Below are 72,089 nucleotides of genomic sequence, written 5' to 3'. Positions count from 1 at the left end.
AAGCATGGGAAACAGTGTTTAAACCTTTTACAATGACGATCTGCAAAGGTATTTGGATTTTTACCAATTATCTTTGAAAGACAGGGTCCTGAAAAATGGACGTTTCTTTTTTTTTTTTGCTGAGTTTAGGTACGCACTTTGCATCGGTATTGCACATCAGCTTTGAACTATCGGCCGATACCGATGTTGGCATTTTTAGCTAATATCGTCCGATTCCGATATGTTCATTTGTATCTGTAACATAACAAAATGTGGGGAAAGTCAGAGTCCGAATTTTTTCCCTGACGGCACTGTGTACACACACACACACACACACACAGACTCCCTTCTGAGTCTGCCTATTAATGTCTGAAGGTAGAGCGGTTATACAAACACACACACATTTCGTTGTCAGCAGCCAGCCTTCACTGATGGGATCAGTTTGATTACCCTACTGCTCAGATGACAGCCTGCTGAGATGGCCCTGGTTTGATAAGATGACAATAATAAAACCTCATGTAACTGCTGTGATAAAACAACTATAATACTAGACATCATTAAACTCTGTTCACTACATGACCTTACTTTTACCTCCTAATATGTGTTGTATAGTTGCAAACCAAACAGCGTGGTGCCAGTAAGTCATTCAGTAGGATGCTAGACAATACTATTCCACACTGTCGTGGACATTTCCTCTATTTACCAAATCATGGGAGCAAACCACACACACAAGTCAGAGTTAGTTATCAAAGTCCATCTTTAATTATATCAGCTCTATCACAATCCGGTGACTCTCAGGTAATTCCCTGAGAGCCCCCCCTGCATTGCAACTGCGATCCTTTAATAGCAAAGAAAACACATAGTCAGACAGCATAGACATAATAAATCGTTCAGCTTTGTCTCCTTACTCAAACCCCAGAACCATAAAGCAATCCTCCATATCAACAGGCATATATCAAATTGTCATTTAGATACAACCAATCCTGGACAAGCTCACGGAGAGGAGAGTGAGGCTATAGGTTAAGATAAAAGGGAGCATGAGAATGATTCCAGACACTGGCACCCTCCTTTCCCCACTAGAAAAAGGTAGGGAGTAAAATATATGTTTACACATGATGACACTTTGACCTCTCCCCTCTCTGCGGCCCATGCAACTTAGTCTTGACATAGAACAGATAACTGCAACCTTGCCACAGTATTATACAAAAATACCATTCTGATGAGAAGTAACTTACACACATTTGATGAATATAAAACATCTTACATATGTTACCAACAAATTCTGAATCTTCCACGACAACACCATTAGGCGACACCGATAGTGATTGAGGTTCAGTTTAGAGAGACGGTAAGGTTTTACGCAGCAGGCTACTGTACTGCCATTTTATGAGCTTTCCCTTCACTAATGTTAGATGACCTGCGCATCAGATTCCTCTACTGTGTTATCAACCTAAATAAATACCATCGGAAAAACTACTGCAATAAGTAGTTTCTTTTTTCTTGTAATAAAAACATCCGAATGTAATACATTTTATAAATTGTATTTGATAGATTTGATTATTAATAGTAAGCAATAGAATCCAGCAACAGCTTCTTTTCACAAAGCAAGAAGAATATCAACCCGCAAGCGGGCACAGTCAAATAACCGTAAACATAATCACCAACACTTGATAAATAATGCAAAACACAAATGTAAAAGATTAATTGTGTAAAGAAACCTTTGTGGAAATACACTGCTCAAAAAAATAAAGGGAACACTAAAATAACACATTCTAGATCTGAATGAATGAAATATTCTTATTGAATACTTTTTTCTTTACATAGTTTAATGTGCTGACAACAAAATCACACAAATTATCAATGGAAATCAAATTTATCAACCCATGGAGGTCTGGATTTGGAGTCACACTCAAAATTAAAGTGGAAAACCACACTACAGGCTGATCCAACTTTGATGTAATGTCCTTAAAACAAGTCAAAATGAGGCTCAGTAGTGTGTGTGGCCTCCACGTGCCTGTATGACCTCCCTACAACGCCTGGGCATGCTCCTGATGAGGTGGCGGATGGTCTCCTGAGGGATCTCCTCCCAGACCTGGACTAAAGCATCCGCCAACTCCTGGACAGTCTGTGGTGCAACGTGGCGTTGGTGGATGGAGCGAGACATGATGTCCCAGATGTGCTCAATTGGATTCAGGTCTGGGGAACGGGCGGGCCAGTCTATAGCATCAATGTCTTCCTCTTGCAGGAACTGCTGACACACTCCAGCCACATGAGGTCTAGCATTGTCTTGCATTAAGAGGAACCCAGGGCTAACCGCACCAGCATATGGTCTCACAAGGCGTCTGAGGATCTCATCTCGGTACCTAATGGCAGTCATGCTACACCATGACTGACCCACCGCCAAACCGGTCATGCTGGAGGATGTTACAGGCAGCAGAACGTTCTCCACGGCATCTCCAGACTGTCACGTCTATCACATGTGCTCAGTGTGAACCTGCTTTCATCTGTGAAGAGCACAGGGCGCCAGTGGCGAATTTGCCAATCTTGATGTTCTCTGGCAAATGCCAAACGTCCTGCACGGTGTTGGGCTGTAAGCACAACCCCCACCTCGGGCCCTCATACCACCCTCATGGATTCTGTTTCTGACCGTTTGAGCAGACACATGCACATTTGTGGCCTGCTGGAGGTCATTTTGCAGGGCTCTGGCAGTGCTCCTCCTTGCACAAAGGCAGAGGTAGCCGTCCTGCTGCTGGGTTGTTGCCCTCCTACGGCCTCCTCCACGTCTCCTGATGTACTGGCCTGTCTCCTGGTAGCGCCTCCATGCTCTGGACACTACGCTGACAGACACAGCAAACCTTCTTGCCACAGCTCGCATTGATGTCCCATCCTGGATGAGCTGCACTACCTGAGCCACTTGTGTGGGTTATAGACTCTGTCTCATGCTACCACTAGGGTGAAAGTACCGCCAGCATTCAAAAGTGACCAAAACATCAGCCAGGAAGCATAGGAACTGAGAAGTGGTCTGTGGTCAACACCTAGAGAACCACTCCTTTATTGGGGGTGTCTTGCTAATTGCCTATAATTTCCACCTGTTGTCTATTCCATTTGTACAACAGCATGTGGAATTTATTGTCAATCAGTGTTGCTCCCTAAGTGGACAGTTTGTTGTTTAAGTGTTCCCTTTATTTTATTGAGCAGTGTATATCCTTGGAATTATATAGAAAGAAGAGTCAATTATAGATGGACAATAGTTGTTTTTATATGCATGTACAGTAGCTTATTTGTATTGCCTAATCTACAGGCCTAAAATATGTTTTTGTTTTTCTCGCAATGAAAACATCACCATGTAATACGTTTTGATATATGTTAATTATAGATTTGATTAGTTTTAGGGTAGTTGGGCCGTAACCCTGGTATAAGGTATCTATGGTAATCTGGAAAAAGCCTGGGGGTGTTTTTTGAAGTAAATGCCTGCAGTCAGTTAGGAGATAAAGTAAATTGCATTCTTGATTTCACCTGTCGCATAATTTTTCATTATGAGGCTTTCCGTTAGTCCCCAGTCACTTTTACATGGAGTTGGTTTACAAACGCACAATGACGAGTCCGGAGCCTTTTGAGTTACTCAAATAATCTAATTTCAGTATGGAATTCACAACTAAATGTTTGCCACCTATATATAACTATTAAGTTAACTTTCTGAAATGTGCTAAATGCTCTGCAGTTGTACATTTTGTTTTGCTAATTTAGTAGTTAGCTATCTAGCTAAGTGGTTAGCTTCTTCCAAAATCAAGCATTCGCTTGGTAACAGCAGAGAATCCATTCCTGGATCAAGAGCCTTGCTGGCTAATATTTGTTTTGTGCTTACCGCAAACTGTGAGTAGTATTTTTGAGTTACTTGTATAATTTAGGTCAGATAATGTATAAAATATTTGATGTGCTCGTTATAATTTAGTTATCATTCTCGATGGGATTTTACATGTATTTGTTAGCATTGCTAACCTTCGTATTACAGACTGTCAGTGGGGTTGGAAAACTGTGGCCGTTGTGTTCAGTGCCGGTATTACAGAATATCCCGGTATGGCACAAGGTCTCTATGAAGGTATGACAATCTGGATACCGCCCAAGCCTAGCCAGTACTGTTATTCCAATGTGCAGGGGTACTGGAGGGATTGAGGAAGGAATGTACATGTAAACAAGTGTAAAAGTGTATTTTAGCTGGATAAATACACATTTAAATGTGTTCCTTCTGACCACAAGTCGGAGACCACTATGATGACGCACCAAATGCGTTCGATGGATCCTTTTTGTCTTCTTCTAATGCCTCTTAATGAGAAAGTACTCCTAAAGTAATCAGATAACATTACTGAGTTTGGGTAATCCAAAAGTTACCTGTCCACAACTGTAGTAAGTATGGTAACTAGTAACATATTACATTTAGAAAGTAACTTGTCCAACCATGAGTAAGTAATACAGTCCAGTAACAGCTTCTTTTGATGAATTATAAAGAAAATAGTAATATCAACCCGGAAGACGTGTGGTCAAATTATTTGCCGTAAACATGAGCATCACCACTTGTTGTGCTTATGGTGAACCACAAAATCAAACGGCAGTGGGCATCGGGTGGAGGTTAGTGGGACAAACTGACAGAAGACCACTAATGAGAGAGCCACCTTCTCTCTCTGTGGAGGTCTGTGTGGTGTAATCCTACTATACACGTTCCCCTACCTGCCTCATTAGCATCATGCTAACAAGCCCTCTGCTGAAGAGGTGTCACTGGGTGGAGAGGGGAGATGCCACAGAGCGAGGGGTGTAAGAGGGGACAGGGGGGAATGTTTAACCCTTCACCCCCCTGGAGGGATCTCTGTGGGCAGAGAGAGGCGAGTCCCTCGTTCTTGAATACACATGGTATCCTCTCACTCTGTTTGGTTTCACCCCACTCGCTCTGGCTTTGTTGGCATGGAAACATACGTTTACATTGCCATGGCAAGTGAAATAGAAAATAAACAAAAGTGAAATAAACAATAAAAAATGTACAGTAAACATTACACTCATGTTTCAAAGGAATAGACATTTTAAATGTCATATTGTGGCTATGTACAGTTATGATGTGCAAATAGTTGAAGTACAAAAGGAAAAACAAATGAACAAATATTGGTCGTATTTACAGTGGTGTTTTGTTCTTCACTGGTTGCCCTTGTGGCAACAGGTCACACAGCTTGCTGCAGTGATTTCACACTGATATTTCACACAATAGATATGGGAGTTTATCAGAATTGGATTTGTTTTCAAATTCTTTGGGTCTGTGTAATCTGAGGGAAATATGTCTCTAGTATGGTAATACATTTGGCAGGAGGTTAGGAAGTGCATCTCAGTTTCCACCTCATTTTGTGTGCAGTGTGCACATGGCCTGTCTTCTCTTGAGAGCCAGGTCTTCCTACGGCGGCCTTTCTCAATAGCAAGGCCATGCTCACTCTGTACATAGTCAAAGCTTTCCTTAATTTCGTGTCAGTCACAGTGGTCAGGTATTCTGCCACTGTGTACTCTCTGTTTAGGGCCAAATAGCGTTCCAGTTTTTTTGTTAAAATTCCAATGTGTCAAGTTATTATCTTTGGGGGTCTGATTGTATTTGTGAAAAGAGCCCCAGAACCAGCTTGCTTATGGGACTCTTCTCGAGGTTAATCTCTCTGTAGGTGATGGCTTTGTTATGGAAGGTTTGGGAATCGCTTCCTTAAGGGACGGTTGAGCTAAAATAGGCTAATGCGATTAGCATTAGGTTGTAAGTAACAAGAGCATTTCCCTGGACATAGACATATCTGATATTGGCAGAAAGCTTAAATTCTTGTTAATCTAACTGCACTGTCCAATTTACAGCAGCTATTACAGTGAAATAATACCATGCTATTGTTTGAGGAGAGTGCACAATTTTGAAAAGTTATTAATATACAAATTAGGGACATTTGGGCAGTCTTGAAACAATATTTTGAACAGAAATGCAGTGGTTTGTTGGACCAGTCTAAAACGTTGCACCCGCGCTGCTGCCATCTAGTGGCCAAAATCAAATTGCACCTGGGCTGGAGTAATACATTATGGCCTTTCTCTTGCATTTCAAAGATGATGGTACAAAAAAAATACAAAATAACGGTTGTTTTTTTCTTTGTATTATCTTTTACCAGACCTATTGTGTTATATTCACCTACATTCCTTTCCACAAACTTCAATGTGTTTCCTTTCAAATGGTACCAAGGATATGCATATCCTTGCTTTAAGGGCCTGAGCTACAGGCCGTTAGATTTGGGTGTGTCATTTTAGGCAAAAATTGGGGGAAAGACTTTTTACTGGATTTTGATAATTAGCGGGTATCGGGCTAATTCTGCTCTGCATGCATTATTTGGTGTTTTACGTAGCACACGGAGGAAGTTATTTTTTTATTTACCCCTTTTCTCCCCAATTTCGTGGTATCCAATTGTCCCATCGCTGCAACTCTCGTACGGACTCAGGAGAGGCAAAGGTCGAGAGCCATACGTCCTCCGAAACACAGCCCAGCCAAGCCATATTGCTTTTTGACACAAGCCCGCATAATCCGGAAGCCAACCTCGCCAATGTGTCAGAGGAAACACCATACACGTGGCGACCGTGTCAGCGTGCATTGTGCCCGGCCCTCCACAGGAGTTGCTAGTGCGCGATGGGGCAGGAACATCCCTGCCGGCCTAACACTGAAGACGCTGGGCCAATTGTGCCCCACCCCATGGGTCTCCTGGTCGTGGCCGGCTGCGACAGAGCCTGGACTCGAACCAGGATCTCTAGCGGCACAGCTAGCACTGTGATGCAGTGCCTTGGACCACTGCGGCACTCAGGAGGCCAACTCGGAGAATGTTTTTGCTGAATCTCAATTTGGTGTTAGTCCCATTTTGTGAATTCTTGGTTGGTGAGTGGACACCAGACCTTACAACTATAAATGGCAATGGGTTCTATAACTGATTCAAGTATTTTTAGCCAGATCCTAATTGGGATATCGAAGTTATTGTTCCTTTTGATGGCGTAGAAGGCCATTCTTGTCTTGTCTCTCAGATCGTTTACAGCTTTGTTGAAGTTACCTGTGGTGCTGATGTTTGGGCCTAGGTAGGTATAGTTTTTGTGTGCTCTAGGGCAACGGTGTTTCGATGGAATTTGTATTTGTGCTTCTGGGAACTGGACCTTTTTTGGAACACCATTGTTTTTGTCTTACTGAGATTTGTGTGCAGAAGATCTAGGTGCTGCTGTAGGCCCTCCATGGTTGGGAACAGAAGCGCCAGATCATCAGCAAACAGTAGACATTTGACTGGTTCTAGTAGTGCCCTCGCCAATTCGTTGATATAAACAGTGCCTAGACTTTTTCCAAATGTTGTTACATTACTGCCTTATTCTGAAATGTATGAAATATTTTTTCCCAACAATCTACACACAATACCTCATAATGGCAAAGCAACAACTGTTTTTTAGACATTTTAGCTAATTTATATAAAATTAAAAACTTAAATAAATCAAATCAAATTTGATTAGTCACATGTGCCAAATACAACCTTAGAGTGAAATGCTTACTTACAAGCTCCTAACCAACAATGCACTTTACAGAATATGAATAAGAATAAGAAATCAAATTAACAAGTAGTTTAAGAGCAGCAGTAAAATAACAGTAGTGAGACTATATACAGGTACCGGTACAGAGTCAATGTGCGGGGGCACCAGTTAGTCGGGTAATATGTACATATAGGTGGAGTTATTAAAGTAACTATGCAAAGATAATTACAGAGTAGTTGCGTCATAAAAGAGAGAGGTGGGGGGGGGGCAATGCAAATAGTCTGGGTAGCCATTTGATTAGATGTTCAGGAGTCTTATGGCTTTGGGGGTAAAAGCCTCTTGGACTAGGCGCTCCGGTACCGCTTGCCGTGCGGTAGCAGGGAGAACAATCTATGACTAGGGTGACTGGAGTCTTTGACAATTTCTAAGGCCTTCCTCTGACACCGCCTGGTATAGATGTCCTGGATGGCAGGAAGCTTGGCCCCAGTGATGTACTGGGCCGTACGCACTACCCTCTGTAGTGCCTTTAGGCCAGAGACTGAACAGTTGCCATACCAGGCAGTGATGCAACCAGTCATTCTCTCGATGATGCAGCTGTAGAACCTTTTGAGGATCTGAGGACCCATGCCAAATCTTTTCAGACTCCTGAGTGGGAATAGGTTTTGTTGTGCCCTATTCACAACAGTCTTGGTGTGCTTGGACCGTGTTAGTTTGTTGATGATGTGGACACCTAGGAACTTGAAGCTCTCAACCTGCTCCACTACAACCCCGTCGATGAGAATGGGGGTGTGCTCGGCCCTCCTTTTCCTGTATATTACATTTACATAAGTATTCAGACCCTTTATTCAGTACTTTTGTTGAAGCACCTTTGGCAGTGATTACAGCCTTCAGTGTTCTTTGGTATGACGCTACAAGCTTGGCACACCTGTATTTGCATTTTTCTCTGCAGATCCTCTCAAGCTCTGTCAGGTAGGATGGGGAGCGTTGCTGCACAGTTATTTTCAGGTCTCTCCAGAGATGTTCGATCGATCGGGTTCAAGTCCGGGCTCTAGCTGAGCCATTCAAGGACATTCAGCGACTTGTCCCGAAGCCACTCCTGCGTTGTTTTGGCTGTGTGCTTAGGGTCGTTGTCTTGTTGGAAGGTGAACCTTCGCCTCAAGTCCTGAGTGCTCTGGAGCAGGTTTTCATCAAGGATCTCTCTGTACTTTGCTCTGTTCATCTTTTCCTCTATCCTGACTAGTCTCCCAGTCCCTGCTGCTGAAAACATCCCCACAGCATGATGTTGCCACCACCATGCTTCACCATAGGGATGGTGCCAGGTTTCCTCCAGACGAGACCCTTGGCATTCAGGCCAAAGAGTTCAATCCTGGTTTCAACAGACCAGGCCATCTTGTTTCTCATGGTCAGAGTTTTTAGGTGCCTTTTGGCCAAGTCCAAGCGTGCTGTCATGTGCATTTCACTGAGGAGTGGCATCCGCCTGGCAGCTCTACCATCAAGGTCTGATTGGTGGAGTGCTGCAGAGATGGTTGTCTTTCTGGAAGGTTCTCCCATTTGTCATTGTTTAAAATGTTCTTACTTGTCTGCTTGAAGTGTTTAGATTTGATAGGGAAGCTGAAAGGTCAAATATACTGTTTAAGGCATTCCACTGCCAAGCTTACATCTTCACTATTACAGTGAAATGTTTTGTCCAGGAAGTTGAGATTGAATTTCTTGCTACTTAATTGTTTTTTGGTAAGTTTCTACACTACTTTCCTTCCATCTGTAGCATTTCTTAATGTTGTGCAGTTCCTATGGTGTTGATGCCTCACAATTGAGTATTGCTTCCTTCGAGTAGACTGTGAGTTTGCTGTGATCTGATAGGGGTGTCACTGGGCTGACTGAACACTCTGAGATACTCTGGGTTGAGGTCAGTGATAAAGTAATCTACAGTACTACTGCCAGTGGATGAGCTGTAGGTGTACCTACCATAGGAGTGTCCTCGAAGCCCACCATTGATTATGTACAGAGCTACAGGAGTTGTGACCTGTTTTTGTTGGTTGTTTTGTCATAGTTGTGTCTATGGGGGCATATTTGGGAGGGCGTACTGTCACCTCCAGGTTGGTGTTCCCCTGTGTGCTGAAGAAGTATCAGGTTCTTGTCCGGTTCTGGCATTTAGGTTGCCACAGACTAGTACATGTCACTGGGCCTGGAAGTGGTTGTTCTCTCCCTCTAGGTTGGAGGAACTGTCATCGTTAAAGTATGGGGATTCTATTGGGGGGGGGGGGGGGGTATAGGTAGCACACGTGAAGACATTTTTCTCTGAGATAATTTCCTTCTTAATTTCGAGCCAAATGTACCTGTTCTGACTCATTTAATAGAGTTTGTTAGTTCTGCTCTATACTAAATTAGCATACCCCCTGAGTCTCTTCCCTGTTTCACACCTGATAGTTTGGTGGATGAGACTACCGGGCAACCAGTGTGTCCGTCTCCTCTATACCATGTTTCTTGTAGGATGACAATGTCTGTATTTCCAATTTCTTTGAAGTCTGGGTTCCTGCTTTTTAGGCCAAAGGCAGATCACCTCAGCCCTTGTATATTCCAGGATGAGATGGTAAAAGCTTTGTGCTCCATAGTGTCTAGTGTTCTTTCTCTCTTTCTGTATCACACACAGAGTGCTCTGTATGTGTGACTTTCTATTACACTCTTTTTTTCCCTCTTCTTTTTCTTCTCTCCTTTGTTCTCTGTCCGTCATCACCACAGCAGCACAGTTTGGTTCTTTTAACATAACCGAGGCTTCACATCTCCTAGCAGTTGTCTTTTTTTCTTTCTTAGCCTATTGTGAAGGGCGTCGGCTGGGTGGAGAATGGAACTGCGGTAGCAGTAACTACACCGCTCCAGTAGAATAAAACTAGATACAGAGTAGAGTCCTACTCTCTCATTACATCAGACACGTTACTGTTAGAGCAGTCTTATGTGGATCGAGGCAAATTATTCATATAGCGATGAATCCTTTTCATGTTGGAAAGGGAGCTGTGCGGTACATCAGTTCTGTCTGAATATTGTTGAGATAAGATCATGCATGCAATAGTTACCAAAGACCATCACATGGCTGCAATACTGTTCAGTCTTCAAGTCTGTTTGTTTCCTCAGCATTGTTGCCTTAGTGTTTTGCTGTATTGCTCATTCTGCTAATGGCTAAATGACATGCCTCCAGTATGATCTATACACATGATATAACATCGTGCATATTAGTAGAAAATTCCATTTGTAACAATTGCAATATGTGAGTGTCAAGACAAAATGTTTTACTCATCAATCAACCAATCTCTCCCTCTTTCTCCAGGGGACAGAAGCGCAAGCTTGAGGAGGAAGAGGGGGAGTCGGCGGACGAGTCCACCAAGGATTCTAACGAGGAAGAGGAAGGAAGCAGCTCAGAGGCTGATGAGATGGCCGCTGCCCTGGATGCGGAGCTTAACGACTTCATGTGACCGCGATGAATTTGATTGGACAAATGAACTGGATGTTTGATTGGACGTTTGTGAACAATGACTCACAGAACCCCACCCACCCCCACCCGAGTTATCCCAGCAGCTTTTCAGCTACGTGGTACCTGAGAATCATTCTGTCTCTACGCTGTGTGCGTGCTTGTGTTTTATCGAGGTGAATGTGTTGTACAGAATGAAGAGGTAGGTTAGTACAGTAGGAAAGCGTTGGTGTGTAAATATAGTTGTAGATCATTTTTAGGGTTAATATAGAAACATTCGACAAACACATTTGTGGTGTTGTTTTATTGTGAGATAAAAAAATAGGATGTTTTACTTGAGTTTGTTTTTCTATTAAGACTTTTTTATATAAATTCAACAAATTATTAACTTTATTCATTGGTCATATGATGCCAAAGAGTTTGAACTAGGCCAATCAGAGCCTGCAGCTAAACATTTTACTCTTGACGTCACATTCTGTGATCCTATTTCCTGTTGTTGTTTTTTTTAGGGGTTGATCATTAAAACGTTGTTACCGGCAGAAAGACTAAGATGCCTGAATGTGTCCCATTGGCTCTTTTCCTCTGTTCTTCTCTACCTTGGTGTTGGTACCAGAGCCATATATAGAGGTCGATATGTATGTATGACTCTGGTTGGTACCTTTTTATAAAGTCAACTGAGCTATCTGAGACAAACACCCAGGATGCACTGCAATATCAACATCATCCTCATCTTCATCATACCACTGTTAGTTATCAGCAGTCTATCTTTTGACTGACCTGGCTGAAAGCTCCAAGCAGGAAGTATATGAGTTGCACTGTGGCAGTCCTCCTGGCTCCACCAATGAGATTTGCCGGTCCTCCTGGCTCTGCCAATCAGCGGTGCCGGTCCACCTGGCTCCAACAATGGTCTTGATCAACATTTCCAACACCAACTAATGTGTTTTACTTCGAAAGATTAGCTGGTCTCGACCATAGATGACTCTAGTGCCCAAAAGCCCATTTTTAACATGGACAGCGTAATTTACGACTTTCACCATTTTGAACTAGTCAACTAGATGGGACTTCCTATGGGTTAAGGAATGATCACATAATTCCATCCAGGTCATCAGGAGGGATCAGCCAATGAATTATACTCGTAAGCGAGCGATAATGATCCATAACTCAGGTTGCAATATATCGGCAACCTTGGCTTTATATCTGTTCAAACAACAGACTCCAGGTGGCAGTATGCACCCTTTCAGTTAGTTTGCCAACTTATAGAAATGGTAGAAGAAGAAAATGGACTACTTAAAAATGGGCTCAATGTCACTGCAGGTTTTCTGAGACGCAATAATGGGACAGATACAATGATGCCATGTCTATGGTCGAGGCCCGATTACCTGTCAAAAAGTTATATGGTCAAGACCCACCAACCAGGTCACTGCCACCACCTCCCCTCACTGGAGCCTGTGATGAATGGATGCGTTTTGTTGTTTTGCTTTATGCCATTCTTATTAGGTCTTACAGCTACTTCTATCAGGTGATTTATGTTTTAGTCCGTTGCAGAGTCAATGATTTGCTAACGGCTACATTTCAGCCAGGTTATAGAGTTCAGCAAGTGTCGTAGTGTACGCTGCTCTTAGTAGGGACATCAAACGTTCAGGCTGCTGCACAGACACTACGGAGGCTCTAGCCTGGTTAAATTGGGCTTGAGAGCATTTTTTAACTCTCTAAATTGTTAGATGCGTAAGAAATAGATGCAATAGTTTGTGAGTAGGAAACATAACACTGAGTATATAAAACATTAAGGGCAGCTGCTCTTTCCATAACATGGCGAAAGCTATGATCCCTTATTGATGTCACTTGATAAATCCAATCAATCAGTGTAGATGAAGGGGAGAAGACCGGTTAAAGAATGATTTTTAATCCTTGAGACATGGATTGTGTATGTGTGCCATTCAGAGGGTGAATGGGCAAGACAAAATATTTAAGTGCCTTTGAACGGGGTATGGTAGTAGGTGCCAGGCGCACCAGTTTGATTGTGTCAAGAACTGCAACGCTGCCAGGTTTTTCATGCTCAACAGTTTCCTGTATGTATCAAGAATGGTCCACCACCCAAAGGGTGGGAAGCATTGGAGTCAACCTGGTCCAGCATCCCTGTGGAACGCTTTCAACACCTTGTAGAGTCCATTCCCCGATGAACTGAGGCTGTTCTGAGGGCAAAATGGGGGGGTGCCTCAATATAAGGAAGGAGTTCCTAATGTTTGGTATACTCGGTGCATATATCATCTTAAATTGACATGTTGAATTATTTTGCCATATTAAATAATTTTATTTTCCTCTATAATTTCCCTAATGTGGACACTTTCTGTTACTACCTTACACAAACTTGCATTTACACCCCATAAAATCTCTATAAAAGTCGCTGGCCACACACCAATATACTGATTTGACAGTCCGACTATCACCTACCTACATACCAGCCAACCGTTGTCACTGTCGATATCCTATGCTGCGTCGTGATTCGTTGAAGTTGACTAACAGAAAAAGTGGTTTGTTCCCTTTTCCATGTTGACAGCCTCCTGAAATGAACATCCGATATTGTACAAGTCTTCATCTAACCAACCATGTACAGTGCCTTCAGAAAGTATTCACACCTCTTTTTCTAAATGTCATTGGTCTAGGCACACTACCCCATAATGTCAAAGTGGAATTGTGTTTTACAAATTTCATTAAAAATGAAATGTCTTCAGTCAATAAGCATTCAAACCCTTTGTTATGGCAAGCCTAAAAAAGTTCAAGAGTAAAAATGTGCTCAATAAGTCGCATAATAATTTGCATGGACTCTGTTCACTAAGTGTTTACCATGATTCTTGAATGACTACCTCATCTCTGTGCCCCACACATACAATTATCTGTAAGGTCACTCAGCTGTGAATTTCATACACCGATTCAACCAAAGACCAGGGAGGTTTTCCAATGCCTCACAAAGAAGGGCACTTATTGGTAGATCGGTCAAATAAAAAAAGCATGGTGAAGTTATGAATTACGCTTTGGATGGTGTATCAATACACCCAGTCACTACAAAGATACAGATGTCCTTCCTAACTCAGTTGCCGGGGAGGAAGGAAACCACTGAGGACAATGATGACTTTAAAACAGTTACAGAGTTGAATGGCTGTGATGGGAGAGAACTGAGGATGGATCAACAACATTGTAGTTACTCCACAATACTAACCTAAATGACAAGAGTGAAAAGAAGGAAGCCTGTACAGAAAATAAATATTCCAAAACAAGCATCCTGTTTGCAACAATGAACTAAAGTAATACTGCAGTAAATGTGCCAAAGCGATTTACTTTTAGTCCTGAATACAAAATGTTAAGTTTGGGTCAAATCCAATACAACACATTACTGAGTACCACTCTCCATATTTTCAAACACAGTGGTGGCTGCAGCATGTTATGGGTATGCTTGTAATTGTAAGGACTGGGGAGTTTGCTTAGCACCATTCTGTTTTTTTATGCTGACAGAGGCAAAATCCTAGAGGAAAACCAAGTTCAGTCTGCTTTCCACCAGATGCTGGGAGATGCATTCACCTTTTCAGAGGACAATAACCTAAAACACAAGGCCAAATCTACACTGGAGTGGCTTACCAATTTACAGTTTTGACTTAAATCTACTTGAAAATCTAAGGCAAGACTTGAAGATGGTTGTCTAGCAGTTATCATCATCCAGTTTGACAGAGCTTGAAGAATTTACAATAAATATTAATGGGCAAATGTTGCACAATCCAGGTGTGGAAAGCTCTTCGACTTACCCAGAAAGACTCACAGCTGTAATCACCGGCAAAGGTGTTTCTACAAAGTATTGACTGTCAATACTTATATAAATTAGATGTATGTATTTCATTTTCAATAGATTTGCTTCAATTTCTAAAAACATGTTTTCACTTTGTCATTATGGGGTATTGTGTATAGCTGGGTAAGATTAATATATATACATATATATATATATATATATGTAATCCATTTAGAATTCAGGCTGTAACACAACAAAATGTGGAATAAGTCAAGGGGTATGAATGATTTCTGAAGGCTCTGTATAGATTATTCCATGTTTCCGCGTGGTCTTTGAGTAGTGCTTGTTTAAACAGCGCTATAGCATGAACGTCTGCCCCCTGTCCTATTGATTTCAGAGTGATGTGGAAGTGATTCACAAAAAGTGTGTTGCGTTACACGTACCACGTTGGCGACCCACTTGAATCAAAATGCAACACTTCAAAATGGAGCTAGCTGTCTTCTGCAAGTTCTCCTCTAATCAGTGGTGTCCACATTATAGCCTTATTCAGTGTGGCATTTGAGCTGTTGGTTTTAACAGGATGTGCAACCTCATCTCACCTCTCTCGTGCAGTTGTGTTCTACAGGTTGTCCTCTAACCAGTGATGTAAAAATATCTCCATACCCCCACAGATCTATGAGTGATTTATTGCTACAGTACAAGTCATATGATTACTATTGTTGTAGATGGTACATTTTGTGTTCGGTTTTCAAAATCACAAACTGCATATTGGTTATTGATTTTGACTCTTTAATAGTGTTTTGACTTTGGGCTATATCAAAATGGCTTGTCAACAGAAAGCAGCGACAGCATGATTTTCAATTGAACTTTCAACATTAATTTCCAATGGCATTGTACTTAATCAGGTAAAAACTGGCTGATTGAGTCCAATAATGTGCTGGGATTGATTTATTTTAATGAGACTGTGCATTCGGAAACTAATCAGACCCTTTACTCAGTACTTTGTTGAAGCAGCGATTCCAGCCTCCAGTCTTCTTGGGTATGATGCTACCACCTTGGTACACTGTATTTGGGAAGTTTCTCCCATTCTTCTCTGCAGATCCTCTCAACCACTGTCAGGTTAGATGGGAGCATCCCTGCACAGTGATTTTCAGGTCTCTCCAGAGATGTTTGATCGTGTTCAAGTCCAGGCTCTGGTGGGCCACTCAAGGACATTAAGAGACTTGTCCCAAAGCCACTCCTGCGTTGTCTTGACTGTGTGCTCAGGGTCGTTGTCCTGTTGCAAAGTGAACCCCAGTCTGGGGTCCTGAGCGCTCTGAAGCAGGTTTTCATCAAGGATCTCACTGTACTTTGCTCCATTTAACTTTCCCTCGATCCTGACTAGTCTTCTGGTCCCTGTTGCTGGAAAAACATCTCCACAGCATGATGCTGTCACCACCATGCATCACCGTAGGGCGTGACGATTGGCGTTCAAGAGTTCAATCTTGGTTTCATCAGACCAGAGAATCTTGTTTCTCATGGTCTAAGAGTCCTTTAGGTGCCTTTTGGCATTCTCCAAGCGGGCTGTCATGTGCCTTTTACTGAGGAGTGGCTTCTGTCTGGCTTGATTTGGGAGAGTGCTGTTGTCCTTCTGGAAGGTTCTCCCATCTCCACAGAGGAACTCTGGTGCTTTGTCGGAGTGACCATTGGGATCTTGGTCACCTCCCTGACCAAGGCCCTTCTCCCCCGATTGCTCAGTTTTAAATGGAAGTTTCTTCCATTTAAGAATGATGGAGGTTCTTGGGGACCTTTAACTCTGCAGACATTTTTTTGGTACCCTTTCCCAGATCTGTGCCTCAAAACAATCCTGTCTCGGACCTCTAGAACAATTCCTTCGACCTCACGGCTTGGTTTTTGCTCTGACATGCGCTGTCAGCTGTGAAACCTTATATAGACAGGTGTGTGCCTTTCCAAATCATATCCAATCAATTGAATTTACCAATATAGAAATATCTCAAGGATGATCAATGGGAACAGGATGCACCTGAGCTCAATTTCGAGTCTCATGGGAAGGGTCTGAATACTTAAATAAGGTATGTTTTATAAATATAAATATAAATTAGCAAACATTTCTAAAAACCTGTTTTCACTTTGTCATCATGGGGTATTGTGTGTAGATTGATGAGGATTTTAGATTAAGGCTGTAACGTAACAATGTGGGAAAAGTCAATGGGTCTGAATACTTTCGGAATGCACTGTATACCAGAAATCACCAAAACGGGTTTGCCCTGCCTGCTCTTAGGTCGTTTTAGAATCCAGGGCTGCGATTGTTCAAGGGTGAGAGGTCATGGGTCAGGAGTTAAAGCTGTGATGCTGGGTCCTCACCGAGAACATTGACTGCCACTTCATTATTAACCTGATTAGATAAAGATAGATAGATAGATGAAATAGTTATTTTTGTCATTGTGTCATTTAAGCCATTCACCCCACCCTTGGTTGTTTTCTCTATTCTGTTTTGGTTTGTTATTATTTTCAATGAAAAGCCTGATGTGTAAAAGTATTTGTATATTCTATTTCTTACTTGACCTGACAGAAAATATACTTTTCATTTAATAAATTTTGTTTTTTAAAAATTGTCTTTGAAGTGTGTCTATCTCAATCTGTGTGTGTCTGTGTTGAGAAAAGTAACGAGTTCCCAGAGGTAAATCTGGTTGGTGCCGAGCTCAGTGGTGGCATTTGAGCAGCAGTGGATAGAGATTTGTTTAGCCAGTCAGACTAACAAACTTTTACAAACAATGTTTCTGTTGGAGGAAAAGCAGGCAGTCCATTACCTCTGGATGAACTGCTGCTCGCCCAGATATGGATCGTGCACGCACCATACACACACCATACACACACACACACACACTATACTCACCACACACACACACACACACTATACTCACCACACACACACACACACACACTATACTCACCACACACACACACTAGTGTTGTTTTACTTCACATCTCTGGGCCTCATTTCCCCCACCACCATGTCACAGGAGAAAAATGATTACCTCAACATATGGTCATAAGAGTGAGTTGATAGACTGGCAGTGAGCCGCATGTGACTTTATGATAAGATGATTGGATATGAACTGAGACTTTGTTGTTGTGGCTTCTTGGGTTATGAATTAATTATCCCTCGCTACAGTCAGTATGTCTACGGAAACTCTGTGGAGTCTGACAGACTGACGTCTATCTACCAACATGGTACTGGAAAAATGCCTTGACAGCAAACTACTTTTTCCTCAGTTTTCGGCGGATTATGAGTTGATTTGGGACATTTTTTACGAGTAATATTAAAATTCAATCTGTCTTCGAAATGCTTACTCACTAATAGACCTGTATTCGCACGATTTATATTGCACCTTTTGACATTGTTGATCAATGGAAAATGGATTGAATCTGAAGAAATCCATTCCCAGCGACCATTAGGCCCTGTGCCAGACATCCCTCTCACACAACTTTTATAATTGATACATGTGTAATGATATGTAACGAATGGAGTTTATTGTACCGATGCTTCCCAAATGGCACCCTATTCCCTATATATATTGCATTACTAGTGCACTAAATAGGGAGTAGGGTGCCATTCGAGACCACTCTAATGTATGGAACCTGAAATGCACCTCTGGCTTTCTCATCATCACAGAGACAGTCTCATTGTCTGAATGTACATTACACAGCAGGAGTCATCATGTAGAAGTTGATTAGTAGTTTGTAATGATGGGAAGGGGATGGAGACCAAGGGACTGTAACTGGGGAGAAAAACATGAGGCTTTCAAAGCATTTTCATTATAATTTTCTATTTGACCATATCCTTACTCTCCAGACAAGATCCTAGAATATAACGTAGTGTTTAGTTGTAACTGATCTTCTTCAGAGATGGTCTCATTGATCTCATTTACGCAAATGTTTTATTCAGTGTGAAATTATAATCTTCCGTTAGGAGTGAAATGCAATATATACGTCTCTGTACAAGTATGCTATATACAGGCTTTACAGTTGTCTGTTTTATGCCGTTAAATCATTTAAATGGGTGTCCAGGTGAGGTGTTGGTTATGGTTCTCCACCTCTCTCTCCATCCCTCCATTCCTCTATCCCTCTCTCCATCCATCACCCTTAGTTAGGAGGTCTTAGAGTGGCAGGGTAGGTGAGGAAAAAGATCACTCAGACGAATCCTCTCTTTCACACCGGGATCCCTCCATCCCTGTTCCAGATGATTGACAGATGGTTCATCGTTCATTCCACGATTCTGTCGAGTTGGCTTTTCTGCTCTTATCTTCTGTTCTGCTGTAATTTTCTCCTGTTTTAGGTGTCGTTCACATCTGTCTCCAGCCTAACTGACAAAACTCCCAGCCAATGGTCGTTCTGGTCTGGTTGACATGTGAAGACCAATCTATCTCAGCAGGTTTAGGTCCCCTGGGGACGGGAGTATTTGAGACGGTAAATCACTGTGGAGAGAAGAGGAGACCACAGAAGAAGAAGCGCTTCTAACCTCAGGGTCTTTCTTGGATAAATATTGGTAATATAAGAGTTTATGTAGTCTCATCTTCTATGGTTAGGTTTCACAGATTAAAACATGAAGTCTCTCAGGCCGTCTCTGTTTCTACATGGTGTGAAGCCTTCTGCTTCTTTCTTTTACCGTCTGTACTGCCTCATCAACCTGCTGCTGTCTCCATATACCTGTAGTTGTAAACTATACAGGTTGCCATTTCAGAGATTAGTTCAAGGGAGGCCAATTTGCTACCTGAGCTGTAGTCTCTCTGGGTTCTGAGATTACATGAGCTGTAGTCTCTCTGGGTTCCGAGATTACATGAGCTGTAGTCTCTCTGGGTTCCGAGATTACATGAGCTGTAGTCTCTCTGGGTTCCAAGATTACATGAGCTGTGGGTTCCGAGATTACATGAGCTGTAGTCTCTCTGGGTTCCGAGATTACATGAGCTGTAGTCTCTCTGGGTTCCGAGATTACATGAGCTGTAGTCTCTCTGGGTTCCGAGATTACATGAGCTGTAGTCTCTCTGGGTTCCGAGATTACATGAGCTGTAGTCTCTCTGGGTTCCGAGATTACATGAGCTGTAGTCTCTCTGGGTTCCGAGATTACATGAGCTGTAGTCTCTCTGGGTTCCGAGATTACATGAGCTGTAGTCTCTGGGTTCCGAGATTACATGAGCTGTAGTCTCTCTGGGTTCCGAGATTACATGAGCTGTAGTCTCTCTGGGTTCCGAGATTACATGAGCTGTAGTCTCTCTGGGTTCCGAGATTACATGACCTGTAGTCTCTCTGGGTTCCGAGATTACATGAGCTGCAGTCTCTCTGGGTTCCGAGATTACATGAGCTGTCAACTATGATATGTTTCGCTTCTGTAGCAACAGGGTACCTCTACTCTTGTCATAGTAGCTTGTCCTCTACTCTTTAAAGGTAACAGTTTCCCCTGTGAACTTTAACCTTTCCTGAAGGTAAAGACATATTGTTGGTGAGCAAGTCAGCCATCCTACAGATCTCCTATGTCCCACAGCTCTCTCCTCATCCCAAGATACCACCCTTAAACAGGGTTGTTAGAATGTCAGGCTTTGCTCTCCTGTATGTAGGCCAGGAAGAGGCAACCAAACCGGCTGTTAGTGGAAAGGTCTTCAAACAGAAAGGTTCTGTTAACAGGAGATTGAGGATTGACGACTGAGCACCCTGAGTTCACCAATATAGCAGCATGAGTTTGAGTTATTACTCAAATCCATTACAATCAATGTGGTTTGTCATGAGAATATATGTGGGGATGTGTGGCATATACTTTTGAATAAAGCATCATTCTTCTTTATTGTCAATTATCGAAACTGCAAGAATTTGACGATTTATTGCATAAATTGGTTGGGTTGGCAGGGGTGTGTGAGGGTACTATAGTAAATCAACTCTGAGTGTTGCTCCCTTAACACAGCAGATGATGGAGGGATGCCGTTCAGAGGCATGACAGAACACATTCAATCATCACGCAATAGTGTTCAAACTGCCCGGCCGGGCTTTACTGTCATGGATCAGTAACATACTGCCGCCATGCAAGTTTCTCAAGTTCTGTTTGAATGTTTTTTCAAGTTAACATCAGGATTAGACTAGTTTCTGAGTGAACCTCCAGCTGCCTTTCACAGGGGCTGTGTATGCTTCCCAAATGGCACTCTATTCCCTATATAGTGGGACCCCTATGGGCCTTGGCCAAAAGTCATGTGAACTTTAAAGGGTCATTGAAGATGGCCTGTTTCCTGGTTGTCCTGCTTGCAGACTGAGTAAAGCCAACTTTTGAAAACATGGTTTTGGAGTTATTGAGTGCTTCCCAGTCTTAGGTTCCCAAAATAACTCCTGGACTGTATTTCAATAGCTGCAGTGTAAATCTGATAATGTATTTAGTGCTGCTGGTAATAACTGGGTCAGTTCAACCAAACAAGACAGAGGCTTGTGTGTGTGTGTGTGTTTGTTTGTTGTGTTTGTGTGTTTGTGTGTGTGTGTGTGTGTGTGTGTGTGTGTGTGTGTGTGTGTGTGTGTGTGTGTGTGTGTGTGTGTGTGTGTGTGTGTGTGTGTGTGTGTGTGTGTGTGTGTGTGTGTGTGTGTGTGTGTGTGTGTGTGCTGGTTAGGGAGCAACTATTCCGTGCCAACGGTGCTACTGTCAAAGTGAATGAAAAATGACTTTGTTATTTTTGCTCTGTAACTCAGTCATGTCCCTCTCACATGCTTATTACATATCCCTCTTTGTCTGTCAGCCTGTGACTCTGTCCCTTGTGTCAGCCGTAATGACAGGGCATATTATTCAGCATCCCAGACCTCAACAGCCAATTTCCGCTCCTCCAGTCATACAGAGGTGGGTTGTTAATGCTGTGGGTATTTTTGTCCAACGGCAGAGTAACGTTTTAGCTGCTGCTTATTTTAAACATTAAAGTGGAGTACATTATGGCAGCATACACCTATTTGACTTTAGAAATCCATGAATTGTCAATGTAATGGAGGGCTTTAAAGTTAAAACAACGTCACCAGAGCTCACAAAGAGGTAGAAGCCTGAGGGGACCCCTTGTGACATCGCAGATGGAACTGGGGAAAACACGATATGTTAAATTACAAATGTTTTATCTGAACTATACTGGGTTCAGTAAGAAATAGTTGGACTTGGAGATTTGACAGTGCTGTGCAGATACCATTCTTCTCTCTATCTCTGAGACATTAGGGGATCACTGGCTTCAATATTGCCTTCTAGGAAAGTTGGATTTATTTATAGTAACTATGTATATATTCAACCGAAATGTTCTCAATGATTTGTGCTGCAATTTCACTCTCACTGTACAAACTCCATTGAAATTGCCTTTAGTCTTTGCCCAGTTCACTATTCCCTTTCAAATAAGATTAACCTTGAACCAAAATACCAGGAACCCTGTATTTTAGGTAACACCTGGAGCAATGTCTTTAATGCTCCTTCTGAACTTGACCTTTAGAATCATGAAGTTTATCTCAAAGCAGAACCAGAGGTCTGAGAGCTCCTGTAAATGTCCTGATGGCCATGTCCTTGTTCCACCACACAGTCTGCCTATCACCATGCTTCCTTGAGTCGCTTCACAAGGATTCTGACAGAGTATATCCTCGCTCTCCGATGGCTTCTGTGTTTTTATAAACTAGCTGTTACGAGGCTTGCTCATCATACTCAGACAGTCGATGAAGATCATTTCATTTTATATAGTGATTGGCTTATACATTTTTCAGGAATCCCTACAGTATAAATGAATAGTAGGAATAATCATATTTTCATTGATGGTGAGATATTATACATTGAGGGAATTTGTATTTTGGGAGTTTCTCCCATTCTTCTCTTTAGATGCTCTCAAGTTCTGTCGAATTGGATGGGGAGCATTGCTGCACAGCTATTTTCAGGTCTCTCCAGAGATGTTCGATCAGGTTCAAGTCCGGGCTCTAGCTGTGACAGTCAAGGACATTCTGAGGCTTTTCGTTGTCCTGTTTGAAGGTGAATCTTCGCCCCAATCTGAGGTCCTTAATGCTCTGGAGCAGGTTTTCATCAAGGATCTCTCTGTACTTTGCTCTGTTAATCTTTCCCTCAATCCTGACGAGTCTCCCAGTCCCTGCCACTGAAAAACATCCCCACAGCATGATGCTGCCACCGCCATGCTTCACCGTAAGGATGGTGCCAGGTTTCCTCCAGATGTGACGCCTGGCATTCAGGCCAAAGAGTTCAATCATGGTTTCATCAGACCAGAGAATGTTGTTTCTCATGGTCTGAGAGGCCTTTAAGTGCCTTTTGGCAAACTCCAAGCGGGCTATCATGTGCCTTTTACTGAACAGTGGCTTCTGTCTGGCCACTCTACCATCAAGGCCTGATTGGGGGAGTGCTGCAGAGATGGTTGTCCTTCTGGAAGATTCTCCCATCTCCACAGAGGAGCTCTGGAGCTCTGTCTTAGTGACCATCTGGTTTTTGGTCACCTCCCTGACCAAGGCCCTTCTCCCCCGATTACTCAGTTTAGCCCGGCGTCCAGCACTAGGAAGAGTCTTGGTGGTTCCAAACTTCTTCCATTTAAGAATGATGGAGACCGCCGTGTTCTTGGGGACCTTCAATGCTGCGTACATTTTTTGGTACCCTTCCCCAGATCTGTGCCTCGACACAATCCTTTCTCTGAGTTCTACGGACAATTTCTTGGTTTTTGCTCTGACATGCACTGTCAACTGTGGGACCTTATATAGACAGGTGTGTGTGTGACTTTCCAAATCATGTCCAATCAATTGAATTTACCACAGGTGGACTCCAATCATCTCAAGGATGATTGGAGTCCATGATCAATGTCAACAAGATGCACCTGAGCTAAATTTTGAGTGTAATAGCAAAGGTTCTGAATACTTTTGTAAATAAGTCTCTTTTTTTTACCCCTTTTTCTCCCCAATTCCATGGTATCCAATTGTTTTAGTAGCTACTATCTTGTCTCATCTCTACAACTCCCGTACGGGCTCGGGAGAGACTAAGGTTGAAAGTCATGCGTCCTCCGATACACAACCCAACCAAGCCGCACTGCTTCTTAACACAGCGCACATCCAACCCGGAAGCCAGCCGCACCAATGTGGCTGAGGAAACACCGTGCACCTGGCAACCTTGGTTAGCGCGCACAATGAGACAAGGACCTCCGGTCGCGGCCGGTTACGACAGAGCCTGGGTGCTGCAGTACAGCACCCTTAAACACTGCGCCACCCGGGAGGCTAATAAGTATTTCTTTTTTAATTAATGTTTTAAAGCTTTGTCATTATGGGGTGTTGTGTGTAGATTGCTGAATATTTGTTTGTTTTTTAATACATTTTAGAAATTGGCTGTAACATAACAAAATGTTGGAAAAGTCAAGCCCAATTTTTCAGTTTTTGATTTGTTAAAAAAGTTTGAAATATCCAATAAATGTCGTTCCACTTCATGATTGTGTCCCACTTGTTGTTGATTCTTCACAAAAAAATACAGTTTTATATCTTTATGTTTGAAGCCTGAAATGTGGCAAAAGGTTGCAAAGTTCAAGGGGGCCAAATACTTTCGCAAGGCACTGTACATCTGTTGGTCACAGATATGTCGCTCTGGATAAGAGCGTCTGCTAAATGACTTAAATGTAAATGTAAATGTAATGTTAAAAAAAAAAGTAGGGCATGGATTAGAATATCAGTCAGTATCTGATGTGATCACAATTTGCCTCATGCAGCATGACACATCTCCTTCACATAGTGTTGATCAGACTGTTAATTGTGGCCTGTGGAATGTTGTCCCACTCCTCTTCAATGGCTGTGAGAAGTTGCTGGATATTGGCGGGAACTGGAACACGCTGTCGTAAATGTCGATCCAGAGCATCCCAAACATGCTCATTGGGTGACATGTCTGGTGAGTATATGTAGGCCTTGGAAGAACTGGGACATTTTCAGCTCCCAGGAATTTTATACAGATCCTTGCTGAATGGGGCCGATAATTATCCTGCTGGAACATGAGGTGATGGGAGTGGATGAATGGCACCACAATTGGCCTCAGTATCTCGTCACGGTATCTCTGTACATTGATAAAAAAAATGCAATTGTGTTTGTGGCCGTAGCTTATGCCTGCCCATACCATAACCCCACCGCCACCATGGGGTACTCTGTTCACATTGTTGACATCAGAGTATCTGAGGGGGGCTGAAACTGAGGACATTTTTGAAACAGGTCTTTAAACACACCTTTTTCGCTTTGCTTTTCCTTAGGGTGCTTTTTAGTCGTTCAGTTTTCGTTGTTATTCTTTTGTTATTTTTCCTCTTATGTTTGTTTTGTACTAAATATTTCCTGTGAGCACATTGTGTTGAATTCCATGTCTGAAATGTGCTGTATAAATAAAGCTTGATTTGATCAGCAAACCGCTCACCCACATGATGCCATATGCGTGAATTGCCATCTGTCTAATACAGTTGAAACCGGGATTCATCCTTGAAGAGCACACTTCTCCAGCATGCCAGTGTTCATTGAAGATGATCATTTGCCCACTGAAGTTGGTGAGGACGACGAGCACGCAGATGACCTTCCCTGAGACGGTTTATCACAGTTTGTGCAGAAATTATTATTTGGTTGTGCAAACACACAGTTTAATCAGCTGTCTGGGTGGCTGGTCTCAGACGATCCCGCAGATGAAGAAGCTGAATGTGGAGGTCCTGGGCTGGCATGGTTACACGTGGTCTGCAGATGTGAGGCCTTGTCACACCCTGAGCGTAGAGAGCTTTTTATGTCTCTATTTTGGTATGGTCAGGGTGTGATTTGGGTGGGCATTCTATGTCCCTTTTCTATGTTTTGTATTTTTTTGTTTTGGCCGGGTATGGTTCTCAATCAGGGACAGCTGTTGTCTCTGATTGGGAACCATACTTAGGTAGCTTTTTCCCACATGGGTTTTGTGGGTAATTATTTTCTGTTTAGTGTTTGCACTTTACAGGACTGTTACGGTTTCATTTATTTTCTTGTTATTTTGTATTAGTGTTCAGTTCACTAAACAAACATGATCACTTTCCATGCTGCGCTTTGGTCCGACTACTCTTCCTCATCCGACAACGAAAGCCGTTACAGGCCTGTTGGACATACTACCAAACTCTCTAAACGACATTGGGAGGCGGCTTATGGTAGAGAAATTAAGATTAAATTATCTGGCAACAGCTCTGGTGGACATTCCTGCAGTCAGCATGCCAATTGCACGCTCCCTCAAAACTTGAGACATCTATGACAATGTGTTATGAGTCAAAACTGCACATTTTACAGTGGCCTGTTATTGTCCCCAGCACAAGGTGCACCTAAGGAATGATCATGCTGTTTAGTCAGCTTCTTGATATGCCACACCTTTCAGGTGGATGGATTATCTTGGCAAAGGAGAAATGCTCACTTACAGGGAGGTAATACATTTTTTGTGCATATAGAAAATGTCTGGGATCTTTTATTTCAGGTTATGATACATGGGATCAGTACTTTACATGTTGCGTTTATATTTTTGTTCAGTGTAGCTTTCCTAGTGCAATGGAACCAATGCCATAGTCCCCAAAGTGCAAACCACTCCAGACCGGCTCAGTTGATGAGAAGCTTCTAGGGTAGCATAGAGCCTGGAGATATTTAGAGAGACTTTGAGGCTTTAATGTTTGGACGTGAGAGATCATCATGGTTTTCATTTTCAAGTACTGTGTAGCCCCTTTAATAAATGTTGGCTTCACCAGCTTCTTGGAAACTTACACAGTATGTGCTTGAATACTTGAGCCTCACGGAAAAACTAGCAGTGCACAGTGCTGAGGTCTCGGATGCTGTTGTCGTCACACTGTGATACATGATTCCAATCGCCTTCCATACATTATAAGACCTTATAATAGGTGGGCTGACAAGAAGACAGAAGAAAGGCAGAAACTCTCTAACATCTGCAACAGAAGACATTTCGTAAGAACCATGACAGTAGCTGTAGCCTACAGTATACGGTTTGGCGGTTAAATGTGAGGTGGAGAAAGGAGGAGGAGGAGGATGATGACGCCCACAGCAGCAGCCTACCAAAATGTCTGGGTCCTGTGACGTTGTCTTTTTGTAGAAGGTGTAGGGTCAGAACTGCCTCTTGTAAAAACTGCCTCTCAGCATCAGGCTACTGTAGTGGCATGAGTTGTAAATAAACTGGATTTATTTCATTGTAAATACTTTACTGTAAATACATTTGGGTGAGTGAATTCCAATCTTTCCTATCTTTTTAGCTGGACATGAGTCACGATTCATCTCAGGAATATAATTTATTTGTCCGCCACAGAGAAAGCTTGTTCTTATTGTGTACAGTAGGCCTACCTACTAATTACCAGGGTTCTTCTCTTTCACTCTCCTCTCTTCTGTCATTGTCTTACGTCAGATGGCATCACTCCTGCGTGATACTCGTCCCTCAGTGCAGACAACGCTCTTCAGTATTACACAACACAAGTCTCCCTTTCAGACAGGACCAATCAGGAGAGGAAGGGTTCTGACATCACAGTAAGATTATGCATTATTGAATCTCTTCTGCACCTTCATGTCTACTTTACAAACCTCACACACACTTTTCTCTAAGATGTGCCACAAAACTACACACACACACTCCTCCCGGAGACATGCCACAGTTCCCCCTCTCATCTCTCTCTTTTGCTCCTCTTCTCTCGCTCTCCAACTCTCAGCGCTCCAGTAAAACAAACACACACTCCGTAGCGTCTCAGTAGTCCCGTCGCGATGGCCCCCGTGGTCAGGTGTGTTTACATCGTCGTCTTTCAAGAGGTTACAGATAAAGAGGTTCTGAGAATTGAAGCTGAGATTATAGGAAGAGATTACATTATTCTGCTCCTTGTCCTGTGAACGAGGGTCGTGCAATTCAGTTATCTAGTTAGGAAATACTGAGACACTTAATAATAAAGAATTGAGGAAACATAGATCTTTAGCTGCCGTATACCTGTTCATTTCTACTATATGTTTGCACTTCTATTCTTAGGTTTGACAATATAGAATCTATACCTGGTACCATGTTTGTGAAAGTGTGTTTGAATGTGCTTGCCTACTTTTCATCTAATTTCATCTAATCAATTAAAGTTTAATGAAACTGGATGCAGTGCATTTTTTTACGAGGCATATTTACAAGGGTTATGGATTTATATACAAAGCTGGTCTCTGTTAGTGGTTGGTGGCTGTTGTGTCTTTATCAATATAACCAGAGAAGCAGAGGCAAAGCCAGAGATTTCACTCTCGCCGAACGTCTGTCCAAAATAAGACCAATGCGTTCCTATGGGCTTAAATTGGACCTAAACTTGTCGCCTGCCTTCCCGCCTTTAGGACAATGACTTCTATTGTTAGTGCGGAGACATGGGCATCTCGTCATTATATTGTTAGGGCGGAGACATGGGCATCTCGTCATTATATTGTTAGGGCGGAGACATGGGCATCTCGTCATTATATTGTTAGGGCGGAGACATGGGCATCTCGTCATTATATTGTTAGGGCGGAGACATGGGCATCTCGTCATTATATTGTTAGGGCGGAGACATGGGCATCTCGTCATTATATTGTTAGGGCGGAGACATGGGCATCTCGTCATTATATTGTTAGGGCGGAGACATGGGCATCTCGTCATTATATTGTTAGGGCGGAGACATGGGCATCTCGTCATTATATTGTTAGGGCGGAGACATGGGCATCTCGTCATTATATTGTTAGGGTGGAGACATGGGCATCTCGTCATTATATTGTTAGGGCGGAGACATGGGCATCTCGTCATTATATTGTTAGGGCGGAGACATGGGCATCTCGTCATTATATTCACATCTCAGATATAACCCACAGAGGATTCCTTCTAAGACCTGTATAGTAGCCTGGTTGCCAATCTCTGTTTAGCTAACATTCCACTCCTTGTACTTGGTGTCATGTGACAGAATACAAGGAATGGCAACCCGTCTTCCTGTTTCGACCCACGGTATGTCATTGGATTGGATCCTAGTTGAGCTCCGACCTTGAGTAAAGAGCAGGAATGAACATTTCTCGCCTCAACTCAGCTCCAGTCAACTCTCTCCTCCAAGGTCCCAGCTGAACGCACTCCCAGCTCCAAGTCATTACGGATGTAACATTTCAAAAGTAGAGCAATTGAAAATGAGAAATTATCTATGATTCAGACATACATTATCCAAATGGGCACTTTATTCAAATGGTTGTGGCTATTAATTTTTATTAGCTTGTTATAATTCATTTGAATGCTGCCTTTAAGTGATAGTTTCTCTCCATGCTTTTCTTGTCGAAGTAGAAGGAAATAAGGTTGAAAGCTTAGCCAGAATAAAAGGCAGATTTGGTAATAAATGTTATTTAGAATAGAGGTTTGTACTTTACGTTTGTGTGGGTGTCGGTTTATTTGTGTGAATATTTCTAATTATTATGTGTGCCCATGAAATGCATTTGTGAAATATTGAGTGTGCGCATGTGTCTGTACAGTACCAGTCAAAAGTTTGGACACAACTACTCATTCAAGGGTCTTTCTTTATTTTTTTTACTTTTATCTACATTGTAGAATAATAGTGAAGACTCCAAAACCATGAAATAACACATATGGAATCATGTAGTAAGCAAAAATGTGTTAAACAAATCAAAATATATTTTATATTTGAGATTCTTCAAAGTAGCCCACATTTGCCTTGATGACAACTTTGCACACTCTTCGCATTCTCTCAACCAGCTTCATGAGGTAGTCACCTGGAATGTATTTCAATTAACAGGTGTGCCTTGTTAAAAGTTAATTTGTGGAATTTCTTTCCTTCTTAATGCATTTGAGCCAATCAGTTGTATTGTGAGAAGGTATGGGTGGTATACAGAATATAGCCCTATTTGGTAAAAGTCCAAGTCCAAATTATGGCAAGAACAGCTCAAATAAGCAAAGAGAAATGACAGTCCATCATTACTTAAGACATGAAGGTCGGTCAATGCGAAACATTTCAAGAACTTTTACAATGATGAGGAAACTGTCTCTCATGAGGACCGTCACAGGAAAGGAAGACCCAGAGTTACCTCTGCTGCAGAGGATAAGTTAATTGGAGTTACCATCCTCAGATTGCAGCCCAAATAATGCTTCACAGAGTTCAAGTAACAGACACATCTCAACATCAACTGTTTAGAGGAGACTGCGTGAATCAGGCCTTCGTGGTCGAATTGCCGCAAAGAAATCACTACTAAAGGACACCAATAATAACAAGAGACTTGCTTGGGGCAAGAAACACTAGCAATGGACAATACACCCAAAGGAAATCTCTTTGGTCTGACGAGTCCAAATTTGAGATTTTTAGTACCAACCACTGTGTCTTTGTGAGACGCAGAGTCGGTGAACGGATGATCTCCGCATGTGTAGTTCCCACCGTGAAGCATGGAGTAGGAGGTGTGATGGGGTGGGGGTGCTTTGCTGGTGACACTGTCAGTGATATATTTAGAATTCAAGGCACACTTAACCAGCATGGCTACCACAGCATTCTGCGGTGATACGCCATCCCATTTGGTTTGTGCTTAGTGGGTTTATCATTTGTTTTTCATCAATACAATGACCCAACACATCTCCAGGCTGTGTAAGGACTATTTGACCAAGAAGGGGAGTGATGGAGTGCTGCATCAGATGACCTGGCCTCAACAATCACCCAACCTAAACCAATTGAGATGGTTTGGGATGAGTTGGACCGCAGAGTGAAGGAAAAGGAGCCAACAAGTGTTCAGTGTGCAAAGCTGTCATCAAGGCAAATGGTGGCTACTTTGAAGAATCTCAAATATATCATATATTTTGATTTGTTTAACACTGTTTTTGGTCACTACATGATTCCATATGTGTTATTTCATAGTTTTGATGTCTTCACTATTATTCTTCAATGTAGAAAATTGTAAAAAAATTAAGAAAAACCCTTGAATGACTAGGTGTGTCCAAACTTTTGACTGGTACTGGTACTGGTACTGGTACTGTGTGTGTGTGTGTGTGTGTGTGTGTGTGTGTGTGTGTGTGTGTGTGTGTGTGTGTGTGTGTGTGTGTGTGTGTGTGTGTGTGTGTGTGTGTGTGTACAACATGTGTACATAGAGAAGAAAGCAACACAATAATACAAACTAATCTAAACATTATAATGCATAGCCAGACCGTGTCGGCACTGTTCTGGAGCTAATTATGATTGTGTCAATTTAATATGGGTCAAGAAGCACCACAATTACAGTGAAAATGTGGTCATGGTGTTTGTGCCTCCATTTGCACAGAGCAGAACTGAAGAAGTGATATTTTGACGTACTACTAAAGAGGGCATGGTTTGTCCAAACATAATCTCTTGTGGATAGACTATGTAAACATCTGACATCTGGATTAACTGGGATTAGTCCAAACAGCAAGCGAGGGTGATGGTTCAGTGACCCAAGCTTTTATGATTTGCCCGTGACCTGAACACTAGCGTTATCTCCCCAAGCTAATGCGTCATATTTTCTCTTGATTATTCCTAATTAGGAGATGTTTCCAGTGTGGTTGGCCAGCATGACATTGTAAGAGAGTCTGCTGTGGTAGTACCATTCTAAAGGTTTAAACTCTCCTCATCCTGTGTATCATTGATCTGTAAGGGCTGGGAACAGCCTAGTCTGGTTAATCAATACCTAATACTGAGAGCAGCATCATTATGAGTCATTAGTTCAGAACAAACAGAACTGCATGTTTAACCTCAGTGGAAACACAGTGGTTTAAATGGCACCCTATTCCCTATCGTGCACTTCTTTTAACTGGCCATCTGGTCAAAAGTAGTACACTATATTTGGAATAAGGTGCCATTTTGGACTCACAACAGACTATAAATGAATAGGTAGGTAGCATAGCGGTTAGATGTGCCAGTAACCGAAAGGTTGTTTGTTCGAATGCCTGAGCCGATAAGGTGAAAATTCTGCCGATGTGCCCTAGAGCAAGGCACTTAACCCTAATTGCTCCAGGGTCGCCATTGATAATGGCAGACCATGGCCATGACCCCACTCTCTTGGATATGCAAAAAAGCACATTTCCAATTCACACCTGTGTATTAATACACACTTGTACATGTGAAAATAGGAAAAAATTATATTTGACCTTTATTTAAATAAGCAAGTCAGTTAAGATCAAATTTGTATTTACAAAGACGGTCTACACCAGCCAAACCCTGGAAGATGCTGGGCCAATTGTGCGCCGCCCTATGGGTCTCCCAATCACAGCCGGTTGTGATACAGCCTGGATTTGAACCAGGGTGTCTGTAGTGACGCCTCTAGCACTGAGATGCTGTGCCTTTGATCACTGCGCCACTCTTGAGCCCAAATACTGTATAAGCAGACCATAATAATAATAATGATATATACCACGTAGCAGACACTTTTATCCAAATAGACTTACAGTCATGGGTGCCTACATTTTACGTATGTGTGGTCCTAGAAATCAAACCCACAATCCTGCCGTTCTGAGTGCCACGATCTACCAACTGAGCCTTACAGGACCACTGCATTCCATTCAGACTGAGTCTTCCTCTCTTCTATACTTTGTCCATGGCTTTCCCTCATCTTACTTTCCCTTCTCTGCCTCTTCATGCTCTTCCATCCACCCTCCATCCTAAACCTCCGACACAACCCCGAGAGTGTGTAAACATAATCATGGGTTTAGAAACTCACAACGAGCCTCATGGAGTTAGTAGATTCTCCCTAAAAGGGGTTGGTTGGACAGGAGGAGTGGTGACAGAGACAGTGGAACCAGAGTTAATGTTGTACCTCCTCCCAAGCTGATGTTGCACATTCTAAACACCGTAATTCATCAATGTCACAAACCGTAGGGACCGTTTAATAGTGCTGTAATGTAATTCACGTTTACTCATTTTAGTGTAATCTAGTTTCTGCTGATTTGTTGCTTTCTTGTACAGGGTGGTAGGAAGAGGTAAACCTGTAATGTGCACTCAGAAAACCTCCTGAGGACATAAAAGCCTTTAGAAGTAATTAACAGTCAATCAATAGACTATAACTCTTTCTAACACAACTTAATATTTTCCCATTTCATATAGTTCAAGGTTAATCTTGTCCACAAGTCGGCTTTCTCTCAGCAATTTGAGGCTGGGGACAAGGTTAGCTCCAGGCAAACCCCCCAAAAATGTTTATTTTAGGGAACAGTCTCTAAAACTTGATCTTTTCCACCAAAGGTGAGACATTTTGGTACCATCATAAAGTTACAGAGACATTTAAATGTCTGAGGGACGTTACGAATCAAGCCTAGACAAAAGGAGGCATTTGCTCCAGATCTCATCTAACTACTCATTATCTCTTGCTGGATACTTCTGAGGGATGTTTTCTTTGAGATGAGACTTTGTGATGTCCCAATGTAGAAAATCCAATTAACTCTATCCTCAACAAAGTTTTGCATTTTTATCAGTAAAATTATTCCACTGGGGCTCACATCTTCAGGTGAAGCTGAATTACATCATAACCCGAGTCATCCTTCACCACAAAAGGATTTTATTTCATTGATATGCCATAGTGGTAACAACTAGTTAACCCTTTTAATCATCACTGAACAGTAGGATAGACTTCTCTGTCTCCCTCTAGAGGTGAGGGACTAGGACCTGTCAGCTGCTGACTGATGGACTTTACAGTGAAAGGCACCAATGCTCAAGCTCTCATAGTTAGACCTCATCATAACTAGTGTCCAGAGTTACCGGGTCAGGAAAAAATCCTGGCCCCAACTCTCTATTTCTCTATTTTGTATTTACTGTAATATTTCTTGAGAGGCTAACTCAATCCAGTCACCACTGAGTGTGGCAATTGTTCATTCCAGTCATTGGTGTGCTGGTGAATAGGCATAGCAGTATCAGTGTAAAAAGGCCTGTGTCATCACCTGCCCTGTGTCAACCCTCATCGGTTACCAGGCTGTTCGTCTACAGAGGTCCATCCTTCCGACCCTCATTAGTGACGTAATCATTATCCGGGTTTGCTTTGTTTCTTCATCCATCAAACACATTAAGCAATTACAGCCTTGTGACGCAGATGGGTCCTATGGTATTGATATATGTTGTAACAGACTGGAGCACTGAAATGAACAGACAAATTATGTATTTCTGTGCCTGGCTTCATCCTGCGTTGTAAATTAGGCATCGATCATCACACCTATCAATCAAGGAGGACCAACTGCCTCACCATCGTTCACTTCCCCTCATCTATTAGGTTTCCCTCAATTTGGTGGACTATCACTCTAAACCATTTATTTCATAGGCCTACACCGTATTCTACGGTAGTCCTACACCATTATAGGACAATGAGGAGGCTATAACCATTTAATAATGCAGTAGCATAACTGTAGTAGTCCTAGCTGTGTTTATCCCGTCGATATTTTATAACTAACAGAAAGTTCCAAACTCGAATTATGCATAACCTATATTTTATTCGTACGCCTACAATTCACTTGTGCGCATTTAATGATTTGTATGCCTCATGATTTGTTTTATTATTCTGCAATCACAGTGTGAGCTACTTGAATTTGCTGTTGGAAGCAGAAGTCAATTCCGGGAAGAAGCGAAGCAGAGCAGGGAGCACACCGCGGAGCGCGATTTTGTCGCGTGAGCAGAGCGGTGTCCGACTCCAAGACAGTCAGAGGAGAGACGTAACATTGGAATTATCACAGAGCAGCAAACCCCCATTCATTCATGCTGGGCTATTCTCAAATCCGCGGCGTGTTTTCCAACTGCTCTATCGTGAGTCTCGTCCGGTTGAGTGGGTTATTTTGTTAATGTCAGTTCCTTCGATTTAAAACAATCATAGTATTGTTCAGTATTTTGATTATTCTATGCGGGTGTGCAGCAAGTTTACCAAACCTTCAAACTTGCTCCTAATGGTTCAGAAGTAAAGCACGTGACGTTACCTGGGAATGAGTGCACCTGTCCTGGTATAAAGTCAAGTAACCATGTTAGGACCATTTATACAGAGGACGGAGTAGATTGGATCATGTATTTTATGTTGACCAATATGCGCTTTCATAACTGATCGAAATGTGGGGAAGTTCTCTGCCAATGGACACAAGCCGAACACAGCGGGTAGGTGTGATAATCATGAATGATATTTCAATGTTTGAACAGACACTTAGACAAATATTTATTCAGCATTTATTTTTGTAAATGTTGGAGTGCGCGGCGAATTTGGGCTTCCCGGCTATTGTCGGCTATGCTGTAATGTCCATCCATATTATAGGCTAGCTAGCCTAATGTTTATTCACGGTGCATGTTGTGTGGATAAAAAAAGAGCATTTTAAACCTTCCCTTACAATGAATTACTTGTCCAACGGTCTCTCGGTCTCTCTCTCTCTCTCTCATATCCCTAGGCACGGTAGGCTACGGCAGTGGCTCTTTTTTGCAAGATGGGCAAAATCTGACAGAGACAGGTTGAAAGTTGTCTCCTATATAAAATTAATCTCTAGATTATTTCAAATATAGGCTTTTAAACCGGAGTATTCGGGTTTGACCAATTTGGCTCAGTGCAAGCATTCTGGATGCCAATAATTGTATAACCCCAAAACAAAAGGGGCTATAACTGTATATAACGCAATAGAAATGATGTTTCTATTGCAGGCGTCTAAATGGTACCCTCTAGGCTAAACTCTGTCTTGAACCTATCGTGGACCTTTATCAGAGGATCCACCATACAGACTATTTGTTTTTACAGGTGAATAGTCAATACCTGGGAGATTGAGTTATTTTCAAGTCAATGGGTTATACATCCTTTTAAAACAGCTCCTACCCTCTTGAAGGGCTCTCCTTTTACTGCCTGTATGGATTATCTATATATTTTACACTCCTCCCGCATTTCATTAACTTGTTGATGTGTGGTCTGGACTGGGGTTCGGGTTAGGGTGGAAGTATAGGGATGTGGACTGGGGGTCGGGAGGCTGGTACACATGACACTTCTCCCATTTGTCCTATACGTTTCCTGGAGCCACATAGACAGACCATGTAATACGTGAGGATTTACAGGGAGAGATGATTACCTTCAAGGCCGATGCTATCGGCACGATCAACTTTATTGCCCTCAAGGGGGAAATTAGTCTTAGTGCAGCGATGATGTCCACCTATAAACTACATGATACAGCCACTATAGACCACCTACATTTCATACATCACATTCTACCAATAGAAAAACAACCACTGTTTCGTGTGGTTGTGTAAAGATGCAAATGTGTGGAAAAATAGAGAGACTTGCCTAAAAGTGTTATTGTTGATGGACTTCTCATACCGGTGCCTGTACAGAAACCAGTGCTCTACTGTGCATCAAACAGCGACTCTAAGTCTTTACCTTGAGGTTATTTATCTGATACTGTACCTTGCATTCTCTCTAAAGCCCGTTGCAAATGAACAAAGTATTGCATTTTTAATAACAAAACTACCCGACTACTAAGATTCCATTCCTTTCTGTTTCAATAGATCATCTGAGTATTGGTCCACTAGATAGCTCACAGCTCATTTTTGAATATCTACTTTCACCTGGTGCAGTTTATAATTGCTTTTATTAATGGTGTGTTCATAAATTCAATCAAGGAGTGCTATAGTGCGCTCTAGGCATTCGTAAATTCAGAGCGTTGTCAGAATGTCCATTCTTAAATTCAGAGCCTTTAGCTCTAGGATTGAAAGATGGCGCCGACAGAGATGGTCGCCTCGCTTCGAGTCCTTAGGAAACTATGCAGTATTTGATTTATTTATGTATTAATTCTTACTGTTACCCCAGGAAATCTTAAGTCTTATTACATACAGCTGGGAAGAACTATTAGATATAAGAGCGACGTCAACTTACCAATATTACGACCAGGAATGCGACTTTCCCGAAGCGGATCCTCTGTTTGGACCACAACCCAGGACAATGGACCTAATCCCAGAAGCCGACCGAAAACAACGGCTCCGCAGAAGGGGCAGACGGAGCGGCCTCCTGGTCAGGCTCCGTAGACGTGCACATCGCCCACCGCTCCCGAGTATACTACTCGCCAATGTCCAGTCTCTTGACAACAAGGTAGATGAAATTCGAGCAAGGGTTGCCTTCCAGAGAGAAATTAGAGATTGTAACATTCTCTGTTTCACGGAAACATGGCTCTCTCTGGATATGTTGTCGGAATCGGTTCAGCCACCGGGCTTCTCCATGCATCGCGCCGACAGAGATAAACTCCTCTCTGGGAAGAGGAAGGGCGGGGGTGTATGCTTCATAATTAATCACTCATGGTGTAATCATAACAACATACAGGAACACAAGTCCTTTACTCACCCGCCCTAGAATTCCTTACAATCAAATGCCAGCCATATTATCTCCCAAGAGAATTCTCGTCAGTTATTCCCACCGGTGTACATTCCCCCTCAAGCAGACACCAAGACGGCCCTCAAGGAACTTCACTGGACTCTATGTAAACTGGAAACCATATATCCTGAGGCTGCATTTACTGTAGCTGAGGATTTTAACAAAGCAAACTTGAGAACAAAGCTACCTAAATTCTATCAGCATATAGATTGCACTATGCGCAGGTGTAATACACTCGATCACTGTTACTCTAACTTCCGCAATGCATACAAAGTAGAGGTCGACCGAGTATGATTTTTCAACGCCGATACCGATTAATCGGACGATTTTTATATATATATTTGTAATAATGACAATTACAACAATACTGAATGAACACTTAATATAACTACACTTAATATAATAAATAAATACAAATACATTTAGTCTCAAATAAATAATGAAACATGTTCAATTTGGTTTAAATAATACAAAAACACAGTGTTGGAGAAGAAAGTAAAACTGCAATATGTGCCATGTAAAAAAAGCTAACGCTTAAGTTCCTTGCTCAGAACATGAGAACATATGAAAACTGGTGGTCCCTTTTAACGTGAGTCTTCAATATTCCCAGTTAAGAAGTTTTAGGTTGTAGTTATTATAGGAATTATAGGACTATTTCTCTCTATACCATTTGTATTTCATATACCTTTAAATATTGGATGTTCATATAGGCACTATAGTATTGCCAGCCTAATCTCAGGAGTTGATAGACTTGAAGTCATGAACAGCGCTGTGCTTCAAGCACTGCGAAGAGCTGCTGGCAAACGCAGGAAAGTGCTGTTTGAATGAATGCTTACGAGCCTGCTGCAGCCTACCACTGCTCAGTCAGAATGCTCTATCAAATATCAATAATTAATTATAATATAATAAATAATATTATAAATTATAATATAATGAACACACAGAAATACGAGCCTTAGGTCATTAATATTATCAAATCCGGAAACTATAATTTCGAAACAAAACATTTGATTCTTTCAGTGAAATACGGAACCGTTCAGGTTTTTATCGAACGGGTGGCATCTATAAGTCTAAATATTGCTGTTACATTGCACAACCTTCAATGTTATGTCATAATTATTTACAATTCTGGCAAATTAATTACGGTCTTTGTTAGGAAGAAATTGTCTTCACACAGTTCGCCACAAGCCAGGTGGCCAAACTGCTGTATATACCCTGACTCTGCTTGCACAGAACGCAAGAGAAGTGACACAATTTCCCTAGTTAATATTGCCTGCTAACATGAATTTCTTTTAACTAAATATGCAGGTTTAAAAAAATATACTTGTGTATTGATTTTAAGAAAGGCATTGATGTTTATGGTTAGGTACATTGGTGCAATGAGAGTGCTTTTTTCACGAATGCGCTTGTTAAATCATCACCCGTTTGGCGAAGTAGGCTGTGATTCGATGATAAATTAACAGGCAATGCATTGATTATTTGCAACGCAGGACAAGCTAGTTAAACTAGTAATATCATCAACCATGTGTAGTTAACTAGTGATTATGTTAAGATTGATTGTTTTTTATAAGATATGTTTAATGCTAGCTAGCAACTTATCTTGGCTCCTTGCTGCACTCGCTTAACAGGTGGTGAGCCTGCCACGCAGTCTCCCCATGGAGTGCAATGTAATCGGCCAAAATCGGCGGCCAAAAATGCCAATTACCGATTGTTGTGAAAACTTGAAATCGGCCATGTTGAATTGGTCGACCTCTAATACAAAACCCTCCCCTGCCCTCCCTTGGGCAAATCCGACCACGACACCATCTTGCTCCGATCGTCTTATAGGCAGAAATTCAAACAGAATGTACCAGTGACTAGAACCATTCAACGCTGGTCTGACCAATCGGAATCCACGCTTCAAGATTGTTTTGATCACGCAGACTGGGATATGTTCCAGTCAGCCTCAGATAACAACATAAATCTATCCACTGACTCAGTGAGTGAGTTTACAAAGAAGTGCATTGGAGATGTTGTACCCACTGTGACTATTAAAACCTAACCCTAACAAGAAACCGTGGATGGATGGCGGCATTCGCACAAAACTGAAAGTGCGAACCACCACATTTAACCATGGAAAGAGGTCTGGGAATATGGCTGAATATAAACAGTGTAGTTATTCCCATCGCAAGGCAATCAAACAAGCGAAATACTGGTACAGGGACAAGGTGGAGTCGCAATTCAATGGCTCAGACACGAGACGTATGTGGCAGGGTCTACAGGAAATCACGGACTACAAAAAGAAAACCAGCCATGTCAAGGACACCGACGTCACGCTTCCAGACAAACTAAACACTTGCTTTGAGGATAATACAGTGCCACTGACCTCGCCCCCTCCCCCTTCTTCGTGGCCAATGTGAGTAAAACATTTAAACGTGTTAACTCTCGCAAGGCTGCTGGCCCAGACAGCACCCTAGCCGCGTCTTCAGAGCATGCGCAGACCAGCTGGCTGGTGTGTTTACAGACATTCAATCGCTCCCTATCCCAGTATGCTGTCCCCACATGCTTCAATATGGCCACCATTGTTCCTGTACCCAAGAAGGCAAAGATAATTGAACTAAATTACTACCGCCCCATAGCACTCACTTCTGTCATCATGAAGTGCTTTGAGAGACTAGTCAAGGAACATATAACCTCCACCTTACCGGCCATCCTAGACCCACTTCAGTTTGCACACTGCCACAACAGGTCCACAGATGATGCAATCGCCTGCACACTGCCCTATCCCATCTGGACAAGAGGAATACTTATGTAAGAATGCTGTTCATTGACTACAGCTCAGCATTCTACACCATGGTATTCTCCAAGCTCGTCATCAAGCCGGAGGCCCTGGGTCTCAACTCCGCCCTGTGCAATTGGGTCCTGGACATTCTGACATCCTGCCCCCAGGTGGTGAAGGTAGGAAACAACATCTCCACTTCGCTGACCCTCAACACTGGGGCCCCACAAGGGTATGTGCTCAGCCCCCCCCTGTACTCTCTGTTGACCCTCGACTGCGTGGCCATGCATGCCTCAATCATCAAGTTTGCAGATGACACAACAGTAGTGTGATTGATTACCAACAACGACGAGACAGGGAGGAGGTGAGGGCACTCAGAGTGTGGTGTCAGGAAAACAACCTCTCATTCAATGTCAACAAAACAAAGGAGAAGATTGTGGATTTCAGGAAACAGCAGAGGGAGCACCCCCCTATCCACATCGAAGGGACAGCAGTGGAGAAGGTGGAAAGTTTTAAGTTCTTCGGTGTACACATCACAGACAAACCAAAATGGTACACCCACATAGACAGTGTGGTGAAGAAGGCGGAACAGCGCCTCTTCAACCTCAGGAGGCTGAAGAAATGTGGCTTGTCACCCAGAACCCTGGCAAACATTTACAGATGCACAATCGAGAGCATCCTGTCGGGCTGTATCACAACCTGGTAAGGCAACTGCACCGCCCTCAACCGCAAGGCTCTCCAGAGGGTGGTGTGGTCTGCACAACGCATCACTGGGGGCAAACTACCTGCCCTCCATGACACCTATAGCACCCAATGTCACAGGAAGGCCGAAAAGATCATCAAGGACATCAAGGACATCAAGCACTACCATCCAGAAGGCAAGGTCAGTACACGTGCATTAAAGCTGGGACTGAGAGACTGAAAAACAGCTTCTATCTCAAGGCCATCAGACTGCTAAACAGCAATCACTAACTCAGAGACGCTGCTGCCTACATTGAGACCCAATCACTGGCCACTTTAATAAATGGATCACTAGTCACTTTAAACAATGCCACTTTAGATAATGCCACTTTAATAATGTTTACATATCTTACATTACTCATATTGTCACGCCCTGACCTTAGTTATCTTTGTTTTCTTTATTATTTTGGTTAGGTCAGGATGTGACGAGGGTGGTATGTGTGTTTTAGTCTTGTCTAGGGTTTTTTGTATATCAATGGGGTTTTGGTATTGTCTAGGTAAATTTAGGTCTATGGTGGCCTGAATTGGTTCCCATTCAGAGACAGCTGTTTATCGTTGTCTCTGATTGGGGATCCTATTTAGGTTGCCATTTTCCATTTTGGTTTTGTGCGTTATTGTCTATGTGTAGTTGCATGTTAGCACTCGTTATGATTAGTGTTCTTCGTAATAAAGAAGAATGTATTCAAATCAAGCTGCGCCTTGGTCTCATCAATACGACGAACGTGACACATATCACATGTATATACTGTATTTTATACCATCTGTTGTACCTTGCCTATGCCGCACGGCCATCGCTCATCCATATATTTATATGTACATATTCCCATTCACACCTTTAGATTTGTGTTTATTAGGTAGTTGTTGGGAAATTGTTATATTACTTGTTAGATATTACTGCACTGTCGAAACTAGAAGCACAAGCATTTTGCTACACTCACATTAACGTCTGCTAACCATGTGTATGTGACCAATAAAATGTTATTTGATAGGGGCGTTCAGAGCGCACACTGGACGCCCTGGCAGAGGAGTAGGGTTGATCCGAGAGTTCTGACCTCACAACAGTAGTCAAGCACCCACGCTAACTGCCTAATGTAGGCTAGCTTGCTAGCTACTTCCAGACACAAATGAGAGAACACTTCACTCTGACCATTTTACTCATCCTAACAGAGCTGGTTAGGCTGTTTTCATGTTCTCCAGAGCGTTGGGGACTGTAACTGTGCTGCTGACAACAATTTAATTATGCTTTTTTGCCGACATTTGCTGACACAGGCCATATTCAACGGGTGTTGAGCGTTCATAAATTCATCAGTTATTCTGCGCTCTGGCACACTCAGACGAGAGTGCTATGAAATCAGAGTAGATAGCCAGAGTGAATTTACGAATGCACCCTTCAGGGCTGCCTAAATAGGTCACAATTATCATGCATCCAAGGAAATGAGTGACACAAACTCTTTTCTATAACCCCCCGGGGCAGGAGATGGACTTTAGAAAATACGTTTTATAACCTGAAAACTTCTATTTGAAGTGAATTCATTAGAATGGATTTTTGGTTTTGTCATTTTCATTACCCCATCTTGGGCTTTCAGAATGCTTATGGTAAATGTGAATTTGTGAAAGTGGTTAGTGAAGCAGGACTATGCTTCCATGTTTCAGTAGTTCAGTCAAACACCAGCAGCACTAAGAAGGAAATAACCAATTCCACAATGTTAGAACAGCCATGGCTGAAAGAGCAGCACAGCAGCTCTCTGTTATCTCTGCAGATAAACGTTTAGTCCTTCAAATATGGATATTGGCATCTTCCCCAAACCATCAGAGCACTGTTACAGACACTATCACAGATTAAGTTGGAAGCCCAAATTACTCTAGTATGGCAGGATATGTAGAGTAGACATGTTGCTATGATACAATATCTTACTACAGAGACGACACGGGACTCCTTTTTGAGAAGGATGGTGTAGTCCCTCCAGCGGTCACAACTGGTGAGCACTACCTGAGTGAGGCTACTTATAGCTTGCCACCAGTGCAAAGTCACAGAGGACTAACTTGTGTTTTACATCTGTCAGTAGTCCTGCATGTAGGACCAAGCATTGTACTACCCTCAGATTGATGATCTGTCTAACTAGCAAGACGGCCCAAACGGATCTGGGACCAGGCTACTGTCTCAGCATTCATTATTATGTCGACTACTAGTCAAAGGTCCTATATGTATGAATACATGGTCCATTATAAAGATGTAGGGTCTTAATTTGACCAATATTGTTGTTGCTAAATAATCCTGCAGCAACAGCATTTTAACTTTAGTCCATACTGTTGCTTGATTGGTGGTTAGGCTATTAGCTGGACAAAAGTAGGCTACATGAAAAGTGCAACTCTGTTAATATAACCGTGTGTTAGTGCAAGTTTTCAGTTAATTTATGTAAATCACTGAGTTAATCTGTATTTCATGCAGTGCAGGAAAATTGTCAGCAGTAAGAGTGATCAAATTTAAGCTGTTATACCTGTAAATGACGACAATGTATGGTCTTTAGGTCTCCTGGGTGTTATGTTACGGTCCATAACCACCTCCTCTCAGGGTGGTGTTCTGTGCATTTATGGACCTGTCATTTTCTGAGCCCCCAGAGAGAGAGAGAGAGAGAGAGGGGCCAGTTTGACTGACATTGCTAACCAATGACATTTGTGTACACTACACAGAATACTTTTATCCATCTGCTTGTATGTTGCAAATCTATTGACATATGCAGGGTTGGGAGTAAGTAACTGATTACATGTAGTTACATGTAATCTGATTACAAAAAAACTCATTGTAATCAGTTAAGTTACCCGGAAAAATATTGTAAGCAGATTACAGATACTTTTGAAAAACTAGAGTATTACTTCTTGGATTGCTTTTAAATTCAGAAATGATGTTTGCAAAAATACCTGTTTTGTCAATGATATTCAATTCAGCATTGAAAAAAGGCGTAAATGGAAGTTTGTTCCACATGAGCGAGTCTGACCACAAGTCAGAGACCACTATGATGACAGGTAACGAGTAAATGTATCGAATTAGAAAGTAACCTACCCAACTCTGGACAAACACACTCAATTATCTGCACTTGACCCTGGATCCATTCCCATTGTTGTGCCCCTTCTGCCCATTGTAAAATAAAACAAAGAGCATGTGGTAAATACATTAGAACACACAAGGCTTCAGCAGAAGATGTGACATTTTATCTGGAGCTTATTTTCCCCTCGGTTGTCCCATCAGTACGTGTGAAAGGAGCGTTACTGAGCCAATCCACCCAGGCACTGGAGCGCACTGACACGTTTCACTGTGTTTAATCAGCAGGTGATGGATACTCCTGGCCCAACCTTGTTTTCTTCTGGACTTTCTAAATCAGCAGTTGTCTTTCATGCATACACATTACAGCATTAATACATATATTCTCTCATGCTGTCACTGTGTCTGTCTTTCTCTCTGTTTCTCTCCCTCTCTGTTTCTCTCTCTCTCCCTTTCTCCCTGTCTCTCAGTCCATGCACCTCTGTCTTTCTGTCTGTCCTGTCACAGCAGTAAATTGTGTCCAGGTCAAATCATTCTCTGTTTGTAGTCTTGTCCCTAGCTCGTTAGGTTGTCATCTTTGCCATTCAACGCTCTACTTCAGTTGCTGGAGAAGGGACTGACTTTTTTTTTACATTGTAGAACAATAGTGAAGTATGGAATTATACATATGGAATCATGTAGTGACCAAAAAAAGTGTTAAACAAATTAAAATATATGTTATATTTGAGATTCTTCAAAGTAGCCACCTTTTGCCTTGATGGCAGATTTGCACGCTCTTGGCGTTCTCTCAACCAGCTTCGTGAGGTAGTCCCCTGGAATGCATTTAAATGAACAGGTGTGCCTTGTTAAAAGTTCATTTCTTAATGCGTTTTAGCCAATCATTTGTGTTGTGACAAGGTAGGGTGGTATACAGAAGGTAAAAGACCAAGTCCATATTATGGCAAGAACAGCTCAAATAAGCAAAGAAAAACGACAGTCCATCATTACTTGAAGACATGAAGGTCAGGTAATCCGGAAAGTTTCAAGAACTTTTGAAAGTTTCTTCAAGTGCAGTCTCAAAAACCATAAAGCGCTATGATGAAACTGTCTCTCATGAGGACCGCCACAGGAAAGGAAGAACCAGAGTTACCTCTGCTGCAGAGGATAAGTTCATTAGAGTTACCATCCACAGAAATTGCAGCCCAAATAAATGCTTCAGAGTTCAAGTTGCAGACACATTTCAACATTAACTGTTCAGAGACTGCGTGAATCAGGCATTCATGGTCGAATTGCTGCAAAGAAACCACGACAAAAGGACCCCAATAAGGAGAGACTTGCTTTGGCCTAGAAACATGAGCAATGGATATTAGACTGGCAGCTTAATTAAATATTACCCGCAAAACACCAGTCTCAACATCAACAGTGAAGAGGCGACTCCGGGATGTTGGCCTTTTAGGCAAAGTTGCAAAGAAAAAGCAATATCTCAGACTGGCCAATAAAAATAAATATTAAGATGGGCAAAAGAACATAGAACCTGGACAGAAGAAGGCCAGCATCCCAGAGTCGCCTCTTCACTGTTGATGTTGAGACTGGTGTTTGCGAGTACTATTTAATGAAGCTGCCAGTTGAGGACTATATACACACATACACAAACACACACTACCAGTCAAAAGCCACCCTTTGCCTTGATGACAGCTTTGCACACTCTTGGCATTCTCTCAACCAGCTTCACCTGGAATGCTTTTCTAACGGTCTTGCCAGTTGAGGACTTGTGAGGCATCTGTTTCTCAAACTTGAATGCACTTCTTCTCAGTTGTGCACCTGTGCCTCCCAGTCCTCTTTCTATTCTGGTTAGAGCTAATTTGCGTACACTGTATTTCTGATCAATTTGACGTTATTTTAATGGCCAAAAAAAAAAACAAGGACATTTCAAAGTGACCCCAAACTTTTGAACGGTAATGTATGTATGTATGTGTGTGTGTGTGTGTATGTATATGTATATATATATATATATCATAGCTTTAGAAGCTTCTGATAGGCGAATTGACATAATTTGAGTCAATTGGAGGTGCACCTGTGGATGTATTTCAAGGCCTACCTTCAAACTCAGTGCTTCTTTGCTTGACATCACGGGACAATCAAAAGAAAGACCTCAGAAAAATGGTAGACCTCCACAAGTCTGGTTCATCCTTGGGAGCAATTTTCAAACGCCTGAAGGCACCATGTTCATCTGTACAGACAATAGTACGCAAGTATAAGCACCATGGGACCACGCAGACGTCATACCGCTCAGGAAGGAGAGGAGTTCTGTCTCCTAGAGATGAACGTACTTTGGTGCGAAAAGTGCAAATCAATCCCAGAACAACAGCAAAAGACCTTGTGAAGATGCTGAAGGAAACAGGTACACAGTAAAACGAGTCCTAATATCGGCATAACCTGAAAGGCCGCTCAGCAAGGAAGAAGCCACTGCTCCAAAACCACCATAAAAAAGCCAGAATAAGGTTTGCAACTGCACATAGGGACAACGGTCGTACTTTTTGTATAAATGTCCTCTGGTCTGATGAAACAAAAATAGAACTGTTTGGCCATAATGACCATCGTTATGTTTGGAGGGAAAAGGGGGAGGCTTGCAAGCCGAAGAACACCATCCCAACCGTGAAGCACGGGGGTGGCAGCATCGTGATGTGGGGGTGTTTTGCTGCAGGTGGGACTGGTGCACTTCACAAAATAGATGGCAACATGAGGCAGGAAAATTATGTGGATATATTGAAGCAACATCTCAAGACATCAGTCAGGAAGTTAATGGGTCGCTAATAGATCTTCCAAATGGACAATTTTACATTTACATTTAAGTCATTTAGCAGACGCTCTTATCCAGAGCGACTTACAAATTGGTGCGTTCACCTTAAGACATCCAGTGGAACAGCCACTTTACAATAGTGCATCTAAATCTTTTAAGGGGGTGAGAAGGATTACTTTATCCTATCCTAGGTATTCCTGAAAGAGGTGGGGTTTCAGGTGTCTCCGGAAGGTGGTGATTGACTCCGCTGTCCTGGCGTCGTGAGGGAGTTTGTTCCACCATTGGGGGGCCAGAGCAGCGAACAGTTTTGACTGGGCTGCGCGGGAACTGTACTTCCTCAGTGGTAGGGAGGCGAGCAGGCCAGAGGTGGATGAACGCAGTGCCCTTGTTTGGGTGTAGGGCCTGATCAGAGCCTGGAGGTACTGAGGTGCCGTTCCCCTCACAGCTCCGTAGGCAATGAAAAAAAAAAAAAGGACAATGACCCCAAGCATACTTCTAAAGTTGTGGCAAAATGGCTTAAGGACAACAAAGTCAAGGTATTGGAGTGGCCTTCACAAAGCCCTGACCTCAATCCAATAGAACATTTGTGGGCAGAACTGAAAAAGCGTGTGCGAGCAAGGAGGCCTACAAACCTGACTCAATTACACAGCTTACAGCTTTGTCAGGAGGAATGGGCCAAGTTCACCCAACTTATTGTGGAAGGCTACCCAAAACGTTTGACCCAAGTTAAACAATTTAAAGGCAATGCTACCAAATACTAATTGAGTGTATGTAAACTTCTGACCCACTGGGAATATGATGAAAGAAATATAACCTGAAATAAGTCATTCTCTCTACTATTATTCTGACATTTCACCTTCTTAAAATAAAGTGGTGATCCTAACTGACCTAAAACAGTGATTTTTTACTAGGATTAAATGTCAGGAATTGTGAAACTGAGTTTAAATGTGTTTGGCTAAGGTGTATGTAAACTTCTGACTTCAACTGTACGGTGTGTGTGTGTGTATATATATGTATATATGAGTTTCTCAAAAGATTTTGGAAGAGTTTGTAAAGTTTTCCTCTTATTCACCAACAGTCACAATGTGTCCTGTTTTGAGGTTCAAGAACATTCTCGTGAACGAAACTGATTAAAGTTTTAGTGTGATGCTGCATCATGAAGAGGAGTTTTGTGGCTGACAGTAGTTCACTGTGATCTAATTTGGCTTTGTATGAATCATTTAACCTTCGCTACGCAGAGCTGCATTCTGTCAGTCGTAAGACTGGAAGGTGCCATTGGAAAGTGCCACATTTTAGGAGTTTGTTTCATCAGCTGAAGCTGTGGTTATACTGATATAAAAATCTATGTTGGAATAAGAAGATTAAAGCAAGATATTATTGCTGCAGAATTAATTGCACTTTTTCTGTTGTCATAAACAAAGTCAATGGCCCGTGAAAGATTAATCACGGGAAGTTTTACCAAGTATATCCAAACAGTTTGTTCTTTTCATTGTCGACATTCCACAGCTAATTGCTCTGTATTTATTTTAATTTAGTGAACCTTGATAAACAATCCTTTAAAGAGAAACATCTCATTTAGGCCCTCAGCGATGCGTTAAATACCACAACAACTTAACGAATTCCTCTCTCTGCATCGGGGTTCCTGCTGATGCAAAACTTGTTGGTGTGACGAGAGAAAGAGGGACAAAAGGAGCCTGAAGAGTGACTTGTATCTGGTTCATCCTGAGATTCTGAAGTAATCCGTCCCAATAAACCAGTGGAAGTCATTTCTATGTCTAAACTTTCTTTCATCTGCTTTGTTTCCATAGAGCCCAACCCTGCTCCTGGATGGGTGAGGTCCCTGCCAACCCAGTCGGTCAGTGAACCCCCCCCCCCACTCCCCACCCATCGCCTCCCGACCAGGACCCCCTGGGTCCCCCAGAGGAGCAGCAGGGATGTACCAGGAGGTGGCCTTCCTAGCGGGCAGCACGGAGAAAGAGTTCACGCCCTTCCACTTCCCCATTGAGAACCAGAAGGAGGTGGTCACTAAGAAGGGTGTGTTCTTCAAGCGGCAACGGCTGCTGCGGAGGCCCAATGAGGGGCAGGAGGAGAACGACCTATCAGCCGTCATCAACGTGGGCGGGATCAGGTACAATACCAAGAGTTGCTGTGTTCATCTCAATAATCAATAGTCCATAATCAGAAGTCTTTAGGTGCAAGATTTAAAAGGCAAATAATCCAGGCATTGGTCTTGCTGCTGCTCAAGAGCATTATAGAGTATTTGAAGAGTATTTCAGTGACTATTGTGCAAAGTCATTGTGCAGCGGTAACATTGTGTGTTTTCCTCTCACCAGGTACCGTATCCCCTGGTCCGTTCTGGAGGAGTTCCCTCTGACGCGGCTGGGCCGGCTGAGGGGCTGTAGCTCATTGGACGAGATCATGGAGGTGTGTGATGACTACGACGACGGGTGCCAGGAGTACTTCTTTGACCGCAGCCCATCTGCGTTCCGCACCATCGTGACGTTCCTAGCGGCAGGGCGGCTGCGGCTGCTGAGGGAGATGTGTGCCCTGTCCTTCCAGGAGGAGCTGGTCTACTGGGGCGTGGAGGACACCAGGCTGGAGTGGTGCTGCCTCCGAAAGCTACGCATCAGGCAGGAGGAGCTCAAGGAGCAGCTGAGGATGGAGGAGGCAGAGCTCACCACAACCCTGACCCCCCAGAGCTGTGAGGATGGGCAGGGGCACGTCGGGGAGGGAGGGGGGGAGGAGGAGGAGAGCCGCATGGCGGGGTGTATGCGCAGGCTGCACGACATGGTGGAGAACCCTCAATCTGGACTACCTGGAAAGATCTTTGCCTTCTTGTCGGTGGTGTTTGTGGCCATCACCGCAGTAACGCTCTGCATCAGTACCATGCCCGACCTCCGGGAGGAGGAGGAGAGGGTGAGTTCACTTCCTGTTTACTCCCTACTCACAGGGTTTTACTTCTGGGTCACACTCGGGTGGGTTATACATAGGACCAGGAGTTTGACCTAACCGAGTTACAGACCTGGAAACTCTGAGCACATCCACATCTACATTCTGCTCTTAGTAGGATGACGTTTGAGGGACAACCTCAACATGGCGAGTCTTCCCCCTTATAGTAACTAATCTTCACAGAGGTAATGTGATGGCTCAGGGATGTTGTCAGGGACGACTGCCACGCTACAACTCCAATCACATTAATACCAGATTATTCCATTTGCCAGATCACTGCTGCTGCTGTTAAGGCACTCTCGTATTGCTCTTATTCAGGCAGTAAAGGAATAATTAACATAGAATATACAGTGCCTTCAGAAAGTATTCAGACCTATTCCATATTTTGTTGTTACAGACTGAAATATTAGCAATTGTATTGAAAATTAAATACGGAAATCTCTCGTTTACATAAGTATTCACACCCCTAAGTCAATACATGTTAGAATCTCCTTTGGCAGTGATTACAGCTGTGAAACTTTCTTGGTAAGCCTTTAAGAGCTTTGCACACCTGGATTGTACAACATTTACACATTCTTTAACAATTCTTTAAGCTCTGTGAAGTTGGTTGTTGATCATTGCTAGACAGCCATTTTCATGTTTTGCCATAGATTTTCAAACCAATTTTATGTCAACTGTAACTAGGCCACTCGGGAACAGTCAATGTCATCTTGATAAGCAACTCCAGACTGAACCAGGTTTTCCTATAGGATTGTGCCAGTGCTTAGCTCCATTCCGTTTATTTTTATCATAAAAACAGTCATAGACTTTGCCGATGACAAGCACGCCCATAACAAAAAGGGGAGGAGTATGCGGTCACATCTGCACTCGCATCTGCACTCGGTCCGCAGGTAGTATTACATTTCATTATAGTACAACGGTTTGATTTGTCTAATCTTAGCAATTCCTTCTTAGCTAGCTACACAGCCGTCTTTGTATCATAGATAATTGCGTAATTATCGTATTTCGTCGTCCTAACGCAGTCTACACTGCCCTGCAGCTAGCCAGCTAGCTAACGTCCACCGTTAGCTAGTCCACCGTCTACCGATTAGCAGCACAACTATTACACTCAACTGAACGACTTGATTAGTGTAGTGTTAGCTAGCTACATAGTTGTCTTTGCTGTCTTCGTACCCAAGATAATTGTGTAGTTTAGAGTGTGTAGTTTTATGTCGTCCTTAACATAGGAGACTCTGCTAGCTAGCCAACAGCTAGCCAACGTCTACCGAACAGAACTTCTGCACTCAACAATCCGGTCGCATTTCGCTTCGCTCCACAGGTAGTATCACATTTTTCATTTCATTTCATTACAGTACAACGGCTTGATTTGTTTGATCGTAGCTAGCTACATAGCTAGCTACATAGCCGTCTTTGTATCAAAGATAATTGTGTAGTCTAGAGCGATTTCCTAGGTTAACTAGCCAGCTATTGTCGTTCTTTCAACGCAACGTAACGAAATCATCACTGCTAGCTAGCCAGCTAGCCCCGAATAGCAGCACAGTAGAAACTATTACACTCAACGGAACGACTTGATTAGTGTAGTGTCAACAACGCAGCCAATGCCAACTAGCCTACTTAGTCAACAACGCAGCCTCTGCCAGCTAGCCTACTTCAGCAGTACTGTATCATTTTAATCATTTTAGTCAATAAGATTCTTGCTACGTAAGCTTAACTCTCTGAACACTCGTGACGTGTAGTCCACTTGTCATTCCAATCTCCTTTGCATTAGCGTAGCCTCTTGTGTAGCCTGTCAACTATGTGTCTGTCTATCCCTGTTCTCTCCTCTCTGCACAGACCATACAAACGCTCCACACCGCGTGGCCGCGGCCACCCTAATCTGGTGGTCCCAGCGCGCACGACCCACGTGGAGTTCCAGGTCTCCGGTAGCCTCTGGAACTGCCGATCTGCGGCCAACAAGGCAGAGTTCATCTCCGCCTATGTCTCCCTCCAGTCCCTCGACTTCTTGGCACTGACGGAAACATGGATCACCACAGACAACACTGCTACTCCTACTGCTCTCTCTTCGTCTGCCCACGTGTTCTCGCACACCCGAGAGCTTCTGGTCAGCGGGGTGGTGGCACCGGGATCCTCATCTCTCCCAAGTGGTCATTCTCTCTTTCTCCCCTTACCCATCTGTCTATCGCCTCCTTTGAATTCCATGCTGTCACAGTTACCAGCCCTTTCAAGCTTAACATCCTTATCATTTATCGCCCTCCAGGTTCCCTCGGAGAGTTCATCAATGAGCTTGATGCCTTGATAAGCTCCTTTCCTGAGGACGGCTCACCTCTCACAGTTCTGGGCGACTTTAACCTCCCCACGCCTACCTTTGACTCATTCCTCTCTGCCTCCTTCTTTCCACTCCTCTCCTCTTTTGACCTCACCCTCTCACCTTCCCCCCTACTCACAAGGCAGGAAATACGCTCGACCTCATCTTTACTAGATGCTGTTCTTCCACTAACCTCGTTGCAACTCCCCTCCAAGTCTCCGACCACTACCTTGTATCCTTTTCCCTCTCGCTCTCATCCAACACTTCCCACACTGCCCCTACTCGGATGGTATCGCGCCGTCCCAACCTTCGCTCTCTCTCCCCCGCTACTCTCTCCTCTTCCATCCTATCATCTCTTCCCTCTGCTCAAACCTTCTCCAACCTATCTCCTGATTCTGCCTCCTCAACCCTCCTCTCCTCCCTTTCTGCATCCTTTGACTCTCTATGTCCCCTATCCTCCAGGCCGGCTCGGTCCTCCCCTCCCGCTCCGTGGCTCGACGACTCATTGCGAGCTCACAGAACAGGGCTCCGGGCAGCCGAGCGGAAATGGAGGAAAACTCGCCTCCCTGCGGACCTGACATCCTTTCACTCCCTCCTCTCTACATTTTCCTCTTCTCTCTCTGCTGCTAAAGCCACTTTCTACCACACTAAATTCCAAGCATCTGCCTCTAACCCTAGGAAGCTCTTTGCAACCTTCTCCTCCCTCCTGAATCCTCCTCCACCTCCCCCTCCTCCCTCTCTGCAGATGACTTCGTCAACCATTTTGAAAAGAAGGTCGACGACATCCGATCCTCGTTGCTAAGTCAAACGACACCGCTGGTCCTGCTCACACTGCCCTACCCTGTGCTCTGACCTCTTTCTCCCCTCTCTCTCCAGATGAAATCTCGTCTTGTGACGGCCGGCCGCCCTACAACCTGCCCGCTTGACCCTATCCCCTCCTCTCTTCTCCAGACCATTTCCGGAGACCTCCTCCCTTACCTCACCTCGCTCATCAACTCATCCCTGACCGCTGGCTACGTCCCTTCCGTCTTCAAGAGAGCGAGAGTTGCACCCCTTCTGAAAAAACCTACACTTCGATCCCTCCGATGTCAACAACTACAGACCAGTATCCCTTCTTTCTTTTCTCTCCAAAACTCTTGAACGTGCCGTCCTTGGCCAGCTCTCCCGCTATCTCTCTCAGAATGACCTTCTTGATCCAAATCAGTCAGGTTTCAAGACTAGTCATTCAACTGAGACTGCTCTTCTCTGTATCACGGAGGCGCTCCGCACTGCTAAAGCTAACTCTCTCTCCTCTGCTCTCATCCTTCTAGACCTATCGGCTGCCTTCGATACTGTGAACCATCAGATCCTCCTCTCCACCCTCTCCGAGTTGGGCATCTCCGGCGCGGCCCACGCTTGGATTGCGTCCTACCTGACAGGTCGCTCCTACCAGGTGGCGTGGCGAGAATCCGTCTCCACACCACGTGCTCTCACCACTGGTGTCCCCAGGGCTCTGTTCTAGGCCCTCTCCTATTCTCGCTATACACCAAGTCACTTGGCTCTGTCATAACCTCACATGGTCTCTCCTATCATTGCTATGCAGACGACACACAATTAATCTTCTCCTTTCCCCCTTCTGATGACCAGGTGGCGAATCGCATCTCTGCATGTCTGGCAGACATATCCGTGTGGATGACGGATCACCACCTCAAGCTGAACCTCGGCAAGACGGAGCTGCTCTTCCTCCCGGGGAAGGACTGCCCGTTCCATGATCTCGCCATCACGGTTGACAACTCCATTGTGTCCTCCTCCCAGAGCGCTAAGAACCTTGGCGTGATCCTGGACAACACCCTGTCGTTCTCAACTAACATCAAGGCGGTGGCCCGTTCCTGTAGGTTCATGCTCTACAACATCCGCAGAGTACGACCCTGCCTCACACAGGAAGCGGCGCAGGTCCTAATCCAGGCACTTGTCATCTCCCGTCTGGATTACTGCAACTCGCTGTTGGCTGGGCTCCCTGCCTGTGCCATTAAACCCCTACAACTCATCCAGAACGCCGCAGCCCGTCTGGTGTTCAACCTTCCCAAGTTCTCTCACGTCACTCCCGCTCCTCCGCTCCCTCCACTGGCTTCCAGTTGAGGCTCGCATCCGCTACAAGACCATGGTGCTTGCCTACGGAGCTGTGAGGGGAACGGCACCTCAGTACCTCCAGGCTCTGATCAGGCCCTACACCCAAACAAGGGCACTGCGTTCATCCACCTCTGGCCTGCTCGCCTCCCTACCACTGAGGAAGTACAGTTCCCGCTCAGCCCAGTCAAAACTGTTCGCTGCGCTGGCCCCCCAATGGTGGAACAAACTCCCTCACGACGCCAGGACAGCGGAGTCAATCACCACCTTCCGGAGACACCTGAAACCCCACCTCTTTAAGGAATACCTAGGATAGGATAAAGTAATCCCTCTCACCCCCCCTCCCCCTGAAAAGATTTAGATGCACTACTGTTCCACTGGAGGTCATAAGGTGAATGCACCAATTTGTAAGTCGCTCTGGATAAGAGCGTCTGCTAAATGACTTAAATGTAAATGTAAATAACATAATGTGTGTTGGATTTGCTCCAAACATAACGCTTTGTACTTAGGACATGAAGTTCATTTCTTAGACCAATTTTTGTTGTAGTTTTACTTTAGTGCCTTATTGCAAACAGGATGCTTGTTTTGGAATATTTATATTCTGTACAGGCTTCCTTCTTTTCACTCTGTCAATTAGTTTAGTATTGTGGAGTAACTACAATGTTGTTGATCCTTCCTCAGTTTCTCCTGTCACAGCCATTAACTCGAACCGTTTTAAAGTCACCATTGGCGTCAAGGTTGATATCCCTGAGTGATTTCCTTTTTAGTGACTGGGTATATTGAAGTGTTAGTAATAACTTCACCATGCTCAAAGGGATATTCGATGTCTGCTTAAATTATTTTTAATCTACCAATAGGTGACCTCCCTGGTCGTTGTTGTCGAATGTGTTTGAAATTCACTGCTCGACCGAGGGACAGACAATTGTACGTGTGGGGTACAGAGACGAGGTAGTCAATAAAAAAAGAACACAGAGTGAGTCCATGCAACTTATAAAGCTCCACAGTGGACGTGTCATAATACCCATAACATCTAGCGGTCAAACAGGGAAATGGTCCCAAACGTTTTTCCACCATTCATTTATCCCATAGGGGATTTTAGAAATACTTCAAATAAGGGCTGTGGTTTGTGTAGGCTTACCCTTGCGTGATATTTTGATAACCGTGTAAATCTCTCTCCAACAAGATGACTATTATCAATATATTTGGCTGAATTCGAAAATGCTAATTAGCATCAGAGTAGACATCATGCAAGACTACAAATCCTAAATACAGGCAAATATATTGATTTTAAAAGTCACCTTGTCCGAGATAGATTTACATGGTTATCAAAACAGGTCAGGGTAAGCTTACATGAAACACAGCCCTTATTTGAAGTGGGAAAAATGTATGGTGTAAAAACAATTAGAACCATTTCTGTTTGACTGCTAGGTTTTATGGGTATTATGACACATACTGTGGTACTCTATGTGACTTGTTAAGCACTTGTTTACTCCTGAACTTTATTTAGGCTTGCCATTGCAAAGGGGTTGAATACTTATTGACTTAAGACATTTCAGCTTTTCAATTTGACTTATTTTGTAAACATTTCTAAAAACATAATTCCACTTTCACAGTGTGTGTGTGTGTGTGACAAGGGGTATGAATACTTTCTGAAGGCACTGTAAATGAATAATCAGTACATTAAGCCAGAGGTTGTCCTCTTGTGGTCCTCAGGGGTCCCATAGGGCTTAAAACTTGGCCAGTGGCCACCTAATGTTACTGCACCAATTTCACTGACCGAGATAAGTAATTATATTATCTTCTTCTTCTGGGTGTTTCATGTCTAGTAGTTGTGCCTCTGAGACCTCAGTGTTCCTGCTGGAGTGTCTTTGTGGGGCAACACAGTCAACCTCCTGAATGACATTAATAAAGCTTTAGAATGATTTAAAGAGAACCTCCACAGGCTTCTCGCGCTACCAAAGAGACCTCTGCGTCGGGGTGAGAGGGGGGGGGGGGGTGAGGGGGCTGAGGATGTGCTGTATCTTCAAAGTGGAAATCAGAGTGCAAGGAGGGTTAACAAGCAAGCTACAAGGAGGGTTAGCGAGCTAGCTACAAGGAGGGTTGGTGTTAGCGAGCTAACTCCCCAAACAATACCTTCTCTTGAAGCGCTCATCTCCTATTAGGTGAGGTTACTGGCTGAGCTTTAAAAGAGTAAATACTGTAAGTGATTGAGGGAGACAAAGGTCAGGCAAGGATATATACAAATGCTGTGTTATAATGAGAGCGAGAGAGAGACTTGACAAACGGCCAAGAATACTCTGTACTTGTTGATAGGGAGCAGTATCTATGGAATGTTCTCTGTTTATTCTCATGTCAATGTTTGAAGGTTAAGGAGGGTTGTCTAGACCCATGTTGTAGGTTACGCTACGGGCTGTATTTTTGTATGTGTTAATGTTAAGCAGAGCAATATTGTGACTAAACACTTCAGAGAAATCCAAATCAACTATCTTCATTAGTAAGAGCTAATAACCTGAGCTGTTTGAACGGAGTCCGCCCACCATCCTCCTCCGTTAGTTGAGCTAATATTCATTAACGGGAGGCTTTGATGGTGATCAGCATAGATCTTCCCACTATGGATGTAAATTGAATGAAATCCCTAGGACGCTGTCTTTATTGAGGGGTATGCTGAACAAAAATATAAACGCAACATGTGAAGTGTTGTTCCCATGTTTCATGAGCTGAAATAAAAGATCCCAGAAATGTGCCATACGCACAAAAAGCTTATTTCTCTCATTTTGTGAACAAATTTGTTTTACATCCCTGTTAGTGAGCATTTCTCCTTTGCGAAGATAATGCATCCACCTGACAGGAGTGGTATATCAAGAAGCTAATTAAACAGCATGCTCATTACACAAGTGCACTTTGTGCTGGGGAAAATAAAAGGCCAATGTAAAAGGTGCAGTTTTGTCACACAACGCCACAGATGTCTCAAGTTTTGAGGGCGTGTGCAATTGGCATGTTGACTGCAGGAATGCCCACCGGAGCTGTTGACAGATAATTAAATGTTCACTTCTCTACCATAAGCCGCCTCCAACGTAATTTTAGAGAATTTGGCAGTACATCCAACCAGCCTCACAACTGCAGACCACGTGTAAGCACACTAGCCCAGAACCTCCACATACAGATTCTTCAGCTGTGGGATCGTCTGAAACCAGCTACCCACATAGCTGATGAAACTGTGGATTTGCACAACTGAAGGATTTCTACACATACTGTCATAAACCTTCTCAGGGAAGCTTATCTGCGTGCTCGTCGTCCTCTCTATGGTCTTGACCTGATTTCAGTTGGGTGTTGTTCTCACCTTCAATGGCCACTGACACGCTGGATAGGTGTGCTCTTCACGGATGAATCCCGGGTTTCCAATGTACCAGGCAGATGGCAGACCACAGACCGCCATCATCTCGTTTCAGCATAATAATGCACAACCCCATATATCAAGGATCTTGTCACATATCCTGGAAGCTGAAAATATCCCAGATTTTCCACGGCCTGCATACTCACCAGACATGCCGCCCATTAAGCATGTTTGGGATGCTCTGTATCGACGTGTACGACAAAGTGTTCAATTTCCAGACAATATCCAGCAACTTCGCACAGCCATTGAAGAGGAGTGGGATAACATTCCAGGCCACAATCAACAGCCTGACCAACTCTATGTGAAGGAAATGTGTCACACTGCATGAGGCAAATGGTGGTCACACCAGATACTGACTGGTTTTCTGATCAAATCCCCTACATTTTTTTAAAGGTACAGTATCTGTGACCAACAGATGCATATTTGTATTCCCAGTCATGTGAAATAAATAAATTAGGCCATAATCTATGTATTTTAATTCACTGATTTCCTTATGAACTGTAACTCTGTAAACATATTGAAATTGTTGCATGTTGTGTTAATTATTTCTCAGTGTAGATTCAGATGCAGTTTATCATGATATGTTTCAGCTATAGGCTAAACTCACGAACGAACTAGACCAGCAGATAATAATCTAATACATTTGTCGTCTTACAGTAAGAGTTGGCGTCCTCAACCATGTTAAATGTTACATTCTGATTATGCATTTAGCTTGTTGTTCCTCCGTCCGCAGGCTTGTCTCACCTGCACAGAGATGTTCTGACAACCCTTGTCTTCCAGACTCAGTTAGAATCTAACCTTCATATCCCTTTGACTGTGTGCAGTTGTGGATCCATTCAAACTGAAAAAAAGTTGTGGTTTTTGTAAAAGCATCAGAGGACAAAGCCAAGGTGGTGTTGGTGATGGACAGCACTTAGCTTGTCTGTTCTGATACAGCTCAGTGATTCAGGCCCACATAACAGCTGCACGTACACACATGTAGAGTTTTATGGGTGTGCTTATTGCCTCTATCTGGATGAATAGAGGATTAAAGTGTGTGTGTGTGTGTGTGTGTGTGTCCTCAGAGTAGAGTGTTTCCCAAACTCAGTCCACGGAGCCCCAAGGGTTGCACGTTTTGGTTTTTGCCCCAGCACTACACAGCTGATTCAGATAACCAACTCATCATCAAACTGTGATTATTTGAAACAGCTGTGTCGTGCTAGGAGAAAAACCAAAAAGTGCACCCCTTGGGGTCCCAGGACCGGGTTTGGGAAATTTGTAGTGTGTCCTCTGAGTTTGTGTGTCAATTTCAGTCTTTTCACACCTCAATGTCAAAATGGCTTATTTCTCCCCCTGTACACGTCTGGAAATTTAGAACTTGTTTTATCCATTTTCTTCTCTCTGATAATACAGTGCATTCTGAAAGTATTCAGACCCCTTGACTTTCCACATTTTGTTACGTTACAGCCTTATTCTAAAATGTATTAAATAAAAAATGGTCCACATCGATCTACACGCAATAATGACACTTTATAAAAAAACAAAATAAAAACAGAAATACCTTATTTACATAAGTATTCAGACCCTTTGCTATGAGACTCAATTGAGCTCAGCTGCATCCTGTTTCCATTGATCATCCTTGAGATGTTTCTACAACTTGATTGGAGTCCACCTGTGGTAAAGTCAATTGGTTGGACATGATTTGGAAAGGCACACACCTGTCTATATAAGGACCCACAGTTGACAGTGCATGTCAGAGCAAAAACTAAGCCATGAGGTTGACTGAATTGTCCGTAGAGCTCCGAGGCAGGATTGTGTCGAGGCACAGATATCAAAATAATTCTGCAGCATTGATGGTCCCCAAGAATCTCTCTTGACAGGCAACAAGACCGCCTGGGTTGAGGCCAGCGTACGTCTGCTGTAATCTAATTGATTTCCAGCGTGAATTATGGGAATTATTCCACTGAGTTATTTCAGTCTAGTGAGAAACAAATACATTTAAGAAACATAATAAAAGATTTAAATAACTGGAAAAGAAGCCAGGAAAATAGATTATTTAATGTGGGAGATTACACTTCTCTCACTCAAATGAAAAATATCAATGACTTCGAAAGTCTAAAGAAATGTCCTACTGTGGAGAAAGTCTGTTCCTCAGTCATTGTATTGGATTAGTGTGTTAGTCATCATATGGGGAACGCTTTGCCAAAAACAAAATCATCCAAGACAAGGCTTCCACATAAACACGCACACACACCCTTTGGAGAGGAATGAGACAGCTACCATCACTCTGCTCTGATCATACACCAGGATCCTGAGGCCATCTAGCCTCAAGCACCTTCTCTCCCACGTACACACACAGCATGGCTGGTGGGCTGCACCTTGATCCTCTGGATGTCCCGCTGTCTCGAACAGCATCTCTGTGAGTTGAGTGCCCCTACTGCCTCCTTAGGCAGCTTTATTTAACTAGGTAGGCCATTTGAGAACATGTTCTCATTTACAACTGTGACCTGGCCAAGATAAAGCAAAGCAGTGCGACAAAAACAACAACACAGGGTTACACATAATCAAATGTACAGTCATAGCCAAAAGTTTTGAGAATGACACATTAATTTTCACAAGTCTGCTGCCTCAGTTTGTATATACTCCAGAATGTTATGAAGAGTGATCAGATGAATTGCAATTAATTGCAAAGTCCCTCTTTGCCATGCTAATGAACTGAATCTCCCAAAACATTTCCACTGCATTTCAGCCCTGCCACAAAAGACCAGCTGGCATCATGTCAGTGATTCTCTCATTAACACAGGTGTGAGTGTTGACGAGGACAAGGCTGGAGATCACTCTGTCATGCTGACTGAGTTTGAATAACAGACTGGAAGCTTCAAAAGGAGGGTGGTGCTTGGAATCATTGATCATCAATCATGGTTACCTGCAAGGAAACAATTTTCTCTGATGAATCCCCTTTCTGATGGTTTGGGGCATCCGGAAAAAAGCTTGTCCGGAGAAGACAAGGTGAGCGCTACCATCAGTCCTGTGTCATGCCAATAGTAAAGCATCCTGAGACCATTCATGTGTGCTTCTCAGCCAAGGGAGTGGGCTCACTCACAATTTTGCCTAAGAACATAGCCATGAATAAAGAATGGTACCAACACATCCCCCAAGAGCAACTTCTCCCAACCATCCAGGAACAGTTTGGTGACAAACAATGCCTTTTCCAGCATGATGGAGCACCTTGCCATAAGGCAAAAGTGGTAACTAAGTGGCTCGGGGAACAAAACATCAATATTTTTGGTCCATGTCCAGGAAACTCCCCAGACCTTAATCCCATTGAGAACTTGTGGTCAATCATCAAGAGGCGGGTGGACAAACAAAAACCCACAAATTCTGACAAACTCCAAGCATTGATTATGCAAGAATGGGCTGCCATCAGTCAGGATGTGGCCCAGAAGTTAATTGACAGCATGCCAAGGTGGATTGCAGAGGTCTTGAAAAAGAAGGGTCAACACTGCAAATATTGACTCTGCATCAACTTCATGTAATTGTCAATAAAACCCTTTGACACTTATGAAATGCTGGTAATTATACTTCAGTATTCCATAGTAACATCTGACAAAAATATCTAAAGACACTGAAGCAGCAAACTTTGTGAAAATGTATATTTGTGTCATTCTCAAAACTTTTGGCCACGACTATACAGTCAATAACACAAAATAAAATAAAAATAGACAAATCTATGTACAGTGTGTGCAAATGGAGAAGAGTAGGAAGGTAGGCAATAAATAGGTTCTAGAGGCTGTCATTGAAAATAAGAATTTGTTCTTAACTGACTTGCCTGGTTAAATAAAGGTAAAAAAAAAAAAAAAAAGCTGCTCAGACAGCTGATGTTTAAAATTAGAGAGGGAGATATAAGACTCCAGCTTCAGAGATTTCTACAATTTGTTCCAGTCATTGGCAGCAGGGGGTGCTGAGATGTTGGCCAGGGTAGGGGTAGCCAGGTGGAAAGCATGGCCAGACGTGGAAAAATGCTTATTGAAATGATCAATTTTCTACCAGGTGTCAGAGTATGTGAGCGGAGTGGAGCTGGATCCTGCCCAATTTGACTGGAGTGTGGAGCAAGTTCCCAAAATGTGGAGCTTTGGCCTTCTAGTCCGCTCCAATTTCACTCCAGTAGCGCTCACTTCACGAGCTCAGGGCATGTCCGGCCCAGCATGCATCTGTAGTCTACTTGTGTGCTGCTATAGCCCCTTGCTTTAGCTACTGTCACCAAGTATCCTAAATATTTTCATAAAGAAACTACTAAAACACACAGGTGACAAATCAAGGTGACTTACCAATATGAGGAGGACCAAGAGCAAGAGACGAAGTGTGGTGATGTAGTGTCCACAACTAAAGAATCATTGTGGAATCTGAAAAGACACATATCCCGAAGGCAGGATAGTGTACTTACTACGTGCACATGCTAACAGAAAGTCACTCATTCACAATTTGACAAGGACTCGATAATGCCTAGAATGTCACGGCACATCCCCTTTGTGTGTCCGTAATGCACCCAAATTAATACAACCACTAGCATCCCAAATACTTTTTTACGTAATGTGGCTGATGCAACAGATTAGGACGTTTATCTTAAAATGTTGATAAACTATTATGCTATTTCTTCACATTATAAGCGCAGCAATGCGCACATGGTAGTAGGCTATAAGCGCAAATGTTCCATTAGCGGAAAACACCATTATCAAAAGTAATCGCAAATGCAATTATGCATGTCATGCTTTTATTATAAAGGTGCTTTTTTATGGTGAAAATGATCTTCCCCAAACTTGAAACTCACATGCTGCTTATGTATGTCAGTTAGTCTCTACACCCCTTGTAAAGCGGGTTAATGTGCTTAATTTTAAGAAGTTATTTGGCCACTTTAGTTGTAATACAAACCATATTAAAACATATAGGCCTATGGGCTAGGCTACATGAGGTGTGCGAATATCATTAGAAAAAGTCACACAAAAAAATACTTTGTTTCTTATGCTGGGCATAATTCACGTGATAATATATCATTCACAAGTGAGATGATAATATTGTCAGCCATCAGACTATTCTTGATTTAATCTTGACTTTACATATATTATTTAGTAAATGTGTGAAATTTGTTTTGTTTTAGAATGGACCATTATCATGCACCTGTATCGAAACCGGGTCAGTGGGGAAAATACATGTCATCGATCCACTTAAATAGTAAATAGTGAATGGAGGATGCTTTTTCCCGTGGTTTATTCTCATGCCAGCCAGGTAGGCTATACTCCTGTTGTAAATATAAGCAAATTGCTTAATATTAGGAAAGTTGAGAAACAAATATAGTAGGCCTATCCTATATAAAACTGAGCCTCCTATTTTTAGTAGAGGCCATCCCTCTGTTTTCTCACGCCTATTGAAACGTTGCGCAACATGAGCTCATGGGCTCTCATGAAGTGTTTGATTAGAGGGACAATAGAGTGCTGAGTACAATGCAGTCTACAAATCCGGTGTCAGCCCACAGTCTGAAATTGAGCAAACAGTGTAGAATTTAAGCAACCAGGAAATGACTGAGCAATTTCTGCTAGATAATACAGCCACAAATTCAGAACAGCTTTCCCATTTTGACAACAGTTGCTGCTCCGGCGGTAGAAATCAATAGGTGAATATCACAGCCAATCACAACACTGGTGGGGAAGTAATACTATGAATCACTATCGTTATCAGCAAATATACAGTAACTGTCAAAGGTTTGGACACACCTACTCATTCAAGGGTTTTTCTTTCTTTCTTTTTGACTATTTTCTACATTGTAGAATAATTGTAAAGACATCAAAACTGTCTCTGAGTAAGTGTGTCCAAACTTTTGATTGGTACTGTATATTATGGACATTTCCATAAATGCAATGCAATGCAAAAATGTTAAATATCCTATGTGTAGCACCTTTAACATCTAAACATTAAACCACAACAGCCTTCAGAATCACAAGGTGCAGGCTCTCCTGTTCACTGAATGTGAGATAGCTGGCCAGTGCCCTCTCACATTGATGAGAAGGAGATGATCATTTTATAATAAATAAGCTATTTTTATTAACTTGCATGACATACCAGCAGTAACCTTCACACACTGAACACCATTTCCCATTCGAAGGAACTGCAGTGCTTGAGGGAGGAGGCCACAGGTGTGTGCAATTTGATAATTAGCAAAGCTTGCAAGCAGTCAGCTGACAATTAAAGGGACATCCCACTGGGCAAAAACTTGTTGAATCAACATTGTTTCAATGTAATTTGTCAAAGTATTGTGAGGTGGAATCTAAGGGGAAAATATGTTGGATTTAAAAAAAGTCTAAACTATTGTTTTGAGGGTGAGATTTCCATCACATGATTATGTAATCATGGTAACTCAATTTCAACAGAGAAACCTTGTAGAAAAATATGTTGAATTTGTACCTTTTAAACCAATGTCAGGTTTTCACCAGTATATCCACTATCAGGAAAAACAACAATAGGCTGAGCAGCACCACCTACTGGAGAATTGATCTATCTATGGCTACCATTTGGTCTCCCATCCAGGGTTTTAATGAAGCCCAGCCCTGCTTAGCTATAATATTGTCACTAACTATTACCAATGTGCTATTGTGAGAATGATTGTTAATAGATCTCCATTTAAAAATGAAATAGATTCACTGTTGCTATCAAAGTCATTCCAAAGGGTAGGTTAAACAGAGCAAATGAAACATAGCTATACTTTTACTCATATACCATCAATGATGCTATATAGACCTATATAACACAGCTATTGTTTTAATTTAACCCACAATAATAAAATAGACCTATGATTTCAAGCTCTGGTTGATTTGAAATTGTATGATATTTAGCCATGTTTAATTGTTTGGTTGTCAAAGCAACCAAATATCAATATTTGAAGGAGATTCATCTTCTGCTTGGATAGTTCCATCTGTGCCACGGACTTAGTCTGGCTTTAATTTCAGTCTGTCTAAAAATGTATAATTGATATGTTGGATTCACGTCTTTACCTCAACCCAAAATGAAAGTGAAAGAATAGGACTAAATCAAATAAAACATTATTTAAAGCGCATTTAAAGTTGGATTTGATCTAGTCCTAATGTATAACTTCAATTTTTGGTTGAGATGGAAATATAAATCACTTTTTAAATACCATAAATAGCCTATTAACTTGTTGTCAAGTTAACAAATGATATGTTGAATTCACATCTCCAACTCAAACCAAAATAAAAGTTAAAGAATAGGATTAAGCCAGTGTCTCAGATGGAACTATCCAAGCAGTAGATACATCTCCTTTAAATGTAGATATTTGGTTGCATTGTCAACCAAACAAAATTCAGTATTACTTTTGTAATACGTAAATAGCCTATCTTTCAAACGAGTGTAACATTCAACCTTAAAATGGCCACATTGAGGTTACTGTAACTATACATTTCTACTTATGTAATCATATAAAGCGTGCATGTTCAGGATAGCATGCATAGGTCATCGCAGGTCTGTGGAGATCTTCACAAGTGCTGTTATAATCTGCAGAAAATATCGAATGACATTGATCACTTGCATTATGTACTTTATGGTGCGTTTTTAAATGGTTGAAAGAGCAGTGATAGACATTTGGATGACAACTAAACCGAAAATTAGACATCGTTTTTCCATTGGAATTTGGTTGTGCTTTTAGATGGTTGAAAGCATAGTGATAACACACTGGAAATTCAACTAACTTTTGGCTGTCTTTTTGAGTGGGTGAATATAGGTTGTAATCAACGTCTCCACCAAATATTATCCACGTTGAAATACGTGTGTGCTCAGTGGGTTAGGTTGAGCTGATTGGAAAAGATCAATTAACATGTGATAATGAATTGACATTTTAGGATCCTAGCTATATAAACACACAATAAATACATTGATAGAAATGACAGGGAAGGCTACTCCTTCACACAGAGAATGTACCATAGCTCTAACAACAATTCGATAAAACAACTAACATGATTAACATGATTAACATGATTATCTACCACATTCTACACTGCTGACAAGTCGTGGTGTGTTATTGTGGTTCTGTAACTAATATTTAACACCAGTTGGAGAATCTAGACCAAAGAAATGGGTGTTCTCGTATAGGGAACTCTTGAAACGTAATATGGCCATGTTCTGTAGCTCCTATGTTCACACACTCCTCTCCCAGCCCTGCCCCGCCCAGTGAGGTGAAGGAGATGAATGTTATAAGGGCTGAGGTAAACAAATTGACTAAAGCCATTGAAAAACTGTGTGTAATAACAGCCAGCTCAGCATTACGCTAAGCCTGTTTTTGAAATCATGCCCACTTACACACACCTTGGGGACCAAAGGTCGTCCTCCTCCTGTGGTGATTGGCCATGTTGTTTAGTTAACACGCGACATGGCTGCTACACACCTGTCTGGAGCTCTGATATGGTCAGAGTAGCGTGTTTGCTGAATCTGATTATTGTGTGTGTGTTCATTTGATCCACTGTAGCCATGTACAGGGCCTTCAGAAAGTATTCATACCACTTGACTTACAGTACTCCACATTTTGTTGTGTTACAGCCTGAATTGAAAAGTAATACATTTTTACAAATGTATTAAATTAAATGCATAAATATATAATTTATATAAGGATTCACACCCCTGAGTTAATACATGTTAGAATCACCTTTGGCAGCGATTACAGCTGTGAGTCTTTCTGGGTAAGTCTCTAAGAGCTTTGCTCACCTGGATTTTACAATATTTGCACATTATTCTTTTGAAAATTCTTCAAGCTCTGTCAAGTTGGTTGTTGATCATTGCTTGTCTTTCCACAGCCATTTTCAAGTCTTTCAATATCGTCTTGGTAAGCAACTCTAGTGTAGAATTGGCCTTGTGTAAGGTTATTGTCCTGCTGAAAGGTGAATTTGTCTCTGTTGGAAATCGAACTGAACCAGGTTTTTCTCTAGGATTTAGCCTGTGCTTAGCTCTATTCTGTTTATTTTTATCCCTAGTCCTTGCCGATGACAAGCATACCCATAACATGATGCAGTACCCACCAAGCTTGAAAATATGAACGGTGGTACTCAGTGATGTGTTGTGTTGATTTGCCCCAAGCATAACACTTTCTATTCAGGACATAAAGTTAAAATCTTTGCCACATTTTTTGCAATTTTACAGGGTGCATGTTTTGGAATATTTTTATTCTGTACAGGCTTCCTTCTTTTCACTCAGTATTGTGGAGTATCTACAATGACAAACTTAAATGTTGTTAATCCATCATCAGTTTTCTCCTATCACAGCCATTCCACTCTGTAACTGAGTGGTTTCCTTCCTCCTTATTTAGCCTTGTCATAACAAAGGGGTTGAATACTTATTGACTCAACCCATCAAAGTTACTTTACTACAACAACAACTGGCCAAATTGTGCATTTATTTTACATGCACACACACTTGCAAGCACTTACGCACACATACACACTTCCCTCTGGGGGAGAAATTGGTTGATTCAACGTTGTTCCACATTATTTCAACAAAAAAATCAATGTGATGACATTGAATCAAAGTGGAAAACTGATTGGATTTGCAAAGTCATCAAGGGATTTTCCTATTAAAAAAAAAAAAAAAAAAAAAAAAACTTTTAGCCTAAATCCAATGACATGGTGACATCTTTTGTTGATTTCACGTTGAATTCATGTTAGTTGGTAACTCAACCAAATGTAAATCAAAACTAGATGTTGAAATGACGTCTGGGCCCCGTGGGTTTATTGTTGTGCTCTGTGAATAACCAAGCATAGTGAAGCAGTTGCATGTTGTTTGGATTAGTAAACGTGGAAGAAAGGTTTATGTTGCTCTGGTTTATATTTTTGAATGCTGATTTCTGTGCTGCCTTTTGCCTTTCAAGCCTTTCAGATACAGCTTTGCTTTGATTAAAGTATATTTACTGGAATAATGAGAGGCTAAAAGTCACCCAGCCTGGCTTTTACACTCCCTCCTCACTCCACTATGTCTCTAAGAATACACTGGAATGGTTTTTAAGATGCATATTCTCTTGGTTGTTTTTTTTAAGCACCTCTAGCATCTTATTCACAAGTGATGATTCTCTAACAGGTTAGAGCTCAACCGCTGGTCAAAAACACGTGTTCCCTAATCACATTTAAGGAGTAATTGAGGAGGCTATGATGGAACGGAAGGATGTACTAACTGGAGGAAAGTTACTAAAAGTTGGCAAAAGTAATTAAGACATTATTTCATGCTCACTTCTTCCTAAACATGTTGATGAAGCGTAGCTAGGTTCCCCAGAGCGAGAGTGCAATAAAAGGAGAGGCCAACAGCTTGGCTTCTTTCTTTCATAGAAATGAATTATTGTAGATGTTTGTACAGTATAAACCTTTACACATACACCCCATCTCCACCCCCACCTCGCTCCTCATTCTCCTTCTGGGTCTGTTTTCATAATCACATGTAAATACAGTTATGTAATATTTATGGACCCATTTAGAGCAGACGGAAAATTGATTACACTACAGGAAGTAAGGATATTTCATCATGCCAGAAGTAAATTAAAGTATTTATAATATATTTATAATGTAGTCAAGGTTGGCTTTAGCTTAGTCCCCGCTGATCCCAGGAAGGAAATTAATTTCCTTTAATGAAGTTGCATTAATAACAGTCAGATTGGAGAGAGTGGGAGGAAAGGGAAGGAATCAATGGTTTCTCCTCAGCTTCACGTTGCCGTTGACATTGTGGCTGCATGAGTTCTATGGATCTGTCTCATGGCACACTTGTATAACTATTTATTGTGGCTGGACACCAGTAATTCATTTTTTGGGTACAAAGATTCTGAATGTATGACCAGATATTGCTACCAGGGTGATTTGTCTAAAGGAGTTGACAGTCTACAAACAGAGCCTATAATAATATAAATACATTGTACTGTATAGCCCATCTTAGCCTTGCCAATTAAAGGAAGGAATTTCTGACATCATCAAAGCCTCTCTTCTCAGTTTTATAAATCATGTAAAGTACTGCTGACAGACTGCCAGTCTATTTTATAATACACAGGAAGAAAAAAACATATCCCTCAGGCTGTTTGATCAAAGTTACTCGTCTCTTTTCCTTATGATCCCAATCAACTAACAGGGATGTTCAGATGGTTTATGTGCTGCTCCAATACCCTCTCCAGCTATCCCTCGAAACATTGCTCCTCCCCAAATCTCTACCCCCTCACCCCTCCTGGAGCCCCCCGCTGGTGTAGAGGAGTCTGACGCCACTGGTGGCTGTTGAACTGGTCCTTCGAGCCGGATAGGAACAACTGACAACTTGTGTGATTAGGAAACAGTTATCCAGAATGTTTTATAATAGTGAATGTATTGTCGTTTCCTACCAATGTCTTGCATTATAATTGTTGCTTGCCTTAACACTGTGTGTTCACTCTCTTTTACTGTGCGTTTTTCTTAACACTATGTTTCCTCTGTCTTCCAGGGTGAGTGTTCTCAGAGGTGCTACAATATCTTTGTCCTGGAGACTGTGTGTGTGGCCTGGTTCTCTCTGGAGTTCCTGCTGCGCTTCATCCAGACGCCGAGTAAGTGTGTGTTCCTGAAGACGCCCCTCAACATCATCGACGTGGTGGCCATCCTGCCCTATTACATCACTGTGATCGTAGACTCTCTGTCTGAGGGAGGGGAGAAGCCCAGCGGCGGGAACAACTACCTGGAGAAGGTGGGCCTGGTGCTGCGGGTACTCCGGGCCTTGAGGATCTTCTACGTGATGCGTCTGGCGCGCCACTCCCTGGGGCTGCAGACCTTAGGCCTGACGGTCCGACGCTGCACCCGCGAGTTCGGCCTGCTCCTCCTGTTCCTGTGTGTTGCCATGGCACTGTTCTCCCCGCTGGTGTTCCTGGCGGAAAGCGAGATGGGCGCCAAGTACGACTTCACCAGCATCCCCGGCACCTACTGGTGGGCTGTGATCTCCATGACAACGGTGGGGTACGGGGACATGGTGCCGCGTAGCATCCCGGGTCAGGTGGTGGCGCTCAGCAGCATCCTCAGTGGGATCCTCCTGATGGCGTTCCCCGTCACCTCCATCTTCCACACGTTCTCTCGGTCCTACCTGGAGCTGAAGGAGGAGCAGAACAGAACACTGAGACAGAAACCAGACTTCCAGGACTCCAGCAAGTCTCAGAACAGCGAGGACTCGGCCGAGACGGACAGTTAACATGGCATCACTGTCGCCGCCTCTGCTTTCCGCAGGAAGTCCATCGCCCTTGCGTCACAGAGGAGGGCCATGCAGACTCAAGACTGAGTGTGTGTGCAACGTGAGAGCCTGTGGGTGTGCAGTGCACTGTGGGAAACTCGTACTAAAGCTGGAGGATCTAAACAGGGATGTGACGTTTTTTTCAAGCTTAAGAAGAAAAGGAGCTCCAACATTTTGTGAGCCTCCATAGCTCTGTCCATCAGAGTGTGTTCAAGAGTTTCTAAGATTTTATAAGACAGCTGCATAAGTCTTTTTGTTGACATTACTGGTGTAGAGCTGATCACATTATAAAATCACAAGTTCTCTGTGGTCAAAGGACATTTCACCCAGGAGTATGGAAGCCCTACAACACAGGAGTATAGCCCTACAGCACAGCATGGGGAGAAATCTTCTCTCTCACAAATATTCAGTGTGATAAAGCTATTATTTTAAGGGAAAAACACTAAAAATATTATAATTTTGGTATATATTTAGGATAAGAAATATTGCAACAAGATATAAGTGCAATAAGAAAGATTATTTAACTATAAACAACACATTTACATATTTCAGAATGCTTAGTTTGCGTCTATATAGACTCAGGATCTGCATATTTTAATAAATGTAAGAAAACCATGACCTCGGCTGATGCAATGTATGATTCTACACTTTATTAAATTCATTTGATCCCATGATTCTGTCTGGAGGTTTTCCTCCAATTTCACATCTCCTCTGAATAATAATGGCCTTCCAGACATGTTATGTTCAATCTAATCAGAGGCGCAACTTTGGTTTTAGAAGTGGGGGGGACATAATTATTATTATTTTTTATCCAGTTGGATAAACACTCCATACAGCCTACCCGACCGCTCGGAGGCGTCCGCATGGTTCTAAAGCACACCATTGCCTTGTTTTGTATCACATTCCAATGATAAAACTGGGGGGGACAAAATTGAATTTCAGAATGTGGAGGGGACATGTCCCCCCGTCCCCAGTGACAGTTGCGCCCCTGCATCTAACAATTATTGACGAATAATTGTATGGCTTAGATCATGGAAACCCATGGGAATCAATATGGACTGAACAGACTGACTAAAGGGATTAGAAACAAATGAAAACACAATCTTGATCAGATCTAGAGAATCGTGTGTTAAGTAGATATAAATAGACCTTTTTTGAGAAAGGGCATGGGCAAGGTTAGAACCTGTGACCTTCTGGTCCCTATCCCAGTGCCTAGCCCACTGTGCTAGTAGGGGTGAGGGCATCACCATTGTTATTTCCACATACATACAGCTGTTAAATCAGTCATTTGGAATGTCAGTAGATGACAAATGTGATTAGTTAAAGGGCAGCTGAACTCAATGATTCCGCATGTTTTTCTGCTGCTCATTAAAAAAAGATGGATGAGGGTGTGTTCTGTTCGCTATATCGTACCCGCAGTTATATTGTTTTGTCCCTCTTGAGTCCCGGGAGAAACCTTTCGACCTCAAAATAGTCTGAATATGATAATTCAAGGTCTTTGTCGCTCAATTTTACATCTAGCTAAGGTGTTTGATGCATTCTCTACTGCAGACAGTAGAATCAGCTGATGCTGCGCTCACTACTGATTTCTAAGAACATGTCTACAACTTCATCAGCAAGCTGTCAAAATATCGTAAATAAAGCAAAGCTACATGCTGTTTATCAGTGCCCTAAATGAATTCTTAGCTAGCTAAGTTCCATCTCTGTGTTTGTCAATGTAGCTAGCTAGCACATTTAGCAGGCAGGCCACGTTGGCTAAATCAGCTTAACAAGTCACTGGCAAGTGGCAAAGTACTTTGGTGCCACTTAGTTTTTACAACTTTCTCACTATGTATTACCGGAGTGAGTCCGTCTGGCAGTTTCATAGCGAATCATGTTACGAAACAGGTCACGGCGGTACACGATTGAATTTTTTTTATATTATCAAGTGACAGTTGGGATGGAAGTGCGCATTGTCTCAATTCTCATTTTTCCCTCAATTCTCAGTTTAATTCAAATAATACATTGACGATGTGTTGTCTTATGTAAACAAGACCGAGGCGCAGCGTAATGTGGACAGTTCTGTTTCACTGGCTGTAGGTTTTGCCATATGATTGAATAGAGCGCAATCAGCACAGCTGATTGATAGTTTGAGTTAGTGTTCCCACTCAGCCATATCTCCATGTTACAGCGCTTGTTTATGGAAAAACAGACAGAAGACGAGGCGACGACCTGTGCTAATTAGCTATCTAGCATGCTCTGAACACCTGTGTGTAAGCTTAACTCGGGAAATGTAGCGGAATGGAACTAAGAACATAACAGCTTCCCTATATCTCTCAAATATCCGTTTTGGTAGATGCTGACCAAAATTATGCTATTTACACTTAGTAATACATCTTTACACCTTAATCAATGTTTCTGACTAATATCGATGTAACAGGCCATTTTCAACCAGATAAATTAGTTGAGTTCAGCTGCCCTTTAATATGTTTAGGAAGTTTGGAAAACGAAAGGTACATTGGGATTCGAACTGGCGACCTTCTGTGTTTAATCAAAAGTGCATTTAAAGTTTGATATGATTTAGTCCTATTCTGTAATTTAGATTTTTGGTTGAGATGGAGACGTGAATACAATTTATTAATTTGTAGACAAACTGGAATTAAAGCCAGAC

At 42.6% G+C, this 72,089-nt stretch overlaps 2 protein-coding genes across 2 annotated transcripts in view; both read left to right on the top strand.

Annotated features, from left to right (window-relative positions):
* Window positions 1-11,548, top strand: part of LOC115128516 (RNA polymerase II subunit A C-terminal domain phosphatase) — a 128,526-nt gene extending 116,978 nt beyond the window's left edge. Inside the window, 1 exon segment of the mRNA XM_029658411.2 lies at window positions 10,859-11,548. Coding sequence (XP_029514271.2) covers window positions 10,859-11,003 — 145 coding nt within the window. The 3' untranslated portion in view covers window positions 11,004-11,548.
* Window positions 11,549-34,257: 22,709 nt separating this feature from the next.
* On the top strand, window positions 34,258-70,113 carry LOC115128515 (potassium voltage-gated channel subfamily G member 2-like). Its single transcript, XM_029658409.2, has 4 exons — window positions 34,258-34,879; window positions 48,245-48,564; window positions 48,770-49,352; window positions 68,669-70,113. Exons 2-4 carry the CDS (start codon window positions 48,371-48,373, stop codon window positions 69,398-69,400), a joined length of 1,509 nt encoding a protein of 502 aa, XP_029514269.1. The 5' UTR covers window positions 34,258-34,879; window positions 48,245-48,370; the 3' UTR covers window positions 69,401-70,113.
* The last annotated feature ends 1,976 nt before the right edge of the window (window positions 70,114-72,089 follow it).

The sequence above is a fragment of the Oncorhynchus nerka genome, linkage group LG4 (genome assembly GCF_034236695.1).
Source record: "Oncorhynchus nerka isolate Pitt River linkage group LG4, Oner_Uvic_2.0, whole genome shotgun sequence".
NCBI lineage: Eukaryota > Metazoa > Chordata > Actinopteri > Salmoniformes > Salmonidae > Oncorhynchus > Oncorhynchus nerka.
This window is presented reverse-complemented; position numbering and strand designations above follow the sequence as displayed.

What these genes read in the sequence shown, in the direction of transcription:
- LOC115128515 (XM_029658409.2), top strand. Translation starts at nt 48,371, where the DNA reads ATGTACCAGGAGGTGGCCTTCCTAGCGGGCAGCACGGAGAAAGAGTTC. An exon ending in ATCAACGTGGGCGGGATCAG is followed by an intron (nt 48,565 to 48,769) that starts GTACAATACCAA and finishes TCCTCTCACCAG; the next exon opens with GTACCGTATCCCCTGGTCCG. An exon ending in TCCGGGAGGAGGAGGAGAGG is followed by an intron (nt 49,353 to 68,668) that starts GTGAGTTCACTT and finishes TCTGTCTTCCAG; the next exon opens with GGTGAGTGTTCTCAGAGGTG.